We start from the raw sequence: 71,304 nt of genomic DNA, 5'->3' as shown, positions 1-71,304 counted from the left end.
TTGGTTTAGCTTTGGAGAAGGCCCAGGATGAGGCACGGCAGCAACAAGAAGCTTTGGCGATTCAGGTGGCAGACCTGCGGCTAGCGCTGCAACGTGCAGAACAACAGGCAGCAAGAAGAGAGGACTACTTACGGCAGGAAATCAGTGAACTACAACAGAGACTGCAAGAAGAGGAGAGTCGGAACCAAGAACCGAGCCAAAGTGTTATATCTGCTACACGGCCACTGCTTCGGCAGATAGAAAATTTGCAAGCCATGCTGGGAGCGCAAACCTCCTTGTGGGAAAAATTGGAAAAGAATCCTTCCAACAGACTTGGTGAATCTCAAGCCCTTTTGGCAGCAGCTGCCGAAAGAGAACGGGCTGCAACAGAAGAACTTCTTTCTACTAAAGTTCAGATGTCTTCTACTGAATCCCAGAATAGTCTTTTAAGGCAAGAAAATGCTCATCTCCAGGCTCAACTAGAAGGGGAGAGAAACAGACTGAAGAAAATGGAAAATGAGAACAGTAGATACGAGGTTGAACTGGAAGGTCTCAAAGTTGAGTATGCAAAAACCCTTGAGGAGGCAAGAGGGGAAAAGGAATGGTGTAACGGAAATGTTACCCACAATACGGGAACTATCCAGCCTAGGAAGCTTCCCACCGGGTGGTTTTTGATATGTGGGAACCGAGCTTGGGCTGGCATTCCGTCCCAGCCTATGGGTGGGCCTTACACATTTGGTTGCCTTAGTATGATTTGGCCACATGGCCCTCTGGGGAACAGCAAGACCCTGTTAAGGCAATCAAAAGGAGCAGCGAACTCTCTTAGCTCAGAATGTGAGGATAGTGTTGATCTCTGGAGCACTTTGGAGGTTGTAGCAGCGTCCTTCTTCGTCCCCGGGGTATCAGCCGCGCGGGCACACTGAAATATTGAGCTCCTTGCCTGCTAGGCCTTGAAACAAGCGAATGCAACCGGTACTGTGCTTAGTGAGCTGTCAGATGATTTAACCCAGGTGCAACACGCTGTACTGCAAAACTGTGCCACTATTGATTTCCTGCTTCTTGCTCATGGACATGGGTATCAGGACTTTGGCAGCATGTGCTGCATGGACTTGAAGGATCATTCGGCAGCCATACACCGCCAGATCCATGACTTGATCAAGCACACGGAGAAAGTAACAAAGGATGTGGGATTTTTTGGTCTAGATGGAATAACAGACTGGTTAGGAATTGGGGGATGGATAAAATCGTTGATGAAATCGCTGTTAATGTTACAATGGGGACTGTTGCTTGTAATTGGCTTAATGATTGGTTGTACCTGTTTGCATGCTTTAATGTCACGTTTGTTAACTGCTTTTTCATGCAATCCGAATCTGACACCTCAAGGCTGGCTTGCTTCCCGGGGTCATCTAATCTAAAGAAAAAGGGGGAATTGTAGAGGAATGGTTAGAGAGCCGCGAACATGGCTGCCCAGCAGGCCTGCTCAATTCCAGCCTTCAGGTTTCAGTGAAAGAACAAAGGGACTGCTAACTAGGAGATAAGGAAGTAGACCAAGGTCAGAGGGAATAAAAGAGCTGTTGAACTAAAAGGATGAGCTAAACAAGTAAGGGGGGCTGTAAGGGTCTTAGTTAGATCATTGTCTACCAATTAGGATCCTGTGTAATTACATCACTAACTGCTAGAATCATATAAATGTACTGCATGTAAGCTAATATACGAAGTCAGTTCCAGCTTCTATGAAGTTGATGTCTGGCATTCCTGACCCGCTCCAAGCTGCAACATACAGGTATCCAGAGGCTCTCCCAAGCTCACAGGATTGGACGCTGGCCATTGCTTAGCAGATTGCTAGACCGCATTTGCATGGCCCAGTCACAAGCTCCCTTCCTCAACTGGTACGGGCAAGTTTCCGTAAGTTGCTTGCTTAGAAACAGCAGCTTCCTTATTCCATCTTGGTCAAGGACAGGTCATTGCCACCTCCCTGTACATTACTTGACAAGCTGCGGGTTGTGCATCCCAAGATGACCCCGATCAGCCAGCCACTCTTCCACAATTCCCCCTTTTTTTTTCTTTTGCAGCAACCAAGCCTTGTTAGTGAGCGAAAACATCAGGCATTTGATGCAAGAAAACACGCAGCTAAGGATTCATAACACAAATAGCAATACAAGCAAGAATGTTAAACCCGTCTTTAGTAATGAGCATGGCCAGCCCTCAAGCCCAAGCCAGTCCGATAGCCCATTGAGACCAAAGAGGCCGATGTCCTTTTGGGTCTTCTGGGTGTGCTCCGTCAACTGTTGGATCTGCTGGTGGATTACCTTAGAATGGTCTTGTGGATCCATGCAGCATATCCCGTCAAAGTCTTCACATCCGTGCCCGTGGGCCAGTAGCAGGAAATCTATGGCTGCTCTATTCATCCAGTATCATTTTTGTAACACTGCCTAGCTACATGCGTAGTTACATTGTTATTGGTTACACACAGCTGTCCTCGTGCAATGTGACACACGGGATTGGTTGTTGCTAGCCGATCATGCATTTATTTGATTGGCCTGTACATAAGCCGCACCTCCATCCTGCTCCGCATGGCCAAACTTGCTTTCAGTTTCGTTCCTTCCTACTTCCCCTTTTCTGCAGCTCATGACCTACAGTACCCCTGTCCCCTTTTTGTTCTTCAGCCAGCCAACCCTCCCCTAAGGCCTTTCAATCATATTAGACATACATTTCAACAAGCAAGGTACAATTAACACAACATAAACACCACCATCCCTGCACTTCGGATTAACAATTGTAACCATCCCGAAATTCCCCATCCACTTAACAAGTTGTCACATTGGTCTGCTGTTCCGCAAAGCGAACAACTCTTAACTTGGGTATAACTAACAATCTGCTTTAAGAGCATGACAACTCCATTACATAAATACAGCCTCCCTTGCCTCAGGTATCATGGAGGCACACACCAAGGCTTCCTTTAAGTGATCAAGGAATGACATGTATGACTTCCCACTCACTTGTTTCTCCCACGTCAAGGCAAGTTTCCTTTACCATATCCGCTCCCCCTCCACCCTGAGTCCCCTTTTCAAGCTTCTCAAGATGATCCAGTAAGCCTTTGGCCCAGCAGGGCCGTTCTTCATTCTTGGGTGGAGGGTCTGGCAATGGAGGCGCAGATGGAGCAGGCGCAAGTTGCTTCTCAAACACCAGCGTCTTCCGACGTCACGGTGGCCCTGTTCCTGAAGTGCTCGATAGGGTAGACAAGACCGACTTCCACGTAGTCGCCAGGTCTCTCACATTTTTATCCTCGCTGGCGATGCGATCCCAAAGCAGCCACCCCATGTCTTCCCATGTCGAATACTAATCGTGGCTCAGCTTTGAACCCATTCACTCTGCACCAGATCGAAAGCTTGCAGCGGGTCTGTTCATTGTGCTTGATTCCTCTCATAGAATATGTTGGAGGAGCTTGGGGTTTTGCAAGTGTCCCTTGCCTCGTGCCCATTTGCACAGCTCATAGAGCTTCTTCATACTCACAGTCGCCTCTCGCTTGGCGAGAATTTGCAATAGCAGCTGCGTTGCCGCCTCCCTATCCATGGTTAAGGCAGTCTTCGCGGAGGGGCCCTGTGACTTCTACCCCTGGACCTGTGCCCTTGCACCCAGTCCCAGTGTGCCAATGCACTCACCGCCACGTGTCGATCCCCCGGTCTCCGCTCACCACTCAGCGTGATGTTCCAAGACCGACCGTTCCCGTACCGTTGTGCCAGCTCCAACGAATACCCGCACCATTGTGCCAGGTCCCTGTTCGGGCACCAGATGAAGGAGATCGACCCGGATTACAAGATACAGACTCAATGTGAGTTTTCCATCTTGCTCTGTTTATTAACCGAGGTATGCAAACATTTATACCCTACAGGTATCCAGAGGCTCTCCCAAGCTCACAGGATTGGCTGTTGGCCATTGCTTAGCAGATTGCTAGGCCGCATTTGCATGGCCCAATCACAAGCCCCCTTCCTTAACCGGTACGGGCAAGATTCCGCAAGTTGCTTGCTTAGAAACAGCAGCTTCCTTATTCCATCTTGGTCAAGGACAGGTCATTGCCACCCCCCCTGTACATTACTTGACAAGGCGCGGGTTGTGCATCCGAAGATGTCCCCGATCAGCCAGCCACTCTTCCACATTTTGCTGCCGAAAGGAATGCTGGAAGTGTGCTTTAGTGATAGCATGGAGTTAGGAGATGGAAGAAGCACAGAGCCCCATTTGGAGTGAGGCTGCAAAGAGCATGCCAAGGGAAGTGTGAAGCAGTGCCAAGACCCATACCTGGCACAATTTGTGGTTGGGATGAGAACCGGGGTTGTTGGTGTTTTCCTGCCGAAAGAAATGCTGGTAGTGTGCTTTAGTGATAGCATGGATTTAGGAGATGGAAGAAGCACAGAGCCCCATTCGGATTTAGGCTGTAAAGAAGATGCCAAGGGAAGTGTGAAGCAGTGCCAAGACTCTTGCTGGGAACAGTTTGTGGTTGGGGTGAAAACCAGGGTTTTTGGTGTTCTCCTGACGAAGTAAACGCTGGAAGGGTGCTTTAGTGATAGCATGGAGTTCGGAGATGGAAGAAGCACAGAGCCACATTTGGAGTGAGGCTGCAAAGAGCATGCCAAGGGAAGTGTGAAGCCGTGCCAAGACTCATGCTGGGAACAGTTTGTGGTTGGGGTGAAAAACAGGGTCGTTGGAGTTTTCCCGCTGAAAGAAATGCAGGAAGTGTACTTTAGTGATAGCATGGAGTTTGGAGATGGAAGAATCACAGAGCGCCTTTTGGAGTGAGGCTGTAAAGAGCATGCCAAGGGAACACTGAGCCGTGTCCAGCTTTCACCTGCTCTCTCCTGCTCTTTGCAAGACCGTCCCTACCAAATTGGCAGCACTCCACCCGCACGACTTCTTTTTGCATCATCGTGAGAAGTGACTCCAATTGGGACATGCGAAAATGAAAGCGCTGCTAGTGAAGGACCCAGCTGCTTTCTGGCACTTAGCGGGCCACAACGGCGCATTCCTCCCATTCCTAAAGTAGTCTTCCCTGATCCTTTCTGTAGGAAATCTCCTGGATGGATCCTACTGGCAGAATCGACCGGTGGCTCTAGGAGCTCTGCAAAGGCCAAACAAAGTGACTCGAGGCACTACAAGGACTAACACCCTGAACATTGCTATTTAAATGCTGCAGTTGTGCCAGCTTTGCAAGAGGAAGCATTGGTATATTTTCGACTTTCTCTTTCAAATAGTATCTGGACTATCTCCTAAAGGAAACACTGAAAGTACGCTGAACGATATCCAAACTTAAAAGGTCTTAGTGACCTTTTTCTTAATGAGAATTTCTGAGACATGGGATTTAGCAATTCAAGGACAAGGATAGGGAACTTTTTCCAGCAACTTTTCAGTCTTTCAAGTTTTAGTCAAGCACCACATCATTGCTTTAATGGTAGGCCAACTGAAATGAAAGCTGTAGCATGAACCATCTCATTGCTCTCTGAAGAATTTTGAAAATACGTATAATCCTTTTCCACGAACTTCCGAAATGAGATAGCTTCTTCAGCAAAGTGATGAATGCCTTTGGTTTCATTTTCTTCCCAGCCTAATTGCCAGCATTTACCCTTGCCTAATCCTTTTCTGGAGACTTCTTCTCCCGCTGTTCTTCTGAAATGAATTCAACCACACCTAAGGTTTGCTGTCCAGTGATGTGCAACCAAGTTGTTCCTTGCCTGTCTCACCCTCTTCTTTCTAATCCGCCACCGTTGTTTGAAATTTGCAGTTTTCCACTGGATTTAGATAAGGAACAACAGTATACAGGGGTCATTTGCAGCATGTGGAGAGTTGTAGTAGTTGGTGAAAGATTCTGGGGTTGATCCCTGGCTGTCCGAGAAGGGCACGTTGCCTCGTTTTCAAGATCGAGCATCTGCGATGCATAAAATACACCAAATCTATCAGGCAGAAACTTAGGGTTAATCGTCTTAATCTTCAACTTAAGAATTCTCATTTGTTATGGGTGATGCTGTAGATCCGGGCTCCTCAAACTACGGCCCGCGGGCTGGATACGGCCCCCCCGAGGTCCTCAATCCGGCCCACCGGTATTTACAGAACCCCCCTGTCCCCCCACCAGGGGTTGGGGGGAAACCAAACAGCCGCAGATGACTTCCTGCTGCTTAATCTGCGCGCCGGCCTCCGCAGCCCCCAAGCACCTGCCGGGCCTGGGCTGAAACCGGCGCCTCGTCCTCGACCTGCCACCCCCAGGGGCGCCTGTCAGCTACAAACCGCGTCGCCACCGCCCCGTCCTCCTCCTCCTCCTCCTCCGCGACGCGCGGCAGGTGAGAGGCGCGGGCATCTCCTCTGCCGGGCAAGCTCCCTCGGCAGCCTCTGGACTGTGAGGTCCAGCCAACTTGGGTGGATCGCCAGAGCCCCGGCGTGCCAAAGTTCCTTCGGTCCCTTCTGGCCACCCTGGGCTGAGGAGGGGGGCGGCAGCATCAGTGAGGGGGGCGGCTGCCCTGTCTCTCCCTCCCTCCCTCCAGCTCCCGGGCAGGACAAGCAGCCAGCACCGGTGGGAAGCACGTGCACCATCGTGTTAAAAAAAAGAAAAATGGACTCCGAGCGCAGGGTATTCCCAGAAAAGTGGACTTCTGATTATTAGTTTTTCACGGAGGACCGAGTAAGATCTGTTTGTCTGATAGGCCAGAATTCAGCATCTGCGTTCAAGGAATACAATTCGCGTCGACACTACGAAACTCAACATAAAGATAAATAGGATTCTTTGGTTGGACAAGTGAAGTCCAAGTTCAAACGAGAACAAGTTATTGTCCGGACAAGGTCGGACAAGAATGAACTACAACCGCACTAAACCCCAACCGAGAACATAGACCCTGAACCCTTAACCCTAACCCTAAAACCCCTACCCTTAACCCCTACCCCTAACCCCTAACCCTAACCCTAACCCCTAACACCTAACCCCTAACCCTAACCCCAAACCCTAACCCTAACCCCTAACCCTAACCCCAAACACCAACCCCTAACCCCAACCCCTAACTGTAACCCAAACCCTAAACCCAAACCCTAACCCAAACCCCAATCCAAACCCTAATCCTAACCCTAACCCTAAAACCCTAACCCTAACCCCTAACCCTCTAACCCTAACGTCTAACCGTAAACCCTAACCTCTAACCCTAAACCCTAACCCCTAACCCTAACCCCTAAGCCCTCTAAACCCTAAACTCTCTAAACCCTAAACCCTCTAAACCCTAACCCCTAACCCTAACCCCTAACCCTAACCCTAACCCCTATCCCTTCGGAGGAGGAGGAGGAGGATAAAGAGGAGGAGGATTTGGAGGATTTGGAGGAGGATTTGGAGGAGGATTCGGAGGATTCGGATTTGGAGAATTTGGATTTGGAGGATTCGGAGGAGGAGGAGGAGGAGGAGAAGGAGGAGGAGGAGGAGGAGGAGGAGGAGGAGGAGGACATACAACTGCACTAAATCCAAATTGAGCTCTTAACCGTAAGTACAACAAAATTAAACCCGAACATCTATCTCAAACCCAGATCCTACCCCTAACCTTAACTCTTAACTCTATCCCTTATCCCTATCCCCAACCCCTAACCTTAACTGTTAACTCTATCCCTTATCCCTAACCCTTATCCATTATCTGTAACCCCTAACCCAAACCCCTAACCCTAACCCCGAACCCCTAACCCCAACCCCTAACCCTACCCCCTAACACTACCCCCTAACCCTACCCCCTACCCACTACCCCCCACCCCCTACCTGCTAGCCCCTACCCCCTGCCCCCAAACCCTAACTCCTATCCCCAAACCCTAACTCCAAACCCCGAACCCCTAACCCCGAACCCTAACCCATAACCCTAACCCGTAACCCCAACCCCTAACCCCAAACCCTAACCCCGAACCCAAATAACCCCAACCCTAACCCCAAACCCAAATAACCCCAACCCCAAATAACCCCAACACCGAACCCTAAATAACCCCAACGCCAACCCCAAGCCTGATCCCTAAATAACCCCAATCCCGAACCCTAAATAATCCCAGCCCCAAACCCAAGCCCGAACTCTAAATACCCACAACCCCAAACCCTAAATAACCCCAACCCCAACCCCAAACCCTAAATAACCCCAACCCCAAACCCAACCCCAAACCCTAAATAATCCCAACCCCGAACCCTAAATAACCCCAACCCCAACCCTAACCCCAACCCCTAAACCTAACCCCTAACCCCAACCCTAACCCCAAACCCCCAAACCCAACCCCACCCCTAACCCCTAACCCTGAATGACCCTAACCACTAACCCTAACCCCCTAATACCACCTCCAACCTCCCTCAGCCCCTCCACCCCTACCCCCTCACCCCCACTGCTCACCCCTAACCCCTACTCCTAAATAACCCTAACCCTAACCCCTAAACCTAAATAGCCCTGTTCCTAACCCTCTAACCCTAACCCCGGACCCTAACCCCTACCCCTCTAACCCTAACCCCGAACCCTAACCCCAACCTTAACCCCTACCCCAACCCCTAACCCTAAACCTAAACCCTCACCCTAATCCTAACACCCTAACCCAACCCTAACCCATGTGCATGTGGGATGGTGCACATATTTGGCAAACCGTGCGAAGAGAGACGTGTGTTAACCCTGGCCTGTGCGCCCATTCCATCCTCACAATGAGGACAAAGCTGTCATTGTAGCATTGCTGGACTTTGCTAGCCAGCATCCCAGTCTGTACAACGTGGTCAATGCTTGCTCGGCAGCGATCCCCAGAGCCAATGAAGACGCTATAATATTTTTCTCTGTTGTCCCAAAGTCACCTCGGCACAGGTGCCGTTCAGGGGAAGAAGCCACACACCAGGGGAGGAATACAAGTCCCTTCATGTCCCCGTTCTCGAAGAGTCCACCCGCTTTCTGGTGCATGGTGTTTGTGTCATACATGCCGCGTGCTCTGGGGCTCCTGTGCAGCCGACTCGAGTGGTAGTGCCGTTCCGCAGCCTCTGCTGAGCACTATCTGAGTCTCGTGCTGATCTCACAATCTTCCCAGAGACAGGACGCTGAGGTAAACGGTGCAACAACAGTGTTGAGACAAACACAATCCACAACTGTCTCTTACAGCAGGTCAAGGCATTACTAACTGCAAGGGCTTCCACATGGATGACGAGATTGAAAATTAAGAAGCGGGGGAGGGTTTAACTCAGCTTCTAGCCTGGCTGGCCCCGAGGGAAAAGCATCAAAGGTACCAGATCTCCAGACTCGGGCTAGGGAAAATCTGAGAAGAGCACTTTGGCCAGATGGGGACAATGCATTCATTAATGGTTCTTCAAAAGTAATAGAAGGGAAATGGGCCACAGGATATGCCATCATTAAGGGAACGGATCTGCTAGAGGAAGGAAAGCTGCCATCTCCCTGCTCAGCCCAAACCACAGAATTGTATTCTCTAATAAGAGCCTGTGAATTATACCAAGGCAACGTAACAAATATCTTTACAGATTCTAAATATGCATGTGGGATGGTGCATAACTTTGGAAAACTGTGCCAAGAGAGAGGTGTGTTAACTTGCCGGAGAAAGGCATTGGTACAAAGGCTGTGATTACCTGCCTCCTGGAGGTAGCAAACCTGTTAACCTACCCAGGAGAGTCTCGATAATTCACATCAGGGCACATCAGACAGGACACTCGGAGGAGGCGGTAGGCACCATCCTTCCTCTCCTGCCGGTAGTTCAGCCATTACCAGAAAAGATATCTTTTCCTCCAGAAGCATTAGAGATAATTAAAAATAGTGGGGCAGAAGAAAGAAGGAAGCCATTGGGGCTCCCGAGGACTGGCAGGGGCCTTCCTCAAAACCTGCGCTGCCCTTGGTCTTTTTTTTGTTCTGGGAAAATGGGCTATTGAGGGCTGTAAGGCAAACAGCTGAGCCACAAGGGAAGCTGCAAGGGGAGGACGACCCTGGGCTGTGCGCCCATTCCAATGATCCAAGTAGACTCTAGTGAGAGGCCCCGTATAGGGAGCCTTAGGCATCTTCTGGTAACGGTAACAGGATGGCCCAAGGCATTTCTGACTGCCAACTACCTCGGCAACAACTGGCTCTGTAATTAAGGTGTTTTTAGAACAAAGAACTCCAATATATGGGTTGGTAGAGGCGATAGACACAGACAGATGCAACCATTTTACTGGAAAAGTCCTTCAAGGTGTCGTGATTGCCCTGGGGATTCAAGGGGACTTGCATACCCCTTGGCATCTCCAGAGCTCTGGTGCAGTGCGAAGGATGAATGGGAACATTAAAAGGCATCTTCTAAAATTGGTGTTAGAAGCTAAGATGCCATGGAGACAACTTCTACCATTCAAGAATGAGAACAAAACCTAGAGAGACATTCAACTGTTCTCCTTTGAAAGAATATTCGAGATTCCCCACCCTACTAACACCCAAGCTGGCGGGAAGGTAGAGATGAGTGATCAATATGTGGGCAGAATACTTTCCTGTGTAAAGTCTCTCCAGCAGGAAGTCCAGCTCGCACAGATCCTGCCATTGGATTTTGCATGACCAGGACATGGGTTCTTGGCCAAAAAGCGGAAAAAAGCACAACTGGGAGCAAAGTGGAGTGGACCTTAGAACCACAGAAACATCAGTCAAGACAGCTGAGCAAGGATGGCCATGATGCCTGAAATCTGGACTTCTCAGTTGAAGGAAAAGGATGGAAAGCCCCGGATAACTCTCCTTAGAGCTGTAACGCTGTCTGGGGTTGGGTCAGGAGAATAAATGCTGGGTCTGTGGGAGTCCAGGAGGATATGAAGACTAGCCATGGTTGCCAGCCCTATGGAACCCAGGTGCTTAGTTAATAACTTATGCAGAGTTCGCTATGCTTCTAAAGATGGGTGTAGAGGTTTGTAAAAACAAATATTGAAAAAAAAAAGGAGAGGGAGGGATTGAGTGGAATACACAAGTTTGTGTATTCACAAATAAGGGGACTCCCCCACAGTCTTTGGCTGATGAGTGGGACAAAGGAATATATGCAGGAGAGGAGACTGAGCGGAGCCATGAGTGAGTGGGACAGGAGAGCATAGGCCAAAAGGAGGGCGAGCTCAGGTGAGAGCAGATGGAAGGAGGCAGGAGTTTGGTGTAGGCAGGCCGGGAAGGATGTAACTTCTGAGTACCTTGGCCAACGGGGAAAAGGAGAGGGCGTCCCTCACTCGAGAAATTAGGATAAAAGGGGGCTGCATCCTCCAGCAGTTGGAGAGACCCCACAGGGATATGCCTGGTGGACTCTTCCTTTATTCAAATAAAGTTTTAAGATTCCTCTGTCTCCTTTTTGGACATGCAGCTCTTGACAGTGAGATTTTCCGCACACAAGTTACTTACACTGTTGTTTTGCAGAATTAAATTAGCCTGTTAGCAACCACTGTTAATAAAGGGAACATTAAATCCACTCACATTCTCAATATTGAACAAAGCTGACCATAATGGAAAGGGAATGTAAAAGATCTTTGTGCAAGTATTCTGAGAGACCAAATTATCAAGTGGATATAGAACTGTATGTAACAACCATACTTAGAAAAGCATTTACAGACTCTAGTATAAAATGAGCTTCAAGCTGAACAAACTCTGCAAGGCATTGCAATATCAAAGAAAAAGACAGCTTTCAAGCCATGAATTTGAAGGAAAACTAACATTTCACAGAGGCCTTTTGTGATACTTCTATTCCTCTTTTTCATCATAGGTCTTCTTGATAACATTCAGATCTATTTTTAAAATAAACTGTTTTTTTTCTTTTTTTTTCTTGATAATGTGCCAATATTTTGTGAGAGAATTAATTATTCCTGAAGTGATTTAAAAGACTCACTTTGTCATCTTTTTCCCCCCAAAATCCTTCCCATTCTGGAATGATGCATGTCACATGCCTAAAAGTGTGAAGAACTACAGCATAAATCCAAAATTAATCTTCATTTCCTGATATACAGAAATAACATCAAGCTAGAAGAACGCTTCTGCATTAACAGGATAACTGGAAAAACACTGTAATGATATCCATTTAAAAGGAATTCTAGAACAGCAGTTACTGAATTCCATTCATTACAAATAACACTATAAAGCCACGAATTGGAATCAATTTACACACTGACACCTGAAGAAATGTATTGTTTGTATTTTTCCATCCTGTGCCAAGTGCATAGAGGTATTTTCTTTCATTCATTTCTCAAAAATACAAACATCTCTTCCTTGAAATTCTGTAAATTTGATGGCTTCACAAGTATACGCAAAATAATTTTCACAAGCTTGTTATGCACTGTTACCAATGTTCTTCATGTGTAGATTTTATTGAGTATTTCATTGTTAAATTCCTACAAGCAGTAAAAAAGAGACCTGATTTACAGTGTTTCCATATCTGTTGCAGAAGAACAAATACTGGCATTGTGTCATTAATACAGAACTTCAATACAGAACTGCTACTTGTTTAAAAAAAAACTAACATTGCCCTATATAAATAACAAAATACATAAAAAAATACATGAAGAACAAAATACTTTACCCAGACAATAGGTTCATTTCTATGTCCACATTTCTGCTTCCATAGGGGAATCTGAAAGTCGTAAGTAATTTTAAATAAAGATTAACACAAGTGGTTCTTTGCCAGGCGACACATCGCACCCGCTTATACCTGTGCTGCAGAAAAACAAAACAAAACAAAACAAAAAAAAACAAAACCACAGCATCAGTTTTGACATTTCCAGAGCACTCAGCAGCCAACAGCACCGCCTAAATACACCATTCTGCTACACTGGCAGGTTACAGGAAAGATGTGTTGTCTTACGAGCAGCTCCGAAAGCATGAGATAAGTAGGGATCATCAATATGGATCAGTACAGGGTGATCCATAGGCCTCCTATCTGGGCCAGCTGCCAGGCCCCAGAAGCCCAGGCACCCCAAGGCCTTTGAGGCAGCCCCAAGTGCTTCTAGGGCTGCCTTTAACCACAACCCACCGGCCTCCTCTCACTGGAGGTGAAAACTGCACAGAATTCCTCCAGGGGGTACTGATCCCAGCTTCGGGTGTAGCCACACAGCTTCCAAACACCTTCCTCACCCCGCCGCCCCATTTCATGACCTCGCTGCCATTTCATGTCCCCGCCGCTCTGCGCAGGGGCAGATGTTCCTGAAGTTGTCTTCATGTGAAAATCTTTTATTCTGAGGAGAAAACAGGAGCTAAAAATGTTTTCATACCTGAAAGCCTGTTGTCATCTCGAGACTCACTGATTTAGAAAGAAAGTACATGGGTGCATCACAGGGTAAATGAATAGAAGAAATTACTTGCTGGGAGGCTGCTTGAACACTGGCTCGTGTTGCCAGGAAAGACTGTGGTGGGGTCTCAGTCCCTGGATATCTGAGAATGGCTGAGGTCGGAAGGGACCTCTAGGGATCGTCTAGTCCAACCCCGCTGCTCAAGCAGGGTCAAAGCTGACAGGACCTGGCCCCGGTGACCTGGGCAGGGGGCTCCAGCCCTGTTTAATACTTGCCTTGTGTCCTTTTTTTTTTTTTTTTTTTTAATAGAGGAAAGCAAAATGGTGTTTTCCCCACTAAGGGCAACTTTTCCATTGGCAGTGTGGAATAGCACTGTTTCTGGGTATGGGGCAGGTCGCATAGTGCTGGCCCATCCCATTTACAACCCGTCTCCGCGGGTGCACAAGGCCGGAGCTCTCCATACCGGGAAGCTGCAGCCATCCCACGGCTATTCCAGGAACTGCGAACGACCCGGGACACCGAGCGCAGGGGCGGCGCCTTTAAGGGGTGGTTCTGGGAGAGCCCCGCCTCCCAGCAAAAAAGGGCAGGGTCGGGGCCCCCCTCAGCCAATCAGGCGCCGGCAGAACAGGCGGCCCCAATGTGGAGGCGCGCTGCGCTGTGAGAGTGGCGCTGCGCTGTGTCCCTCCGCCGCGAGCCGGGACTAGCGGCCGCAGAGAAAAGAGTCCGCGGGGGGAGGCGGCCGGCGGCGCTCGGCGGGGGCAGGCGGGAGCCGCGCGGGCTGGCGGCGCGGCGGGGCGGGGAGCGGCGGGAGCGGCGGGCAGGAGGCGGCGCGGCAGCGAGCGGAGCGGAGCGGAGCGGGGCACGGCGCGGCGGAGGGATCCGTGGGGAGGGCCACGGCTGCGGCGGGGGGGAGGGCACCGCACCAGAACTCGCGGTGTCGCCGCGTGTTGCCCTGCGCCATGGCGGTGCCGCCGTCCCGCCGGGCAGGGACGGCAGTGACCAGTTTACCCCGCTGCGCGGTGGCCCTCGCGCCCGGGCCCGCCGCCGCTGCGGATGGCGCCAGGGATGCGGCTGCAGCGGAGGAACCAGAGCCGAGAGCGCAGGAGCAGGGGGTGAGCGCGGCGGGAGGGCGCAGGCGGCTGCAGGAGGGCGGCCCGGAGCGCGGGAAGGGGCCGGCAGCAGCCCCAGGGCAACCCCTCGCCCCCCGCCTCCAGCTGTGGGACCCCTGGGACAGGGCCGCCCGCAAGGGAAACCTGTGACACAGTCCAGGGAAATGTGTAGAGTTACCCCCTGGGGTGCTTTTAAAACAAAGCAGTGTTTAGAAATCATCTCTACTTTGTACTTAATTATGTCAGTCATTTGCATAGCGCAAAATGGTTAAAGTTTTTTTTTTTTTTTTTTTTAAGGGAATTGACACGGATCCAGCGAACATGAGCGCAACTGTGGCTGGCATCAGCGCAATGCAGATAGATAGTGCGGTAAGTGATTTAAGTTGTTGTGTTAGAGGGATTTTTCCAGGGTTTCTGATGGAACCTTTTGCAGCTTTCTTTAATGTGTGAAATTATTCTGTTGAATTGATCTTTAGGTCCAGTTTGATGGTGTGGATGGTCTTTCTGACCAGCTTGCAGCGTTTAAAGAGATGGTGCTTTTTCCAATGCTTTACCCAAAAGTTTTTGAGAAACTCCAAATTCAGCCGCCAAGGTAACACAGCTTTACAAAATGCTAATTCCGCTGTTTTGGGGAGGATATTACACTGAGGCATCAATGTATTTGTTTGTGCTTCAAACATTTGGGCATTTTTTTTTAGTAGTGAAAATATTTTATTTAAAATGTATAAAATCTTGAGCATGTGCAGGTTCAAAATGTAAGCAAAGGCCTTGGCATGATCAAAGACCTAGTGTGTGGTGCTTGAAAAAGGGAGTATATTAGACAACTCGAATTGAAGAACTAGCTAGTATTATAAAACTTGGAGCCCCAGAAGTTGGCTCTTGTTTGGCTCCCTTCTGCCGTGGTCCTTGTGGCGCCTGGGGGCCGTTTTGGACGTGTCCTGCTGGACACTGCCCTCTCTCCAGAGCAGAGCGGGGGTCTGAGTTTGTTAATGCCCTTGGTTAACTTTGCTTATTGGCATGTGACATCCCTTAGAAACACAAAACTTCCTCCTGCTCTGACTGTTCTCACAATTTGGCTGTTACTGCAGTTCTGGATATAAAGTGTGTTGGTTCGGAGGAGGGGGTTGATCATCTTAGGGATGGGGCTTCAAATGGGCGTTTTTGATAATTTTGTCCCATGTGAATCTCTCTTTATTACACAGGCTGCTTATTCTACGGCCCTCCAGGGACTGGAAAGACCCTGGTTGCCTGGGCCCTTACCAACGAGTGCAGCCAAGGTGGCAGGAAAATATCCTTTTTCATGAGAAAAAGTGCTGACTGCCTCAGTAAGTGGGCAGGGGAGTCGGAGCGCCAACTTCGTTTGCTCTTTGAGCAGGTAAGGTTGCAGTGTGCTCTGGCAGAGCTGGGACTGTAATCTTTTGTGATGAAGATTTTGGAGGAAGACTTGTCTTTTTTTTCACTTTTATTTTATTTATTTATTTATACTGTCCATTTCTAAGACTGAAATGGGAACACTGGTGTTCTCTTTCCCAGTGCCTCTGTACTTTGGATTGGAGAGTTGAAATCTTGGAGATGTGTTGGGGAAGATTTAAAAAAACAAACAAAACCCCCAAAATCCTCAAACCACAATTTTTTTCCCCACCAAAACCACAGAGGAGGTTGCACAAGATAATGGCTCAGGTTCAGAGGGAAACAGATGCAGGAGGAGAACACGTCACTCCATCAGCTCAGTTGTTAGAGATCTCCGTTGCTCTAAAAATCTGCTCCAGGGATGTTGCAACCACAGCGCATTTCACGCGTTTCCTCGTAGGGTAGCACCATTTTACTTACGTCATATTCCTGCATCCCGGTTCTATTCCAGGCCCATAAATTTCGTCCTTCCATCATTTTCTACACATAATGTGCTTTATCTTTGTGGAAAGAAGACCAAAATCTGTTTATATATGAAATATTATCCTGCAAACTTGTAGCTCAATTATACTAAATTTCATGTGATTTTAAGCAATAGTTTAAAAGCATTCACTCAGCTTGATATCAGCATAACGTTTAAGTGACCTTCTCTATTTTTGAGAGCCTTAAAATGGGCCCTCTCACTCATCAGCATCTTAATGAGCAAAAGCTTGTCCTTTCTCAGGGATCACTAGAGAAAATAATGCATAACTTAACAAAATTTACTAACCCAGTGAAGCAAAATAATGTGCTTTTTTTTTTTTTTTTTTTTCCTGCTAGCTCAGTTGTATCAACACTGCTGGCCCTTATGGATGGGTTGGATACCAGAGGAGAAGTCGTCGTCATTGGAGCCACCAACAGGCTGGGTTGGATAGATCCTGCGCGACGCAGAGCCGGGCGCTTGGAGCGAGAATTCCTTTTTAAACTGCCAGATAAAGAGGTAGGAACTTGTATTCAATCCTGGTGCTCATCCAGCAAATCCTTCTTGCTGACAAAGCCGTGTCAAAACACGGTGTCGTGGAGCAGGTAAGCGGGAATGCAGCCCCGTGCAGCTCACACACAGGAGCAATATCCTGAGAGACCGTCCTGGTGCGGAGGGTGGACACGGTACGAAAGAAGAGGGACAAGCCCTAGGGAACTCCATTGTCCCAAATAAAAATGAGTAGGTTTAAAAGTAGCTTTTCACTAAAATCACTGTTTCTAAGCAATGAAAGAATGGGTATATAACAACCCAAAGTATTAAAAAAAGGAAAATTCCATGTGAAGCTGATTTTTTTTCTGGCTTTTGCTAGTTAGCCAGAATATCTCGACTATTGTTAGGTTTTTGTTTGTATGTTTTAATTAGCACTTCTTGGGAAAAGGATAAAGTGGAGTATGACTGGAAGCAAGTAAAAATGCACCAAGCAGTGTATTTAATGAAACAGTGTATTTTCCATAAGCATTTGCCTCCTGTTTCCATCCAGTTTCTGGATCGGTGATACTAGCTTGAATCACAGTTGCTCTTTGTAGCAATTGCAGCAATTGGAACCAGTGCTAGGATTATTTGCTTGAATGAACTGACAGAAGAGCAAACTAGTGAGTCTGTCATCATGATATCTTGCTACATTTGAGATAAGTTTTCTTTGAGGAAAACCTTTTCTTTGCAGTTTTCTAATGTTTCTTTCCCCAAATCAATAGGTCTCTTACTTGTCAAAACTTAACTTTTATAGAAGCTTTACTTGCCTTTTGGCCTTAGGTCTGCAGAAAGAGTTTAATGGAACAAACAGAAATATTAAGCTTTGAAAAGAAGGGAGTGAATTCACTACACTTTAACAGATTAAGGCAAGTGATTATTTTAAACTTGTAGGAATTTTAATGTGAGGGGTTCTGCCTCTGCCTTTTGACTCAAGATAAACTATAATGCACACACTTTGTTTCTAGGCTAGAAAAGAGATTTTCAAGATTCACACATGAAACTGGACCCCTACACCACGTGACACGTTCCTTGACGAGCTGGCTGAAAAAGCTGCTGGTAAGTTCAAAAATGAAGCGAGTTCCTGCATGTGACTGGGTCTGCAGGAGTTCCAGCTCGTGGCGCACGGCAGGGAGGAACCAGGCTCTTGCAGCTCGCTGCACAACTAGCCAGGGAGCCAGCTGCGTGTCCTCCAAGCCATCAGAGTGAGACACTTCCATCCACTTATTGCTTTACTTTCTGTCTCTCCAAACAGCGAGTGGCTTTTGGGGCAACTTCCTCAGGAGAAAAGTTTTGCTTAGAAGGTTCAGGAGAAAAGTCTGGCTGGTTTGTAAGTGTGCAGGGTGGCTAACAAAACCTCTGTAGTGCAGCAACACTTTTCGCATTTCCTATTAGACTGTTTTAACCTGCATGCAAAGTCTTTGCATGTTGCACTTTGGCACCTTGACCTTTCTGTCTTGCCACAGCCCGACATAATGCTCCATTTGATGTTCTGTTTTACTAGGATACTGTGGTGCTGATATCAAGTCCGCATGTGCTGAAGCCACCCTCTGTGCTTTGCGACGCCGCTACCCTCAGATATACAGAAGCTCTGAGAAACTGCAGCTAGATGTTTCTTCAATTAAAATAACAGCAAAAGATTTTTTCATGGCTATGGAAAGAATTGTACCAGCTTCACAGAGGTCTGCGGCTTTGCCCGGACCAGCATTATCACCCATTTTTAAACCACTGCTTAATAAGACTTTTCAGAGAATTTTACGAGTCCTGCAGAGAGTATTTCCCCACGCAGAACTTGTCCTAAAGAAGGACCAGCAGCAAGGTAGGACAATAACATGTACAAATGGTTAAAACTACTTGTTGTTTTAGCTATCATCATTTCACCTCATAGGAATTGAAGTATTTGTGGATCACACTGTGCGATGTGTGAGATCACATGCGTCACATTTCCTGGCAACATCCTGCTAGCTTTTCTACCTGGAGACTTGCTAGGTTCATTTTTATTGGTAGAACAGGCAGAAAGCCATAAGTGCAAGCAGAGATGCTAGGTGATCCATAATTGCTTCCCCTCTCTGTTCTCCGCTTCTGCTTTCTCCTCCCTGAGTGATCTTGGAGGATCTTTATACAGAAGATGTGTTGATCTACACACCCTGGCTTAGGAGTCTTAAGACAAAGGCCAGTTGGTGGCCATCACATTCACTTAATTCCCATACTTTTACTGTGGGACACAGATTCCAGACACACATGGCCTTGGGGGTTGTGTGGGTGTCTAGCAAGTACAGGAGTTGTTGCTAATAATCACATTTCTTTGTTCTTGGGGCAAAAAAAGGGACTTTTTGCCAATAAAGAAATATAACTTTTGCAAAACATAAGACTTAGGCGAACTTTGTAGAGCCTTGTGCAATCTCTTTAGACCTGTGGTAGGATCAAGTCTTCAAAAATAGCATTTAGTGTGAGCCCATCCAAGGGAGAAAGAGAGATAAGTGGGTTTTGGGGCTGCTTTGGAAGCTGTATTAGAGTGAGACATGCAGACTATCCAGGCAAGTTAAAAAAAAAACCCTTCTTGTCTTGCAGATGATATGAACGCTACTTTACAAAGCGATTTCATCTGGAGTGATGAGGAGTCACTTTCAGCCTTTGAAGATGAGGAGACTTTTCCTGAAAAGACTTGTCGAAAGAAGAAAAACTTCCTTGACTTCAAGAGGTAAATGCCTGTCCCCTTTTAGGTTCAGAATCTTCAGCTTGCTGTGTCTTTGGAAAGAGATTATGCTGCTTGTGTCTTCTCTCAAGAGAAACTTGAAACAGAACAAATTAACATTGATGTCTTTATTCATCACTATGTGTTTTAAACTTGCTGTTTTCTAATTTTGTTCCCAGAAATGCTTCTCACCAGCCAAGGTGTCACAGGCCAAGGCTCTTGCTCTCTGGAGAGCCAGACTGTGGGCAAAACCCCCACTTGCCGCCCGCAGTCATACACGCCCTGGAAAAGTTTCCAGTTTATACCTTGGACCTGCCAGTTCTGTTTGCTAGTGCCTCATGACCAGAGGAAATATGTGCACAGGTATCTTTTTTTTTTTTTTTTTTTCTTTTTTTGATCTCATGAGATTGACTGACTGTCTGTAAACTGCTCGAGTGAGGTAAGTGAAATTGTTAATGGAGGTGGTCTGCTTTTACTGTACATTGCTACTATATTATAACATTTTGACCTTTGATGAGAGATGGACACATAAGCACAGATGTTCTATTGAGTCTTGTGGCTCTTTAGAAGTTAACTTACATGTAAGCAGTCTTGCAATCAGGCAGCAATGTGGATCTCTGTGTAACTCTCTCAATTTTTGAGTCAAATCAGAAATTTTACTCTACTATTAATAAGTTTTGCATCGTGAGGTGTGTGGGGCTTTTTGGTTTTTTGGGTTTTTTTTTTTTTTTTTTTTTTTGGTACTTTGCCTTTATGCACTTCTCTTTTATTAGGCGTAGTTATTTATGAGCAGCCTGTGCTCCTGGTTCATTGCTCTTACCAAAGCTTTCATTTTACTAGTTTATCTGAGAAGCTCAGAGGACAGCACCGAGTATAATTTATATTCCACGGATCGATGTATGGTAGGAAACAGCTGGCGTTGCCTTGAAAACTACCTTTACAATGTTCCTAGAGAACATTCCAGCATTTGCTCCAGTTTTGTTGCTTGCAACAGCAAACGTATCGTACATGGATCTCCAAGATAAGGTATTTCTATCAACACTTTTCCTAATTCTTTTATTCAGTTTCATTTTACGAATCCTTTAAGTATACGAATACTGTCCTCCCTCAAGAAAATGGATCCTTTTATTACGAGGGCACCCTTCTGAATCATGTAGATTTGCTTAGACACAAAGCAGCGCTGAGAACGTTTGTCTTGGTTGTTTTGTGAGTCAAGGGACTCGCTTCCATTTCAGCAGGAAACCTCAAAGGTGGGGGATGTCATCACTCTGTTAGTGCATCCTGTGCTCGTCCATTCCCTGAGCTTAAATTCTAGAGCTTTTCCTCAAAGAAGATATTTGCCATCCTGACCTAAAGAAATCTAGCCTTTGATCACCAGGAAGATAACATTTTTGTTATTATTTTTCAGATCATTATTAAGCTTAATTTAAAAAATCCTCTTTTTGGTGTAGTGATCTTGTACCTGAAATGTCTTTCCTTCTCATGCCATAGATACAGGAGTTGTTTATTGAAGATTATGGAGAAGTTTTCGATATCCCGTTGCCTGGCTAAGGAAGAGAGAAGCAACTTTTTTGAGGACTTAAAATTAAGTCAAGCTGCTAAACCTCCTGCATCTAGAAAGAAAGCAGGTGAGCCTATTCTATAGATAAAAATTTGCTAACTGTATGTTAACAGCCTTACAGTATTTGTTTTGGTAGTGGGTTTCCTATCAGTAACTCTGTGTGTGCTCCTATTTGAGTGCTGCGGATGGAATAAACTTTTCTGGTTCCCTGAAGCTCGGCAGGCCCTGGAAGTGCTGCCGGTGGCGCCGCCGCCTGAACCTCGGGAACCACCATGGGGAGAAACGCAAGGGGCAGAGGAGCAGGAGGAGGAGTCCCTTGGTGCACTTAGCGTTTTCTTAAGGGATGTTACTCTCAGACTTGCTACTGACGGACGTTTCAAGGCCTTCACAAACCCTGTTGATGCAGATGAGGTAAACTGCTCTGGGTCTGTAATACTGTACTGTCTGGGTGTAGTTTTAACTGCCCGGTGTTGGTGTGCTCTAGCGAAAGGCTTATCTTTAGCACTGCACTAAAAGGATTTCTTTTTGAGGAGCAAAAAGTGTTTTGTATTTTATTTTGCTGACCCCCTGAGGCTCTTCAATGTCCTTTTTTTGAGTAGTCACTGAAAGCCCTGGTTTCCTCCTAGAAAGTCAGAGCAGCTACCACCACAGTTTGCCTGGGGAAAGACTTTGATATGTAGGTATACTATAACTCTGAAATAAACAGTCAGATTTCTTTGGGGCTGTTGGAATAAAGCCTAAAGCTCTCGCTACGTGTTTGTTGGCTGTCAGTGGTTCCTCTGGGAACAGGAGAAGAGCAGATGTTTGCAAAAAAAATTCAAGATTCCGCCTGCCATTTTGTCTCTGGCTCCCCAGTACAGGATCAGCCATAAATTACATGTGGTTTCATCTTCCCCTAAAACTTCCAAGTCCCTCTTTTTCTCATTTAATTTACTGACTGTGCTCCCATCTTAACAGACTTATACTTCAGAGTTAGTTGCAATTTTAATAGAGCTGTGTATCAGTGAGACCAACTTCTTTGCTGTCCGTTCTTCATTGCAAGGCTGCAGCTCTACACAGGATGTGCCATCTCACTACGAGGTGATGCCACAGCAGCCCTCTGTTTCTGGATGTAATAAACAAGATAACAAGTATAACGAAAGAATAGAGATGCCAGTGATGCCTGGAGCCTGCCCTACACCACTGCCTAATGGCAAGTTGCTTTTTCTTTTTAGATTTTTTTTTTTTTCTTTTTTTCTCCCCCACCAACAGGCTTTCTGGGTGTTATTGCTAATGCCATTGATATCCTTCTTGTGACAAGTTTTCTGCCGGTGGAAACTTTGCCAAGGATTTCACCCATCTGTTTTGTGCAATATTCTGTAAATAGAAAGAAGGGTGGGGTTTTTTGTTTTCCTTTGTGGAAGGCATAAGGACAAAAACAGTTTTAAACAGGTTATCTGAATCATAAAACTTTACTGAGAATTTTCTTTATCCTTCAGTTACTTTCTTGAAATGGTCTCTTTTTAACTCTTCCCAACATTCACTCTGTTTTTGATCTTTACTGGTTTTATAAGAGATTTGAAGAAGAGCTTTTCTCCAAAGGCTTTTTTGCTATTCATCTCTATTAGTTCATGTAATAAGACAGTAAGCAACTTTACCCAATAGGCAGACAATAGGACTGCAAAGCAAGGCTACAGTAGGAATTTTCTGGGCTTAAAAGCTTCAAATCTAGTTTAAAGTCTTGAATGAATTTAAAAATCTAACAGCAAATGGACCACATGAACTTGCAAACTTTTCTTTAGACCTACATGTGTAGTGAGATTTGTCAGTACTTTCAGTTCTTTGATTGTTTTGCTTGACATACGAGGAAGATAAGAAGAGCAAATTTTAAAGGAGGAGCTGCTTTGCTTATATTTTGGGTTGTTTTTTTCTAATATCTTATTGCAGTTCCATCCAAAAGAAAACGCAAAAGGAACAATTGCACTTCCAGTGGTGAAACAAAGAGGAGAAAGATTTTGCAGTGGAGTAAAGTGAATAGAAGTGGAGAAGACCAAGAGGAAGTAGAGAGTGAGGGAGAAGAGTTCCTGGAAAACGGTGCTTCTAGCATGCACCAGACTGAAGGTGAGTTCATAGGAGGTTCTCGTGTGGAAGAAAGCCACAATAGTCTTCCACGGCGACAGACAAATGTCTATGAAAATAAACATGAAACAGAAAACAAGAGATTTTTCCTCTGTGACTAAATCTGGCTCTGAAAAGAAAAGAGCCCAGTTTTCTCCCAATTCAGGGCTAAGAAATTGAAATGAAACTTTGGATTCCCAAAATACAGCAAGTTTCCAAGAGGGTGATTCAGAAGGTGAGCGAAAGGTCCATCAGACCAGTTAGCTCCATTTTGTTGCTGAGGGGTTTACATTAGCCTCCTTTAATTTCATTCTATTATTTCTTTACAAATCACTGCACTGTGTTGCTTCCATTAAGATTCTGTCCCTCTGATTATGCCACCAAAGTCATTTTTCTTCAGCTGCTGCTCTTCTGATTCTGAAATCAGTTTTGTAATTCTATCTCCTGGCAAACCAACAATCATTTGCTTTCTTTTATGGCACTTGCATCTTTCTGATACGGAGCAGCTTGGGATAAGGAGCTGTAACTCGGCCTGTGTAGACTTAGTCACGATGTGGCAGAGATGACTCACATCCTAATGCTTGCTTCAAATGGGAGATGGGTTTTCTTAACATTCAACTTCCTTAAGTAGGCACTGCTGTAATGGCAACATTTTGACTATTGCTTTTTTCTCCTCTCAACCCTGGGCTTTTCACTCCCACTGCTTTTTGATCTTGGAGATCTTTTTATGGAGGAGAAAGTAGAAGGCAAGTATTTCTCAGTGAACAAATAACAGGGAACCGTAGAGAAAGATTGGATGCCACTTGTGGGATAGCTGATGGATAGCCATGTTCCGGAAAAAGAGAAATCATGACTTAAGAAAGTGTTTTCATCCCAGAGACTTACATGCGTCATGAGAGTCTGGCCGGACGTCATGAGAGTCCGTTGGGAATTCCTGAGGAGCCGGATCCCCCCGTTGTGGTGGATTACAGCAAGCTTGTGGTATGTCTGTTTTCAGTTTTCTTTAGAACAAGGTAGGGAACTTTCTCCCCTCACTGCTGTGAGGGAAGCGGAGCTTGATGGGCAGTTGTGGGCAGTATTTCCACTTGCCTGGTTGCTGTGTGTGGGTCCACTCCAACAGCCTCACTCCACGCACGGCTCCTGAACAGTGTTGGCAGTCAGTTGTGCTGGGATGGGACTGTTTAGCTCCTGAAGCCTTCAAGAGCTTTTGCAGAAGGTCTCGTGCCATTTTCAACTCGTGTTGTCTCCATTTTGTTTTCAGCATCTGCTGGATTCTGTCACTAAGAGGACAAGGACCTTCAACATCTTTTACCTAGAAAAAAATATACTCTCTCCTCAGCCAGTGCATTTACAAGCACCAGAACGATTATGACAGAACTAAACTCAATATGGTAAATTTTATATATGTTTTCTAATGGTTATATATAGTATTCTGTCATGGTTACACACTCTGCATGCCCTCTGAATATCATGCTTATTTCATATTCATTGCTTTAGTGCTTAGCTGTCATGTTATAAGACTTACTCATTTCCATTTGGAAGACATTTATCCATATTGCAAAACCCTTGTTATATTTGGCATAACTCTTTTCAGTTTCAGCAGGAAAAAGAGATTGGACTTGAAGACAACGGTTCCACCCACCCAGCTCCTTCAAAGCAATTAACCTTGGAGACTGTGGATGGCTGGTCTTGCTATCCACAAGTGTATCCAAGGTGTAGGGGGACCATGAAAGGAGGGTGCTCTTCTCAGTCTGTTACTTCCTCTTTCTCCCCCTCCTACAAGCAGGCAAACATTTGCAGATGTCTTCAGGAGGCATCCACCGCCCAAGCTGGGCAATCCCAGTGTTGATTTGGTTTAGATATGCTGCAAATGGAGTGTTCAGGTCCAAAGAAGCCATGAGCCCACTCGTCCCTGAGGCGCTTGTGTGTGAGAATAGATAAAATTCTTGGTCCCTCTGCAGTTTACATTGAAAAGAAGGAGCCTCTTTGCTTAGGCACTGGTATCTCCATCTCTTCCCTCACATCTGATTGAGAGGTAGAACAGACCCTCTGTTCTCACTGTGCAAAAATGGGGATATTTTGGATTCAGGGAGGTCACGCCTGACAGACGTTCCCTTCTCACCTAGTATAATGCCACATACTAGTTTGAGAAGGGAAAATATTGATGTTATCCCAGCACTTGTGGGCTTCTGGAACTTAATGTTGGAATGCTCAAACTAAATGTGCCTGGATTTCTTTGTTTCCTCCGTTTTTCTTTAAAAAAAAAAACATTGTGATGCTTTTAGCACATGATATAGCTAAATATCACCATCAGGGGAATGTATTTACAGATGCTTTAACTTTGTGTGAAGAAAGAAACTATCAGGTTCTTAAACTATTATTTGTGCTTATTGTTAATTTGTCTTTTCTTTATTATCAGGAAATGAAGAAAATCATTAGGAACTTCTACTGTGCTTCATAATGTGATCTTCAGAACACTTCACTTATACTTTATTTAAAATAAAATTTTAATTGCATTCTCTTGTTAGCTGTGTATGGTTCAGTAAAGAGTACTTGTAAATATATTTATTACATACATACAGATATGGATGTGTAAGACATATACCTATATAAAATATATATAAAACAAATAAGATATATTTAATAGTTGTACTATAATTATATATATTACATATTTTATATGTATTTTATATTTTTGTAGCTATTAAAATGTTTTAAGATATGTCTTTTACACCTCCATATTTATAAAGCAAATATACATTTCAAACAATAAAAAAAAGTTTTAAAATAGGTTTTTATTAAGTAAAACAGCATTCGAGTTTGTCTGTTTTAATTGTAGAATAATTTCAGCATTAGTCTTACAACACTAAAGTGCTTACTGCTTTTCCCAGTTAGTACTGGGCAAACAGCCCTTTTGGCTCCGGAGCTGCTGCTCGGATCTGTGTAAGCCCCATTCTCTGCTAGAGCAAACTCACTTTTGCAGCCACTGCCCTACGGCCGAGCACACTCCTCAGCACTAGCGCTGCCGACAGGTCGGCCCTTAGATGCTCGTGCGCTCCATGGGTGCCCGCGCAGCAGGGTTATCCTGGAAAGGCTGCATCCTGCATGTACGGAGGGAGCCGAGAGGCAGCTCGGAAGAAAAGAGCGACAGTCACCCACGTGGCCCCGAACGCCAAACCCCAGCTCGCTCCGGAGGCTGAGGCCACCACTCCTCGATCTGCCTCCAAGCTAAAGGGCGTCCCAGGACCAGGCTGGATACCGCGCTGCGTTTCCTCAGGCAGCCCTTTCTGGCGCCGCTCCCCACAGAGCTCTAGGCTTTCTCGGGCTCTTAACACTAAGCCTGCCCGTCAGGCTGCGTCAGACCTCAGCTCGCTCCGGAGGCCGAGCACACGCCAGAGTCGCTCCCCTGCATGGCACAGGGCTGCGCTCCCCCAAGCCCACCCCAGGCACCGCAGGCGCTAACCCAGCCACGTCACGCACGTTCCTGTTCCTCGGCCTCTCGGCCCCGGGAACCAGGAGTCGTGGCCAGGCCGTGGCCCGGCCCTCCCAGCCCTGCTCGCTCACCGGGGGCCGCCCTGCCCGCAGCCCCCACAGCGCAGCCAGGAGCTGCGGCCCGCGCGGCGCTACGCCTCACCATCGGGGCGCAGCAGCCCCCACGTCCCCGCCGTATGGGCATGCGGGCGCGCGGAACACAGGGCAATGGCAACAGGAGAAACGCCTCCATCTGCTTCACACATGACATCCGCCTCAGACGCGCTTCCACCCCCTTCATTTGGCATGGGAATGTGAAATGAAAATGTCGATGAAAGTCACTTTTCCAGGGAATATATTCCTGCGGCCACGTCCTCCACCAGCACTGCCCCTGCTCTCACTGCTCCCCGGCCTCCCTCCGCCTCCTCCCGTCCCGGGGCCCGAGCGCAGCCCTCCAGGGACACCTGCACACCTGCCGGCCGCTGCGCATGCGCCCTGCGCCACACAGGGCCGCCCGAGGCGCTGCACACACGCACACCCCCGCTCCTGCAGCCCCTCCGCCCCGGCACGCGAGGGCAGCAGCGAGCCCGGCGGCGCGCGGGGCGCATGCGCGCACCCCCCATGGCCGTCTCGCTCCTTGAGCGCGGGGGGCAGCAGGGAGCCTGCGCAGCGCAGGGCACATGTGCGCCGCCTCCTCCCGGCCGCTCTGCGGTACCGACCCGCGCGGGGCCCCATGCGCTCTCCAGCCCCGCGGGTGCTGCTGCCTGCGGTTGTGCTTTGGTCTCTGCTTCTGTTTCTTGAAAACAGTGGCTGCAGCCTAACAGCCAGTAGTGTCTCAATAATGAGATCCTGTGCTTTCATGTTGCTATGGCTGTATCCCCCAGTCCTACCTGGGCTGATGCAGGCAACATCTTCAAGGGCGGCTCCAAGAACAAGGATGCCTCCCGCTCAACCTGCTGTTTGCAGGAGCTTCCCATGCCGTGCGCCACCCTCGAGGAGCTGTCAGAGCGGCCGCACTCCTACCCCCCCGGTCACAGTTCTGCTTTCTAGATGCGCCAGAGCAGCAGCGCTGATTTGTGGGCACGCGAGGGCAGCGCTGAGGGCTGAGTTATCATAGAATCATAGAATGCTTAGGGTTGGAAGGGACCTCTAGAGATCATCTAGTCCAACCCCCCTGCATACGCAGGGTCACCTAGAGCACGTGGCACAGGACTGCATCCAAGCGGGTTTTGAAGATCTCCAGAGAAGGAGACTCCACAACCTCTCTGGGCAGCCTGTTCCAGGGCTCTGGCACCCTCACTGGGAAGAAATTTTTCCTTAAGTTCCTATGGAATTTTTGGTGTTTCAGTTTCCTGCCATTTCCTCTAGTCCTATCAGTGGCCACCACTGAAAAGAGACCAGCACCGTCCTCTGCACTCCCTCCCTTGAGGTATTTATATACACTGATTAGATCCCCTCTCATCCTTCTCTTCTCCAGGCTGAACAGACCCAGCTCCCTCAGCCTCTCCTCATAGGGCAGATGTTCCAGGCCCCTCATCATCCTTGTGGCCCTGCGCTGGACTCTCTCCAGAAGCTCCACATCCCTCTTATACTGTGGAGCCCAGAACTGGACACAATACTCCAGATGCGGCCTCACCAGGGCTGAGTAGAGGGGCAGGATCACCTCCCTCAATCTGCTGGAGACACTCTGCTTAACACACCCCAGGATCCCATTGGCCTTCTTGGCCACGAGGGCACACTGCTGCCTCATGGTCAACTTATCATCCACCATGACACCCAGGTCTTTCTCTGCAGAGCTGCTCTCCACAAGGTCGGTCCCCAGCCTGTACTGGTGTCTGGGGTTATTCCTCCCCAGGTGCAGGACCTTGCACTTGGCCTTGTTGAATTGCATGAGGTTTTTCACCGCCCAGTTGTCCAGTCTGTCCAGGTCCCTCTGGATGTCAGCGCAGCCCTCTGGGGTATCGGCTACTCCTCCCAGTTTCGTGTCATCAGCAAACTTGCTGAGGGAGCACTCTGTGCCTTCATCCAGGTCATTGATGAATAAATTGAACAGGACTGGACCAACGACTGACCCCTGGGGGACCCCACTAGCCACAGGCCTCCAACTAGACTCTGCACCGCTGATCACCACTCTCTGGGCCCTGCCATCCAGCCAGTTCCTAATCCACCTCACTGTCCACTCATCTATCCCACACTTCCGGAGCTTGCCCAGGAGGATGTTGTGAGGGACGGTGTCAAAAGCCTTGGTGAAGTCGAGATAGACGACATCCACCGCTCTCCCCTCGTCTATCCAGCCGGTCATTTCATCATAGAAGGCTATCAGGTTAGTCAGGCAAGATTTCCCCTTGGTGAATCCATGTTGACTACTCTTGAGCACCTTCTTGTCCTCCATGTGCTTGGAGACAACAGCCAGTATGAGCCGTTCCATCACTTTTCCGGGGACGGAGGTGAGGCTGACTGGCCTGTAGTTGCCTGGGTCCTCCTTCTTGCCTTTTTTGAAGACTGGCGTGACATTGGCCTTCTTCCAGTCTTCCGGCACCTCCCCCGTTCTCCAGGATCTTTCAAAGATGATGGAGAGCGGCTTAGCTATGGCATCTGCCAGCTCCCAGCGCACTCTGGGGTGCATCCCATCAGGGCCCATGGATTTGTGGGTATCGAGGTTCCTTAGGTGCTCTCTGACCCAATCTTCCTCTACCCAGGGCAAGTCTTCCTCTCCACCAGCTTCTTCTCTTGTCCCTAGGGCCTGGGGCTCTAATGGGCTGCCCTTGGTAAACACCGAAGCAAAGAAGGCATTGAGCAACTCTGCTTTTTCTGTGTTATTTGTAACCAGGGTGCCCATCCCATCCGCCAGCGGACCCACGTTTTCCCTGATTTTCCTTTTGCTGTTAATGTATTTGAAGAAATTTTTTTTGTTATTTTTAACGTCCCTTGCCAGATTGCCTTCCAGCCGTGCCTTAGCTTTCCTTGTCACATCTCTGCATTCCCTGACTACGTTCCTGTATTTCTCCCATTGGACCTGTCCTTTTTTCCACATTCTGTATACCGCTGCCTTCTGCTTGAGCATTGCCACAAGCTCCCGGCTCATCCACGCAGGTCGTCTGCCCCCTCTGCCTGCCAATTTGTTATGCCAATTTGTCTATGTACTTTCATCTAGTGCTCCTCCTTTTTGCAAGAGCCTCTCATTTGACAATCAAGTTCCCTGCCAGTAGGGTCTCCCTGGTTGTATATTCCTATTCTCAGCAGCGTGTCCCTCTCTCTTAGTGGGTGAGATAGAGAATCCTGCAGGTTCTCCTTTTCTTTTCCTGGAATAAACCCTGCCTACTCTACCAGCAGAACTCCCTCTACCATCTTGCAGTTGCTTTCTTCCTCCTGTTCTTGTTCTTCTTGCTTGAACCTGCTGTGGGTGAAATGGAAAGTATCAGAGGATGTGCGTACTAAAAACTCGTGGTTCTTTTTCATATGAACTACTGAAGACCCCTATCTACAGGGCAGCTAATAACATCAAGCATTTCATTTTTTTAAAAAAAACCCTATATGAAAGAAAAACAAATACCGCTAGAAGAACTGTTCATAGAGTAGCTAGAATGTAAGAAATACCTCTTTCTTAATGCAGCAACTCTGTTCACAATTAGAAGTTTCACCTGAAAAAGGAAGCTTTGTGCAGTACAACGCTGACCCCAGCATAAAAAGCAGGGTTGGGTAGATTTGCTATAATGCAGGACTCTTCCCATTTACACACAGGCAGTCTTGACCTAAGATCAGCTTAAGAAGCAGCTAGATAAAGAGATATTAGAGATAAAAATAATAGAAAGAGATAAAGATAATAGATAGAGATAAAGAGATGCTAGAGATAAAGATGGCATGACGACTAAAACTTACATGCAAAGATTGCACAGTTGGACATTGAGCATTGCTAGGTGTTATGTCCCATGCCATGTGCAATAGCAGCATGATACATGTTCTTTATTGTGCTTTTATATAATTCCGTTTTCAAAAAATGGCTGTCCCGTCACGAGTCTGAGATTGCAGCAGTTCCCCCGCGTCTATCAGCAGGGAGGGGAGTTTGGGAGGGCCCAGGCCCACCACCCACGGCCTTTAACGAACTGGCCCAGAATTAAAGATTTAGGGTGGGAAAAGACATACAGATCCAAAAAACATTTCTGTATATACCTGTTGAGAGCTGAGAGGACCTCTTCCGTCAATACGCACTCACAGGGTGAGTTTTAGGATTTAGTTTAGGGTTTAGTTTTAGCTCTTGCCCCGCGCTCTTCCTGCAGTGATGTGCTTCTCCTTGCTGTTTTTAACAGGGTTATGCGGTTTTGAGGTCAGACACCCAACTCTGGGAACAGCAGCACAGGTAGGAAGAAACAAAAAGTGACTTTTAGGAAGGATCACCCCCATAGCATCACATGAGGGAAGACCACCGCTATTTGCCCATTTATACACAGACACTTCTAAAACACCATAGCAACAGTTTCCTGCTGAGAGCAGCAGTACAAAAAAAGTTGAACCAAAAGTTTGAAGTGCAAAAGCTTTATCAGAAGATTGTTTCTGGGTCTGCCTTTCCCGCCCTGTCCCTTCTTTTTCAGTGTAAGAAGTTTCCCTGTTACCACAGAACGAACCAACAGCGACTCCCTGGTGAAAGATGCATTTAAGATGTCAGGATTTCAACACCATCTTCAAGGGCTAAGAAACAGATTTTTGCTTCTATAATTTTTTCCCTCTCCTCTCCCTGGAGATGCAAGGAAACCTTCCTGGTGCCCAGTGGTGCAAGCATGTGCAGGCCCGTGGCTTTCACACAAAGCACTAATAGACAAGAATTGCCTTCACTTAACTTACAGGCATCCACTTTAGAAATCTGGACATTTTATTTTCCACGCTTAAGTGAAGCCTGGACAAAGCCTGCATCTGTAACCCATCCAAGAAAACAACTGAGATATAAAACACAGAGCTTACCTGGCACACACTTTGCCCTGATTTATCCAGAATATATGAGACAAGTAGCTCTAGTAATGGTTAAGAAGTGAATTTGTACACTCTGCAGGTGAGGCCTCGTGTCTCAGGGGTGGGAGAAGCTCCTTAGCTCGGCCTGGGAAGCAGAGCCAAAGCTTGCTTGCTCTTGTGAGCCATTTAGCATCCCAGCAATGTTGGGGCCTTAGCGCTTTTGCAAGAATACAAGGAGCTGAGGCGATAAGAACCGAGGAGCTGAGGCGATGAGAACCGAGGAACTGAAGCAATGGGAACCAAGGCCACCCAGAGAAGATAACGCCTGTTAGCAACTTTTTAATGAATTAGGCCAGCCATAACCAGATAAGCATCCGGGAGGCCCAGCAACAGAGCATTGGGAAAGAATGCCGGTCAGCTGAAAGCTAACTATGCATGGACACTAGAGCCTAACCAATGGGAATGCTGTTGCTTAGGGAGTGTGTGCGCTTACGGGTAATAGAATTATATAAAGCTACATAGTAGACAATAGTAAAGCGAATTGAACCTGCTTCACATTGAAGTGTCATTCATTCGGTCTCGCGGGGTCGGCCTCGGCAACTGGTGACCCCGACGTGATATGATCGTGGGTAGAGTGGAGCCGAGGACGTGAGGGATCCTGCAGCCAGCGGAGAAGTAGCTGGGCGCCCGAAGAAAGGCGGATCGTGGCCACGGCTGACCTGGTGAGTCAGGACTGACCTGGTGAGTCAGGGAGCAGGATGGGAATTGCTGCATCAGCAACTAGAATGGAAATTGCTGCATCAGCAACGGAGCGTGCTACTATAGAAAGTTTGTTAAAGCTCGCTCAAAAGACTGAGACTGAGATCTCAAAAGACGATTTAATTGACTTACTGCTTTTTTGTAAGCAGAAAAAACTTATGGAGGAAACTTCTCAGGTATATAAGCTCGAGTCCTGGGAGCGAGTGGGAAAAGAACTGTGGGATGGTGTGCAAGTAGGTTCAAAGGAAGCTCGGTGACTTGCGAAAATATATCGTCCCATGCGGCTAATGCTTGAACAATTGCACGAGGAGGCTCAAGTCGCTGCTGCTTTGCGGGAAGCACTCTGTGGAGGAAAAGGGGAGGAGAGTGGTTCAGGAGACTTCGAGTGGACTGAAATTACTGAGCCGAGTCCATGCGAGGAAATGGACAATAAGGAAAAAGGGGCTTCATCTCGGCAGGTGTGCCCAGTAACTCTGCTCCCGCCACGTAAGAGGACCGGACACCTGCCCAGGAGCAGGAAGTTGGTTCGTTTCCTCCTGCTCCACGGGCTCTTCACGGGGAGTTAATCCATGCACCAAATGCCCATGGAGAAGCTCCTGGGATGCAGCGGGGTTCAGTTCCCTCCTCTGTGCTCCACAAGTTCACAGGAGGTTTCCCCTTGACTAAATTTTATGTCTCTCTGCACAGGAGCTTCCTGTCTAAGCTGCCATCGTAATCCATAGGGATGGAGAGAGGGTGGCAGCTGGACACACACAGACACCTTTGGACTTTGGAAGGGACAGAGTGGTGGTGGGGTTGTGTTTCCATGTGTTTCCTAAGTAAAGCAGGACAAGGCAACGGGCAGCCTTACGCCAGACTTAGCCTCCAGAAAAACATTAATTTTGTGTCTTTCTTCTGAAGCTGGGGTCAACAGTACACCAATGCACCCAAGGGATTGCAGCATGAAAGGGCCCCTGCTCTGCCTGTGCGCTCTGTGGGCTCCAGGGGAGGAGGTCAGAGGCCCAGCGTGGTCTTTCAGGGACCAAGGGCTGCATTCGGGGTTCATGTCCCTGGGAGCACTGCCACTGGAGGTGCAGAATGGTCTCTGAATTGAATGCCTGGGGCTGTCGCACAGGTGACAGTGCTGATGACAGATGCCCATCCTTGTGGAAGGGAACCTGAGGCTCCAGGAGAGCTCAGGGGAACCCCGGGGATGCCTAGGGGTGGCAGTGAGTGCAGTCTCACCAAACATGGGGCAGCCCATGGTAGAGTCCCCCAAAGACCACGCAGCAAATGCAGGCATGCCTGGGGAAAGGAGGGCTCGGCAGTCCCTGGAGAAGCAGGGGGGACCCAGGAGGCGCAGGGAAGGAGAACTGGAGAGTGATTCATGCACTCGCAGTGAAACACCACAGGCCGGTACTAATGCACACCTGAAAACATTCCCAGGTCTTGCCAAAGCCCTGGGATCACTGTGAGACCCATAGACACGTGCCAGCCGTGTCAGTCCTGACTAGCCCTGTTTGGCCCAGCCACCAAGGCCAGTGCGGAGTCAGGAGTCACCCATGGCCTCAGGGTCCCACAGCCCCACTAGTCTTTCCATGGAGATTTTCTGAAAACAACTGATATGGAGAGAAAAAACTTCCAAGAGTATTATTTGGAGCCGGCGATGGCTGTTTCCACCTAGCGCTCGTGTGGTTGCTCTGGAACACGACGCAGCAGCCTCTCTGTAGCCCCCAGGACTCAGTGTCTGTTGCTCTGCGCCAGCCCCGCTCTGGGGATCCTGCTGGGCTCTTTCAGCTGCGCCGCTCCTCTCGCTGCCCCGCGATGCAGCGGCAGCAGAACGCTCTGCGCAGAGCCCGAAGCGCCGTCCTGAGCCGCGAGCGCCATCGCCGGGGAGCCGCGACGTCCGGGAGGGCAGCGGTGCCTGCGGTGGGAAGTAGAGCTGTGGGCAATGGGCTGCAGGGCGCAGGGCTGCACCTGCCTGTCCCTGCCACCAAGGGCTTCCCGAGGGGTTCTGTCCTCGGCAAAGCAACTCCCGAGCGCTTCCTGCTGCCGGCCTCAGTGCCGCCCCCTGTGCCAGGACAGACCCACTGTCCCCAGCAGGGCTCTGCACTCGGGTACGTACCTGCCTCAACGTCGGGTGTGGGGCTGCAGGAGGAGGGCTTCTCCTCCTCCTCTTGGGGCTCTAAGGCCACCTGCATGGGCAGAGCAAGAACACGCACCCGTCAGCCATCAGCTGGCCCTGCTGAGGGTCCCAGTGCCCCAGGCTGCACAATGGCAAAGGGTTTGGATCAGAGGAGGCTGCCCATGGCTGCACGTCCCAAGGGAAGGGACCTGCGGCTGGCACGGCAATGGGACAAGGCTCGTTGTGGGGCCGTAGCAGCAGGGCTGGACAGGGGGAACGAAGGCAGCCGGGGGCGTGTGTGGCACAAGGGGGCTCGTGCCCTGGTGTGGAGGGGGCTGCTGCTGGGGCTGCCCCTTCCCTCCTCACTCGGCATCCAGGCCCCAGGGCTGAATGTGACTTGGGCTGGAGCAGACTTCATCCTTGTGCCTTTGGCACTGGGAAACGGAGAGGAGCCGGCGTCTCCCCATGGAGACATGGCAGAGGGCAAACGCCTGGGGTGACAGTGGGATTCCATGGGCAGAGGGGTCCCAAGGGATTGGGCAGCTCTGGGCACCCCCTCTGCTCCCCCCAGACCCAGCTCACAGGGCAGCTCCCTGGGATGGCGGGTGCAGGTGAAGCGCTGCTTGCTCACCTGGGGAGCAGGGCCTGCAGCCGGGGGAGGAGCCGCTGGTGCCGTGTCCTCAGGCAGTGGTTGCTCTGGAGTGGGGCTGTCAGTCACAGGGGGCACCTTCTGGTCAGACATCTCCCTGTTCACGAGCTGGCTCCGGAGGCTGGGTCTGACCCATGGCAAGGAGATGCTTCCCTCCACCTCCTGGCCTTGCAAAACCTCTTCACCAGCTTCCTCTTCCTCATCAGTCTGGCCCTCATCCTGCTCTGCTCCCAGGTCCTTCTTCCCACTTCTCATCTGCCACTCCTTCTTGGGAGCATGGACATAGAGCCGCTCCAGCACCTCCCACTTGCACCTTGCGTCTTTGAGGAGCTCCACTTGTGTGACCTTCGGGTTCCACAAGTCATAGAAGGAGTTTCTGGCGAGGAGCTAGAGGAGAGAGGGAGGTTTGTGAACAGAGCTTCATTTCCCACCTAAATGGCCTCCTGAGCACAGGGACAACTGGGCTGTCACAATGCAGCGCAGCAGCTTGTCCCAGCACCGGTGGGGTTATGGCTGCCCCAGCCCTCCCTTGTGCTCACTTGTTTGGGTCGCACATTGAGCGATCCTGAGGCTGTCAGGGAGAAACATGTCCCCTCGCCCTCCTCTTCCTCGTCCTCGCTCTCCTCCAGGCTCTGCTGCTTCCTCAGGAAGGTGCCTTCTCGCAGCTGGGCCAAGCTCTGCCCGGTGCGCGCCAGGCAGCTGCTCTCGAGCTCCTCCAGCGGCTCCGTGCGGATGCTGAGCACGGACAGGCAGCGCGCAGTGTTGTCCGGGTGCACACGCAGCGGCTCTGCTCCCAGGTGGCAGACGATGCCCACAGGCTGCTGCTTTGGGCCCTGTCCTGTCCCTGCTCGGCGTGGTGGGGCAGCCTTCCGGCTCTCTGCCCTCAGCTCCACTGCAATCTCTGCAAAGATGCTGTCCACGAAGCCAGCAGGCTCGAGCAGGGACGAGCACGTGGCCTCCAGTGAGGCCGTTTCACCGGGTGAGCCCGTGGCAGCCGTGTCTTCTGCAGAGCCGGGTGGTGCCTCTGCGAAGGGCAGGCTGGGGAGTTCAGCCTCCCGGGAACCCTCCTTGGCTGCCAGTGCGCACTGCTGGGCATCCTGCGGGGCAGAAGAGGCTCTTTCCTCCTGGCACTCCTTGACGGGTGGCACTTCCACTTGGGGAAGCTGCAGCTCTCCCCCTTGGCACTCTGAGGATGTGCTTAGCACCAAGTCCTGATTCGGCACCGCTGCCTCCAGGTGCTGGTCCTTGAGCTGCTGGCCCACCTGCGGGGAGAAGGAGGCCCGTGATGGAGGTGCATGGATACAAGTGGCCCCTGAAGCACAAGAAATCTCAGCCCTGTGTCCAAGGGAGGCTCGTGGCTGCACACAGCCTGGCTGAGCTCAGTCCAGAGCTGCTTGCTGATCCTCAGCACAGAGCTCACAGGGTTTGGGTGGCCCTGGGAGGACCCTGGTTGGCGTCTTTTGTCCGAGAAAAAATACCCAAGGCCGAGAATAAATGAGCTGTCCTCGGAAGCGCTCGTGTCTGGCTATCTCACCCCAGCTCCCCTTCCAAACCACCCTTGTGCTCTCCGTGTCAGTCCCATCCCTGCTGCTCGCCTCTCCCTTCAGCCCCACTGCCCACCTGGCTCCCGCTCTCCTGCAAGCCTGAGAGCCCGTCTGTGGGCTGGGAGCAGGCGTTCACCTGCTGCTCCTTGTCCATGTCCAGGATCCTCTTGTGGGGACCTGACACTGGCACCAAGGAGAGCTGCTCTCTCCTGCTCGAGCTGCTCTCCTCAGAGTGGGCACCTGGGGTATTTTCCCTCAATAAAGGCATGGTCACCATGGGAACCGCCCCCTCACAATGGCCTGGTGAGCACGATGCCACTGCCATCACAAAGCCCTGGTGAGTACCATGAGGACCCCATCACGATGTCCTGGTGGAGACCAAGGGGACCCCATCACGATGCCTTGGTGGAGACCACGGGGACCCCATCATGATGCCTTGGTGGAGACCAAGGGGACCCCATCATGAAGCCTTGGTGGTGACCATGGGGACTTCATCATGATGCCCTGACCATCTCCATGTGGATGCCCATCACCATGTTGCTACCTCCAAGTCCTGATTCCAACTTCTGAGCCTGCCTGGGAACTGCTATCCGGGGAGCAGAATGAATGTTCCTCCCTCCAGCTCTGCACTCCCCAGGCCTTGCAGAGGCTGCACTTCTTCAGGCGCTCCATAGCAGAGATCCACACAAGGCCATCGCTGTTGGTCTGCCCATTAATCCTCACCCTACAATCCTGACTGACTCTCTGTCTGTCCCTAGGCAGAGTTCTCTGCATCTTGCTGCACTCTCCAGGGTTTCCTTTGTCCACCTTACCTACACCTTTCCCTGCCATCCCAGCCCATCACTTCCTCACTCTTGCTGGAGTCTTCTTCTTCTCTGAGTCATTCTCAATTTAAGGCTCTCCTCACCAGCTCGGCCAACTGGTTGATGACCATCAGATGGGCAGATGGGAACAGTCTCCTTCCAGATGACATGTGACAACATGCAGTCTTGCTGCCTTGCTCTAGGCTCAGCTCCAGGTTCTCCTCCAGCTCCTGCTGAAAAAAAAAGACAAAAAGAAAAGGAAAAAAAAAGGAAAAGAGACTCTTTGTTCTTCATCCTCTCCATCCTCTCTCTTCTTGCTTGTCTTAAGCTGGTATGAGGGTACATTAAAGCAATATGAATTATGGTACCTGAAATGCAGAATTAAAACCTGAATCCTTCGGACATGTTTCTCTTTCTTGTATCAGTGCATGCCCAGGCCACTTCTGTGCAGTGCTGTGCCACAACAAAGACCACTCCAAGGGCACTCACTGAAGACTCCAAGGCCAACAGGGAAATCAGCAGGTTGTGAGGAAGCTCCAAAAGTGCCTTCGCCCACTCTGCCCATTGACAGCACCAGCAACACCTTTGCTGGCCCCAGCAGGCCACCAAGCACGGGAAAGGGGTGCCAGGCACCCAAAGGCCATGCCAGTGCCATAGGGATATCATGGGTGTGCATGTGCAGGGGGAGTGTTGTAGGTGGACACATGGAGCACTTGTGACTGTCACACTGGACTAGCCTGAGGCAGGGCAGGATGGCTCCCAGAAGCACACTGCTGTGTTCCCCTGTGCTTCCCTGGCACAGTTAACCACAGGTGACATTCCTCCTCTCCTGGGAATGTTCTAGGCCAGCCCAGCTGGGTCAGGCAGCCCCAACAGGAGATGGGGTTGCTGCCCCAGGGGACTCTAAAGTACCTCTGGGCATGTGACAGAGGTAAAGAGGATGTCCAGAAAGGGCAAGTTGCTGCTGAGGAAATTCCTATTCCTTCTGGATGAGGACAGTCTTTCATGTGGCCACATTCAGGACATCAGTAGCATGCTCACTGTTAGGATCACCATGGATAGGAAGGTTCAGGAAGAGGAGACCCATCACCCTTTAAGAACATAGGTTCATGAAAAAGAGACCATGAAAAGAGACCCCAGTGTCATGTGTCTCCCCTTACTGATTCCTCCTTTCATGTGTTGGTGCTCAGTTGCTGGTCCATAGGCCCTGGACCACCTTGAGAGGCCTCAGAGTTCCTGCCCTCTGCACCCATTCCAGGAGGTTGTGTCTTTCCTGGAGGTGCTGTGCTGTATTTGCCAGCCATGGCTGGCTGTAATGGGCACACCAGGCACCTGGCACAGCTTAGAGACCTTGGACTGAACTTAGGTGCCTGCCGTGCAGGGATGTGTGTGTGTCACTTTGCTTTGCTCTGATTTGAGCTCACATGCCCTAAATGCACATGTCTGCTTCCATTTCAGGTGGTCAAGGATACCCTCCTTGCCCCTATGTCCACCAGCTGGTGCTTGGGAAGGATGTCCGTCTGTCAGGATGGTTCCAAGAGAACTTGCAGACCCTTGCATTTGCCTCGGACCACCCCAGCCCCTCAGGCACTACAAGGTGTTATTACTGACTCCTACCCTCTCTCTCTAGCGATTAGGGATGCCAGGGCCATTTCCTACCTGGGACGTGCTACACAGGTCTCTGTCTTCTTGAGTTCAAGAGAATGTTTTCTTCACACAGTCATGGCTTATGACCACTTTGAGGCCATCTGCAGACCCCTGTACTATGGGATCCTCCTGAGCAGCAGAACTTGTGTTGAAACGGCAGCAGCTGCCTGGGCCTCTGGGTTTCTCAATGCCCTGGTCCATACTGCTAACACTTTCATGCTTTCTTTCTGTAGAGACAGCTCTACGGACAGTAGTTTTGTGAAATCCCCCAAATCCTCAAGCCCTCCTGCCAGGCTACAGGCATTTCCATATATTTGGGATGCAAAACATCAGGATGTGGCACAGAAGACAGATTGGTCATGGTAGACCCTATTACCAAGAGCCAAGGACACTGTGTGTCCAATGGCCCCACTTGAGAGCAGAGAAATGCTGGCATGGAGAGAAGATGTCAATGCAATGGTGAAAGAAGGTTCCCACTAAGCAAGCAAAGCCTGCAGTGCCCAAGGCCAGGGAGAAACATAGTGTGACCGTGAGGAAATGGCAGGAGAGGGCTTTGTTGCCTGAGCTGATTTGTAGCACCTTGGGGCATGTGACAGAGTTGGGCCAATCTCCAGGCAGGAGAAGGCATCACTGAATGTGTTCTTGGGCTGGAGCCGTCTATGATCCAGCCATCCTGAGGCTATCATTAGCCCAGTCATATCATCCAGGGTGAAAGGAGGTTCTGTTTGATAAAAGCAAGAAGCTGTTAAGAGAGCAGAGACCAGAGCAGACACCTTGGTGTGATGTGCCTCCCCCATTTAGGGAGCACGCTTGGCTGTAGGAGGGATGGACTTGGCCTAAAGGCAGTGGTGGGATCCAGTTGTTTGGGCACTGGTAGCGAACCCGAGAGGTCCTGGGGTGCTTGCCCAGTTTCAACTCCAAAGGGACATGGCTTCTCATAGATCCCATGCTAGAGGAGGCATTTGGTTATGCTGGACAATGCAGGCATCTGTCTTGGCCCAGCCAGCCTACTCCGATGTCACTGAATGATATGTCTGCCCTGAATTATATTAACTTTTTGCACTGTGATGATCTGCCTGGGTCTCTGCTTTATACTGCATGGTGCTCACACAGTAGTGAAAGGCACCTGGGGTCATTTGAGATGGCCAAGGACATTCCCCACCTGGTCTTGTCCTGGAGCTCCATGAGGATGTGGGTCTGAGATTTGCTTCTTAAGAGCAAACAGACATGGGCAGGTTTTTGGTACCTCCTCTGCCTCTTCAACTGTCCCCAGGTGTCTGTGTGTTGCCAGCTGACTCCCACCCTCCATCAGCAATGATTACAAGGGGAGCTTAGAGAAGGAGCTCCCATGCAGATGTCAGTGCTGTGCACACTTCAGCATGGGGAAGCAGAATCCCACCTTCTGCGTATTCAGGAGAGGAATGTGAAACCCATCCGAGATCAGTGACTTCTGAACCAGCATGTGATGCCCACATTGACTCATCTGAATCAATGAGCCTCCTTCTTGCCCCTGTCTCAGTGTCCTGCCTATTAGAGTCTTACTAACTAGGGACTTCCAGACTGGGACCTTTTTAACTTGCATGGATAGTCATCCTCTGATGAAATAGATGGCAAGTTGGGAATCATTCTTTCTCCACTCAGTTGGAAAGGACAACAAGTGATTATTTTAGTTTACTTAACAAACATTTCCCAGGAGGGGGCACAAGGGACAGAGAAATTGGTGAGTTCAGCTGTTCCTCTGCTCCTGAGCGGGGCCAGGCTCCTGGGACGGAGGCAGCTCGTGGCAGCCTGGCAGCACTGCCCAGAGACAGCCGAGTGCAGGAGCAGCTCCTGTGCCAAGAGCAGCAGGGCTGCGGGCACTGCCTGCTGCTGCGGACAGGAGAGGAGAGAAGGCAGCGAGAGGGGAACGGCTGTGTGAAGGAGAGAGGAGAGCTTGTTGTGGGAGAAACCTTTCCGGCCCTTGACACGGTGAGCGGGGCAAAGCTGCTGATGTTCCTGGAGGTCTCTTCTGAACTCAATGCATGTAATTATGGATCTAGATTTTAATGGTCTCTCTCCTGGAGTATCCAGGACATGGCAGGAGGAGGAGATGCTTCAGAGCAGGGATTCCCTGCCACATGCTCACAGTGACAAGGCATCCTGCTCCCTTCTCACAGGGAAGACGCAGGGGTGTGAAGCTGCGCTCTGCACCCAGCTCTGCATGGGCTGTGATTGAGAGCAGCATCCCCCAGGCCCAGGGTGCTGTGTGCCCGGGACAGTGACTCTGCAGCCTGCGAGGGGCAGCACTGCCCAGGGTGCTCCCCACAGCGCTGCGAGGAAGCGCTGCGTGGGGAGACAGACACCCGTGAGGGCAGGTTCATTCTGCTGCTAAGAGGCTGCTGCAGAGTGAAGTCTGCTCACAGCTCCAGCTCATACACAGGGCACGTGCGAGGGGTCCTTTAAAAGAGCAAGATCAGAAGGGCCACTTGAAAGGGAAGGAGCTTTCCTTCCTCTCTCTGCTCTTTCAGCCTCCTGAATATTGCAGGGGGAATGAAGGAACAAGTTTCCTGTTTTGGCAGGGAACTGGGAGTCCTAGATCTTCATGCCTAGAGATTAATAGGTCTGTGAGAAGCCTCAGCAAGCTGCTTTATGCCCACCTTAGCCTACAGGCAGCATCCATATCGTCTTTGTGGACTCATAGGACCCCATGTGACCGACTCCTTAGGATCTGCAACTGCAGAGCTGCCCCTGGACATGGCCCAGAGGTTTCTGTAGGGCAGAGCTGAGCACACAGAGGGTGATATGATATGGGATCTGTGAGCAATGGCAGGGACGGGGCACTGGGATAGAGGAAGAGCTGGTGGCAGGGACAGCTGCAGGCAGCAGAGATGGGCAGGGAAGGGGCAGGAGGTGCAGGGCAGGAGCCTCCTCCTCTGCAGCCAGACCTGCAGCAGAGGAGAGGGGCAGCTCTCCTGCCACAGGTCATTGCCTGCCGCCCCACCAAAGGGCTAAGAGGGACTGCCCTGCGACGTCCCCCTCAGAGAGGTGACATACCCAGACAGTAAAGTGAAAGTTTTCCGAAGGCCTCTCTGTCCCTCTCCTTGCCTCCCTTGGCAGCACATCGATGGTGTTGCTCCTTGTTTCCCCTCCCGTCCATGCTTTTCCTGGTCTTGCTCTCAGCTTTTTGCAGCTGGATGTTTTCAGCTGCAGTTCAGACACTGATGCTACAGGTTGTGGAACAGAGGGGTCTGCATGGGAGTGAGGTTTCCCAAGCCACCTTTTGTCCTGTGGAGCTCCTGGAAATGCAGCCTGTGAGCCTAGGCATTGCGCTGACTCTCCCTTAAGGAGAGCCCGTCCTCAGTGCTAATGCTCCTTTTGCTGTTTCCCTGTGGTGTTCCGCCAGGCTACTACCTGCCCTCCAGAAAGGCTCTGCTGTCTCATGGCCTATCTGTGATATCTGAGCAATGTGTGAGGAAGCTGCCGAGATGCTGAGGGTATAGAGGTGGTGGTGAGAGGCTGTCCATGAGCAGCTCAAATGAGCCCTGTGAGGCTAGAAGGGGAGTGTGGAGACCTCCCTTAGGTGTGGGGAGAAAGGGTGAGAAATTTGGAGATGGACATTTTGAAACTGCACTGCTCTGCTCTCAGCAGAGCCTGGTCTCCTTTGAAGGCAGCATAATGATTCTCTAGCTCAAGGAGACATGAGTACAGGATAGATGGGAACAAGACTAATAAATAAACAAGATAAACTGCACTAAGATACTCTTACTAAAGCGAGGTAATGGAGGATGGTATCGGACAACTGAATGACTTCAGGGCTTTCATCTTCAAAAGTTTATCTTAACTTCTCCATATCTTCTATTCTTTAGACAGTCCCACATGACTGGAGGAAGCATATGTCCAACAGCAGCTCCCTCGACGAGTTCCTCCTCCTGCCATTCTCAGACACACGGGAGCTGCAGCTCTTGCACTTCTCGCTCTTCCTGGCCATCTACCTGGCTGCCCTCCTGGCCAACGGCCTCATCATCATAGCCGTAGCCTGCGACCACCGCCTCCACACCCCCATGTACTTCTTCCTCCTCAACCTCTCCCTCCTCGACCTGGGCTCCATCTCCACAACTGCTCCCAAATCCATGGCCAATTCCCTGTGGAACACCAAGGCCATTTCCTATCCGGAATGTGCTGCCCAGATATTTTTCATGGTCTTCTTGTTTTCAGCAGTTCATGGCCTATGACCGCTACGTTGCCATCTGCAGACCTCTGCACTATGGGAACCTCCTGGGCATCAGGGCTTGTGTCAAAATGGCAGCAGCTGCCTGGGCCAGTGGCTTTCTCTATGCTCTCCTGCACACTGCGAACACATTTTCCCTGCCACTCTGCCAAGGCAACGTGGTGGAGCAGTTCTTCTGTGAGATCCCCCAGATCCTCAAGCTCTCCTGCTCACACTCCTACCTCAGGGAAGTTGGACTTCTTGTTGTTAGTGCCTGTTTAGTCTTTGGGTGTTTCGTTTTCATTGTGGTGTCCTACGTGCAGATCTTCAGAGCTGTGCTGAGGATCCCCTCTGAGCAGGGCCGGCACAAAGCCCTTTCCATGTGCCTCCCACACCTGGCTGTGGTGTCCTTGTTTGTCATTACCGTATTGTTTGCCCACTTGAAGCCCCTCTCCATCTCCTCCCCACTTCTAGATATGGTTGTGTCCATTCTGTACTTGGTGGTGCCTCCAGCCCTGAACCCCCTCATCTACAGCATGAGGAACAAGGAGCTCAAGGAGGCACTGAAGAAACTCATCCCGTGGGTACAAGGGCAGTGGTAACAACTGTTTTATTCACTCACCAGGATATCTGGCATCAAGGCTGTATTTTATGCATTTCCTTTTTTAAGTCACTCTTTTACATCCATCTTAAACCAATAAATACTAAAATAAAGATACCTAATTTTTGTCACGTCTGCACAGGAATCTCTCATTTAACACTTAAACATAGACCATGATAAAGCAGGAAGCCAGGCTTCCCCCCCAGAGAGGGGGATTCTCTGAGCCGCTTCTTTGAGCTCCCTTGGATGTGCCCAGTGCAGGGAGGAGAGTTTCCCTCTGCAGCATCTTTTCCAGCACTGACACCAAGGGACCTCTGGGGTACAGAGTCACGGTGGGACAAGGGCAGGTGGGGTAAGACCAGGGGTCCTGTGTTGTTTAGGAGATCTCAGCTCTCGTGCCTATGCTTAGAGTGTGATCTCAAATCTCTCTCATATGACAAAAATGGCAACCAAGTGTCACCACAGGTTTCCATGGCTCCATGCAAAGCTCCAACACACAAAACTAAAGTGAATTGAAGTCTAGAGGCAGCCTTCCTGTGGCAGTGCATCTTTTCTGAAGACACATTCAGGAGGGCAGCAGGACTTTCTCTATTTAGAGTTGTCCTCCTCATTTCCGTGCTGTCCTTCCATGCTTTATTCTGCAGATATGGCCCCGGAACTCTCATAACCTGGTGGAGAGAGGCTTGTTTTTCCTCGTACCCTGGAAGAACAGGCAGGACCAGTCCTTGGGCTCCCTTAAGTCACAGCTGGATTCCAGATTAACATTTCCATAATAAAAGGGGATCTGCCCTATGATGATCCTGAGTCTGGCCTCTCTTTAGAAACTGGAATCAAAAAATATGCCCAAGGGTGTGCAACCACAAATGGGCCTGCTCTTCTGCTTGTGAACTCCACGAGATCCAGGGGATGACCTCAGCATTCCAGGGTGATCTGTTAGCCTCAATCTAGGGTTCATCTCTCAGTGACCACTGCAGACAGGCAATGGTCTCTGCATTGCCTGTGCCAGGCTGTCCCACACGTGACTGTGCTGATGAGAGAACCCCCAGGGGATCTCCAGGCACAGGGTTTGCCTGGGAGTGGGCACTGAGTGCAGCTTTAACGAAACAGGGAGGACTCACAGTGCAGGGACCAGAAGGTAGAGCACTAAACCCAGGTGCACATGGGGAAAGGAGGGCTCTGCAACCCCCAGGGAGGCAGTGGGGACCCAGGAGGCCCAGGGAAGGGGCAGTGGAGGGCGATTCCTGCACCCGCAGTGAAACACCACAGCTTGGAGCTAGAGGCCACCCAAAGACATCTCCTGCCATTGCAATATTGTGGGGGCACTCTGGGTACCGTCAGACCTCAGCCACCAGTTATCAGTGGCCACAGGGGCACACTGATGGCTCATGGTGAATTTGTTGCCAACCACGATTCCCAGGTCCCTTTTTGTGGAGCTGCTCTCCTACAGGTCAACCCCCGGCCTGTCCTGGTGCATGGGGTTATTCCTTCCTAGCTGCAAGACCCTGCACTTGCACATGTTGAACGTCATGAGGTTCCTCTACCCACCAATCTCCAGGCTGTCCAGGTCCCTCCTAAAGCCTGCACAGACCTCTGGGCTATCAGCCATTCCTCCCACTTTTCTATCCTCCTCAAACACGCTGAGGGTGCACTCTGTCCCTTCAGGTCACTGATTAATAAACTGAACAGGTTTTGACTGACTCCTCATACCAATAGTTGCAGGTCTCCAACTGGGCTGTGTGCCACTGATCACAACCCTAAAGTCTAAACCCCAAACCCTGCTGCTCACATGGAGGTGACCTCACAGGGGCAAACCCACCACATCCCTGCTGCTGCCTGTGGCCTTCAGAGACAGCAGCTTCCTCAAAGCCCTTCCCCACACAGGAACCACTGCTGCCCTCTCAGCTCCTCTCACCACAGAGACCCCCCACCCACCGCCCACGCCTGCCTGCCTGCTGCCGGCCAATCAGGCACTCACAAAGACATGACGTCACAGCGCCGTCCCGCCCAGCTCTCTGGCCCTGCCCTCCAGGGCAGCAATGGCCTCCCCAGCCCTTCCCCGCCAGGAGCCCAGCCCGGGCTCAGCAGCTGCTCCGCGGAGATGATCTCAGCAGCGCAGAGCCCCGCAGGGCCCGGCTGCTGCCCAATGAGGCGCTGCGGGAGCGGTGACCTCACAGTCACCAGGCAGAGCCAGCCCTGCTGCTGCCCAATCAGCTCTGCCCGCAGCGGGGACCTCCCAAGCAGCAGCCACGCCCTCTCCCTGCAGCTGGCCTATCAGGGGCTGCGGCAGCAGTGACCTCCTCGTGCCCAGCGCAGCCATTGGCTGTGAGGCCCCGCGGGGCTCCTGGCTGTGCTGGGGGCTGTGCGGGGCCGGGGCCGGGAGGGAGGGGAGCCCAGCTCGGGGCTGCGGGTGCTGGGGGTGCTGGTGTGGGGGCCTGGGGGGCTGTGTGAGCTGCTGTGTTGGGCTCAGCCAGCACTGCCCACCCCGGCGTGGGGGAGAAGAGGGGCAGCCAGTGCCAGGGAAACCTGCCCTGGATTCTCTCCTTCTGCCCCCAGCACCCACACAAGGGTTGGAGCTGCCCCACGGGAGCCTTGGGGCTGGGAGAAGCCCCAGCCCCAGGAGTCCTGGCTGCCACATTGTCCCCTGAGCAAGGTGGGACCCTCAGGAGGACTCTTGTGGCAGCCTCCAGCCCTGAGCAGCTACTGCCACAGCCTGGGATCCACAGGGGTCTTTGCAGTGACAGTTTCTGTGTGACACCTCGGGAAGGAGCTCCCAAAGCTGGGAGCCTTGTTGGAGAGCAGCAGGATCACTGGGAACAAGAACTGAGGTCCAGGCTGCGGGTGTTGATCCAGCAGTTCCCACCTCGCTCATCAGTCCCCATCCCATTTGACTCCATCAGCAGTTTGTGAGATGACCAGCTCCCTGCTCTGCAGCTGATGAAGTTGGCGAATATCCCTGCAACCTCCCTTCCTGCTCTTCCTCATCTCTGCATAGTCCTGGGCACCATCTTAAAGAAGAAAACCCCCATCTCCCTGGAACCCTGCCAGAGATGTGGCTTTCCAAGTCACTGCCAAAGGAAGGACTTCTTTGCGTTGCTTATTAAGTCTGTGGCAGCTCATCAGTGATGCTGTGAGCCCGGCTCTTCATGCCAGGGGTCTTGCCCCCTTCTCTCCCCTGTCTCCTGTGCATCTACCTAAGTCTCCCATTCCCACATGTCCTGTTTAAAGTGACAATTTCTAACATCCCCTTTAGGGCACTATCTGGACACATTGTGACTCCTCCTGATACTCTGTTCACTCAGAGACCCAGTGGCTGGTTTGCCCTTTAGGGAGGTTAAAGCTTGCTCTGTCTTTCTGCTGTCTGCCCCATTAGCCAAGTCCTTACTATATGTACAGATTGTATGGACTTAGCATACATTCAAAGAGTGTCATTATTTTCCATGAAACTATACTCTGCTTTATTTTTTTGTTTCTTTGTAGCTTGAAGAAGATCCCCCTGTGCCTGTTTGCAGACAGTGGTCTAAGTAAAACAGATGAAAATTGTGGCAGGTGAGCTGTAACATTCAATGCAGACCTTGGTGGACTAAGGCTAGCTGTCAACACGAGCGATTTAAATTCCCGAGAGGCTGATGAGGGAAATGGCAGGGCTGGAGAGATGGGGAGGAATCTTGTGTATACATTGCCTGATCTCTGGGACACGGCTTTTCCTGCATTTCCTGACTTTATTAGGAGTCACTCTGGATGGCTGCGAATTGGCACTGTTCTATCACCTATTCTTTGGAATAATAATGCAAAACCTTAAAAAGATGAAATATATGTATATAATTGTTGTCTTCATCTTTATGCTACACTCCTGAAACCTCTCCAATTAGCCATGGAGACTTGAAGGAAATTGCAAAGAGAGTCCTAGTTTATCAGGGCTTTTTGCTTTTTAATGAGCTTCATGCAGTACTTGGAGCTGAGTCCATGAATTGCAGCTATTGAAAGAAGATTGAAGAAATCCGTGAAGAAGTCAAAGTCAGAAGGAAACCCTAAAGTTTTGTAGAGCATTAATGGATCCCACTGAGGCCATTAACTACAACAACTCACCAGGGGCTGATTAAAGCTAAACAATATAATCATTGGTAATAGTTAGGTAGAGGAAAAATTCACGTGGCTCTGATGCCGAATACACCCTTGATGTGTTTTTTCAAGGAAAATGGCAGAGCACAGGCAGAGAAACCCTGGAAAGGGAGATCCCTTCCTCCATGTGTTGCCCAAGTCTCTTCCTGGCATCAGTATTTGGGTGAGGGTGTGCAGTGCTCAGTGCAGGACAAACACACGACACCTCCCAGGGTCCCCAGAAGGATAAAGGGGGCAAAGAAGGCCTGATGATTCCTGGTAGGCCTCGGTGACAGATACAACAGCCACAGTTAAGAGAATAAAGGCCTTCATTCTGCTGGAGCCTTGGCAGCACCCTTGGCCATCTCTACCACAGGTCCTCCTGTACCTGTCCCTGTGTCCTTGCAGACTGTAGACACCCAATCTGTCTGCTTCCCCATCAAGTTCTCACAACAGCTTCTCCTTCACTGATAGCTTTTCCATCCTCAGTGACTGTTTCTTGAAACACAAAGCCATGGGTGGTGACAGACTTGCTCTGGGTGTCCTGTAGCACCACTGCACTACTCTCTTCAAGTGATATTTCTTCCTCCTATTGCCCAATCTGAATTTTCCAAGCTGTATTTTGGGCCTGTTTCCTTTTTCCATGTTGCTTCCCACTTCCAAGGAAAGCTCCTGGCAGCCCCACAATGTGGGAAGGTATATAACCTTGTCTATCATGACTTTACGTGAAGGCAGTGGTGGGAATCAATTTTTGGGGAGCAGTTGTGAAAACCAAGGTGTCCTATGGTGTTTGCCCACCAACCACTTCTGAAGGGCCTGATTTTCCTGTTGGTTCCATCTTGAATGTTCTAGAAACATTGTTGTTGTGCTGGAAACCCCATGCGTCTGACATGGCCTGTTGTCCTTGCATGAAACTGACTGTCTGCAGTGAATTATGCAAGGTCTTTGAAATCTGGATTTGCAGAGGTCTGAGCTTCTAAGCGAGTGGAGCTCTAATGGGTAATAGGCACTGAGATGTCAGGTGGCCAAGAAGATTCTGCACCGGGCTGATGGACACTGGATAGAAATGTGTCTCCTAATTGCTCTCTTAGAGCAAGTAGACACTTGCATATGTCTCTATCCCTTCTAAAATCCAAAGGGGTAAGTGTGCATGTGCAGCTGACTCCCCCATGTCCACTGACTACAGTGGGAGCTTGGACAAGGAGCTCCCATGCAGAAAGCTTTTTGTGCACCCCAAAAGTTGGGAAAAGGGAATCCCCTTTTCAGTCTGTGAACCGAATCCCACTGCATCCCAGGAGCTTCTCAATAGACATTAGATGAACTGCTGAACTCATGTAATTCAATTCCTGAAACATGAGGAAATGAACTTGCTTCTTGCCCCTGTGCAGGGGTTCTGTTCTCTTAAGAGATGGGAGCAGGGGCTTCCAGAGCAGGACATGTCCACCTCTCTCAGATAACGATCCTCTGCTGAGACCAGCTACAATGCTGGACTCAGTCTTGTCTTTACGGCTTACAGAGGAATGACTTGTGATCATCTTAGACTGCTTCAGTGGATATTTATTTGTCAGGGTTTGCTTTCAGTAACTGTCAGCTTTGCAGCCCCAGAAATGCCTGGAGGGTGCACAGGGGACAGAAAATGTCCCTTCTCCAGCTGGGTCTCTGCTCCTGAGCTGGGCCTGGCTCCTGGGGCTGCAGGAGCTCCTGGCAACCTGGCAGGTGCTGCAGAGAGACAGCTCTGCCCAGCAGCAGCTCCTCATAAAGGAGCAGCAAGACTCACGGCACTGCCTGTGGGCACCAGGCTGGGACGAGGCGCTCATAAGTGAAAGGCAGTTGGGAATGAAAGAATGGGTGAGAGCTCACATCAGGGAGAACTCTTCTGAGCCCTTGACACGGTAAGTCTCTGGGTACGGGGAACACTGTTGTGGTTCCTGAAGGAATCTTGTGAACGTGACAGCTGATAGGATGTGTCAGGGTGTCTCTCCCAGCTTCTCCTGTTTGGAGCAGGCGGTGCTTTAGAGCAGGCATTCCCAGCCACATGTTCAGAGGAACAGGGCATCACAACTACCTTCTCCCAGGCATGGTGCTGAGCTGTAATTCAGAGCCGTGTCCCTGCGCCCCCGGGTGCTGTGTGCCCAGGGCAGTGACTCTGCCCCCTGCAAGGGTCAGCACTCAGCCTGCCTGGGGAAATCCGCACGGAGCTGCAGAGAGAAGCTCTGAGTGAAAGGAGCAACCAAACCCATGGCAGGTTCATGCTTCTGTTGAGAGGGGGCTGTGTGGAACAGGGTTACACTCAGCTTTAACTCACCTCAAGAAGACTTTTCAAGAAAACAGTCAAGGCACGGGTTACCTTAAGTTTGTGGGGACATGAATCCTTTAAAAGCGTCTTCTCTTTCAGAGAAGATCTCCCGTGTGTGCTGTGTTTGTCTCTCAAAATGGTAATTAGTGAATATTCCTATTGGGTCAGTAGACCAGATGACTTTCATCCAGCCCACAACGCCCATCTCCTGTGGTTCCAACTGTGCAGGAATGCACAGGGCTGTCTGACACCTCTGTTTACATCTTAGCAGAGCAGAACTAACTCCTCTGGAGTCCGTGTGCAGAGGTGCCCACTCTACACTGCACACTCAGCCAGCACAATGCAGAGATCAGAAAAAGGAGGTGAACAAAGGTAAAGGAGAGATGAAATGTTGCAGGTATGTGGAATGGTATTAGCTCAGAGATTCCTGTTCTAACTTGTCACTATCTTCTTCTCCTTGGACAGTCCCCTATGCCCAGAGGTAGCACATGTCTAACGACAGCTCGCTCATCGAGTTCCTGCTCCTACCATTTGCAGACACATGGGAGCTGCAGCTCTTGCACTTCTCGCTCTTCCTGGCCATCTACCTGGCTGCCCTCCTGGCCAACGGCCTCATCATCACAGCCGTAGCCTGCGACCACCGCCTCCACACCCCCATGTACTTCTTCCTCCTCAACCTCTCCCTCCTCGACCTGGGCTCCATCTCTACCACTGTCCCCAAATCCATGCACAATTCCCTATGGGGCACCAGGACCATTTCATACTTGGGATGTGCTGCACAGTTATTTTTTCTTGTCTTTTTCACTTCAGCTGAGATTTTTCTCCTCACAGTCATGGCCTACGACCGCTATGTTGCCATCTGCAGACCTCTGCACTATGGCATGCTCATGGACAGCAGAGATTGTGTCAAAAAGGCAGCAACTGCCTGGGCCGGTGTCTTCTTCTATTCTCTCTTTCACACTGGGAACACATTTTCCCTACCCCTCTGCCAAGGCAATCTGGTGGAGCAGTTCTTCTGTGCGATCCCCCAGATCCTCAAGCTCTCCTGCTCAGACTCCAACCTCAGTGAAGTTGGGCTTCTTGGGGTGAGTGCCTATTTAGCCTTTAATTGTTTCATTTTCATTGTGGTGTCCTATGTGCAGATTCTGGCTGTTGTGCTGAGGATCCCCTCTGAGCAGGGCCGGCACAAAGCCTTTTCCATGTGCTTCCCACACCTGGTCGTGGTCTCCCTGTTTGTCAGCACCGCCATGGTTGCCTACCTGAAGCCCTCCTCCATCTCCTCCCCATCTCTGGATCTGGTGCTGGCTGTTCTGTACTCATTGGTGCCTCCAGCAGTGAACCCCCTCATCTACTGCATGAGGAATAAGGATCTCAAGGATGCCCTGAGTAAACTCATCCAATGGGTCTAATGTCAGCAATATCTCTACCGAGGAGTGCGGCATCAAGAATATGTGTTGTGCATGTATTTTTTGCTTGCTTTTGTTCTGTTACAATCCTCTAAAGGAAAGTTAGTGTTCTGGTTCATGCCATTTGTCCTCAAGAATCTCTCACTTGAATCTGACACTTAGGTGTGCTGAACTGGGCTCACAACATCATTGATGAAGTGTCACAGATTTAATAAGCAACCCAAAGAAGTCTTTCCTTTGGCAGTGAGTTTGAAAGCCACATCTCTGACAGGATTCTGGGGAGATGGGGTTTCCCTTCTCTATGATGGTCCCCAGGACTCTGCAGAGATGAGGAAGAGCACAAAAGGTGGGTTGCAGGGATATTCTCAAACTTCATCAGCTTCAGAGCAGGGAACTGGTCACCTCACAAACTGCTGATTGTGTCAAAATGCAGATCTTGAGGCACTGCACCACATTACAGGCTCTGCACTGAGCCCAGACAGCAGCACTGCAGTCTATGGGCATGTCCTGAGATGTCCAGGGTCAAAAATGTGGAAGATCCAGGGCGCCAGGGCTGTGAAGCCCCCCAGAAGAGCCAAGGAGCCAAAAGGGATCCAAGGTGCCAAGGAAAACTACACTGAAAAGTATCTCCTGCTTCCAGGAGATAGAGGGAGATTGGTCAGACTCCTACCTCAGTGAAATTGGACTTATTGTGCTTAGTGCCTATTTAGTCTTTGGGTGTTTCATTTTCTTTGTGGTGTCCTACATTCACATCCTCAGAGCTGTGCTGAGGATCCCCTCTGAGCAGGGCCGCCACAAAGCCTTTTCCACGTGCCTCCTGCATCTGGCTGTGGTCTGTATGGTTTGTCAGCACTGCCGTGGTTGCCTACCTGAAGCCCTCCTCCATCTCCTCCCAGGCTCTGGATCTGGCGCTGACTGTTCTATATGCAATGTTGCCTCCAACATTGAACCCTCTCATCTACAACATGAAGAGCAAGGAGCTCAGGACACTGTTTCCGCTGATACTATTCAATAAGCTGCCCATCCATCTTCACAAGCGATTTATTATTTAATAATATATTTTAGCTCAGACAACTGCTATGGTTCTGGTACCCACTCTGTGATAACCTGTTTGTACAGAAGTGTTTGATTTTATTGCACTTCTCCAGCAAGATAAACCCAGGCTGTCTGGTGCAGAGGCCTTCTTTACGTATGTCTATCACTGTGTCAGATCAAAGCTGGCCTCACTCTAATAAAAGAGAATTTATTAATTGAAGAGCTTGAGGTTTTGACTCTTCTTCCAAAGCTGAAGCCACAAATTTGCTCAAGGACTTTTGCTCTGAAAGAGCCCATTGCTTTTCTGGGGCTCTCCATGGGCTCAAGGTAATGGACTCACAGGGTGATGTGCTGGGGAATGAGAGCTGGATTCAGCTCACACATCTGTGTATCCTGTCCTCTCACAGATGGTGAATGGTCAAGCAGTATCTGCCTGTCTCCCATAAGACAGGGCAGGTGGCAGATGTCTACATTGCAGGCACAAGGAAGAGGGCATCGAGAGCAGTTCATAGCACATTATACGTCCGCTCATGGTCTGGATCTAGGGACACAGCTGATGACAGCCTGAGCCTTTTGAAATGCCCTCAGTGGCCATAGAGCCCTTGTTAGGGGATTGTCATTGTCAGGATGCCCATCCAGCTGGGTCTGCTTCCTGCCTGGAATGCATGGCAAGTTCAGAGTAACCCCATGGCTATGGGACACCACAGCCCACCTGTTCTATAGAACAGGTACAAAAGCACCACCAGCTTGGGGCTTTTCAGAGAGCTTAGGGCTGTTTCCGCAAATTGCCAGGCAGGCCAGCATGGATGCACCCACCTGGGGAAAGAGTCTCCAGGGCGCAGGGACATCCCTGAGGAAGAGGAAAGGATTCTATGCTACATGGAGGAATAAATGAGAAAGAGAAATCTGCTTCTGTGCATGCTGAAGCAGCAGGAGCTGCCAGAGGATCCCCAGGGCAGGGGCTCTTGCACTGTGCTGGAGAGAGGGGCTGGCCTGGGGGGCTGCAGGTAGTCTGGGGGTTGGGAATCTGTGGGACACAGGAACAAGGGACTCAAAGTGCCACTGTCATCTGTGTCCTTGTGCCACTAGGGACAGTTCCAGCTTGGAGGCTAACAGTGCAGTTGACACACACAGCCCTGCACCCTGGAGCTGCTGTGCCCACAGCGGGCTTGGGCTGTGGGGTGAGTGCCCCCCGCTCTGCAGTGGGCACTGCTGCAGGGCCACCCCCAGCCTGGGCTGTTCTGCTGGGTGGGCTGGGGACAGGGCAGGGCAGTGGGGAGAGCTGGGGAGCAGCATGGCCAGCTCCGTCCTGCTGCGCTCAGTGCTGTAGCGGGGGGAATGGCCAGCCTTGCCTGGCCTCTCTCCTGGCCGAGGGAGCTGACCCGGGATGGCTCTGTGCTAACCACTGTGTGGGACACAGCCCGGGCTGGACAGCAGCAAGTGCTGGAGGAGGCTGCCAAGGCAGGAGGGCTGCGGGGGAATGGACACGAAGGGCAGCGGGGAGATAACACCCAGAATTTAGGACTTGGCTGAAGGGACAACATACGAAACACAGAGCAAGCGTTAACCTCCCTGAAGCACAAACCAGCAGCTGGGTCTCTGAGTGAACAGAGTATCAGGAGGAGTCACGATGCTGCAATGTCCAGGTCATGCCCTAAAGGGGATGTTAGAAATAGTCAATTTAAGCAGGAAATATGGCAATGGGAGAGCAATTCAGATCTTGGGGATAGTGGACTGTGCCACAGGCTGTGCTGACCTGGCCCGAGTCCTTCCTCGTGTCTCAAATTATCAGAACATAAAATAGGAGGTGGCTCTTATCCTGAATGTGTAGAAGAGTTTCTGGATTTGTTCAGCACTGGGAAAAGGAACTGAGTTGCAGGAAGCATCTCACTCTGACTGGGACAGGAGACCAGGAGACCCTAGTGTCCTGCTAATTGTAAATCCCACATAGGCAAAAGCTAGGGTTTTTTTTTTTTTTTTTTTTTTTTTTTGTGGGCAGCAACTGGTACCTCCTGTTTTTTTTTGTTGTTGTTGTTGTTTGTTTGTTTTGTTTTGTTTTGTTTTCTCTCCTCACTGTGAGCAGTGTGAAGCCACGAGGTAAATCAGGGAGGCCATTGAGGAGCTGGCTAAGACTTAGAGGAGGGGAGGGCAGGGGAGCTGCAGGTGGCAACAGCCCCATGGTCAGGGTGTGGGCAGGGCAGGCACTGCTGTCTATGAGAGCTGGGCCACAGAACCACAGAAGCACAGAAGCAAGTCTGGGTGAGGGGTGAGAGTCTCTGGGTGAGAAAGCTCCCAGGAGAGGAGGAATGTCACCCGCAGTTAACTGTGCCAGGGGAGCACAGCGGAACACAGCAGTGTGCTTCTGGGAGCCATCCTGCCCTGTCCCTCAGGCTAGTCCAGGGTGAGAGTCACAAGTGTGCTCACCTAGAGCACCTGCACACCCATGGTCCCTATGGCACTGGCATGGCCTTTGGGTACGTGGCATCCCCTGGTTATCCCCTTTCCTGTGCTTGGTGGCCTGCTGAGGCCAGCAAAGGTGATGCTAGTGCTGTCGATGGGCAGAGTGGGTGAAGGCACTTTTGGGGCTTCCTCACAACCTGCTGATTTCCCTGTTGGCCTTGGAGTCTTCAGTGAGTGCCCTTGGAGTGGCCTTTGTTTTGCACAGCGATGCACAGAACTGGCCTCCAGCAGCAGCAGCCCTGCACATCTGGGCACGCACTGATACAAGAAGGAGAAACATGTCCGAAGGATTCAGATTTTAATTCTGCATTTCAGATACCCTAATTCATATTGCTTTAATGTACCCTCATACCAGCTTAAGACAAGCAAGAAGAGAGAGGATGGAGAGGATGAAGAACAAAGAGTCTCTTTTCCTTTTTTTTTTCCTTTTCTTTTTGTCTTTTTTTTTCAGCAGGAGCTGGAGGAGAACCTGGAGCTGAGCCTAGAGCAAGGCAGCAAGACTGCATGTTGTCACATGTCATCTGGAAGGAGACTGTTCCCATCTGCCCATCTGATGGTCATCAACCAGTTGGCCGAGCTGGTGAGGAGAGCCTTAAATTGAGAATGACTCAGAGAAGAAGAAGACTCCAGCAAGAGTGAGGAAGTGATGGGCTGGGATGGCAGGGAAAGGTGTAGGTAAGGTGGACAAAGGAAACCCTGGAGAGTGCAGCAAGATGCAGAGAACTCTGCCTAGGGACAGACAGAGAGTCAGTCAGGATTGTAGGGTGAGGATTAATGGGCAGACCAACAGCGATGGCCTTGTGTGGATCTCTGCTATGGAGCGCCTGAAGAAGTGCAGCCTCTGCAAGGCCTGGGGAGTGCAGAGCTGGAGGGAGGAACATTCATTCTGCTCCCCGGATAGCAGTTCCCAGGCAGGCTCAGAAGTTGGAATCAGGACTTGGAGGTAGCAACATGGTGATGGGCATCCACATGGAGATGGTCAGGGCATCATGATGAAGTCCCCATGGTCACCACCAAGGCTTCATGATGGGGTCCCCTTGGTCTCCACCAAGGCATCATGATGGGGTCCCCGTGGTCTCCACCAAGGCATCGTGATGGGGTCCCCTTGGTCTCCACCAGGACATCGTGATGGGGTCCTCATGGTACTCACCAGGGCTTTGTGATGGCAGTGGCATCGTGCTCACCAGGCCATTGTGAGGGGGCGGTTCCCATGGTGACCATGCCTTTATTGAGGGAAAATACCCCAGGTGCCCACTCTGAGGAGAGCAGCTCGAGCAGGAGAGAGCAGCTCTCCTTGGTGCCAGTGTCAGGTCCCCACAAGAGGATCCTGGACATGGACAAGGAGCAGCAGGTGAACGCCTGCTCCCAGCCCACAGACGGGCTCTCAGGCTTGCAGGAGAGCGGGAGCCAGGTGGGCAGTGGGGCTGAAGGGAGAGGCGAGCAGCAGGGATGGGACTGACACGGAGAGCACAAGGGTGGTTTGGAAGGGGAGCTGGGGTGAGATAGCCAGACACGAGCGCTTCCGAGGACAGCTCATTTATTCTCGGCCTTGGGTATTTTTTCTCGGACAAAAGACGCCAACCAGGGTCCTCCCAGGGCCACCCAAACCCTGTGAGCTCTGTGCTGAGGATCAGCAAGCAGCTCTGGACTGAGCTCAGCCAGGCTGTGTGCAGCCACGAGCCTCCCTTGGACACAGGGCTGAGATTTCTTGTGCTTCAGGGGCCACTTGTATCCATGCACCTCCATCACGGGCCTCCTTCTCCCCGCAGGTGGGCCAGCAGCTCAAGGACCAGCACCTGGAGGCAGCGGTGCCGAATCAGGACTTGGTGCTAAGCACATCCTCAGAGTGCCAAGGGGGAGAGCTGCAGCTTCCCCAAGTGGAAGTGCCACCCGTCAAGGAGTGCCAGGAGGAAAGAGCCTCTTCTGCCCCGCAGGATGCCCAGCAGTGCGCACTGGCAGCCAAGGAGGGTTCCCGGGAGGCTGAACTCCCCAGCCTGCCCTTCGCAGAGGCACCACCCGGCTCTGCAGAAGACACGGCTGCTGCCGGCTCACCCGGTGAAACGGCCTCACTGGAGGCCACGTGCTCGTCCCTGCTCGAGCCTGCTGGCTTCGTGGACAGCATCTTTGCAGAGATTGCGGTGGAGCTGAGGGCAGAGAGCCGGAAGGCTGCCCCACCACGCCGAGCAGGGACAGGACAGGGCCCAAAGCAGCAGCCTGTGGGCATCGTCTGCCACCTGGGAGCAGAGCCGCTGCGTGTGCACCCGGACAACACTGCGCGCTGCCTGTCCGTGCTCAGCATCCGCACGGAGCCGCTGGAGGAGCTCGAGAGCAGCTGCCTGGCGCGCACCGGGCAGAGCTTGGCCCAGCTGCGAGAAGGCACCTTCCTGAGGAAGCAGCAGAGCCTGGAGGAGAGCGAGGACGAGGAAGAGGAGGGCGAGGGGACATGTTTCTCCCTGACAGCCTCAGGATCGCTCAATGTGCGACCCAAACAAGTGAGCACAAGGGAGGGCTGGGGCAGCCATAACCCCACCGGTGCTGGGACAAGCTGCTGCGCTGCATTGTGACATCCCAGTTGTCCCTGTGCTCAGGAGGCCATTTAGGTGGGAAATGAAGCTCTGTTCACAAACCTCCCTCTCTCCTCTAGCTCCTCGCCAGAAACTCCTTCTATGACTTGTGGAACCCGAAGGTCACACAAGTGGAGCTCCTCAAAGACGCAAGGTGCAAGTGGGAGGTGCTGGAGCGGCTCTATGTCCATGCTCCCAAGAAGGAGTGGCAGATGAGAAGTGGGAAGAAGGACCTGGGAGCAGAGCAGGATGAGGGCCAGACTGATGAGGAAGAGGAAGCTGGTGAAGAGGTTTTGCAAGGCCAGGAGGTGGAGGGAAGCATCTCCTTGCCATGGGTCAGACCCAGCCTCCGGAGCCAGCTCGTGAACAGGGAGATGTCTGACCAGAAGGTGCCCCCTGTGACTGACAGCCCCACTCCAGAGCAACCACTGCCTGAGGACACGGCACCAGCGGCTCCTCCCCCGGCTGCAGGCCCTGCTCCCCAGGTGAGCAAGCAGCGCTTCACCTGCACCCGCCATCCCAGGGAGCTGCCCTGTGAGCTGGGTCTGGGGGGAGCAGAGGGGGTGCCCAGAGCTGCCCAATCCCTTGGGACCCCTCTGCCCATGGAATCCCACTGTCACCCCAGGCGTTTGCCCTCTGCCATGTCTCCATGGGGAGACGCCGGCTCCTCTCCGTTTCCCAGTGCCAAAGGCACAAGGATGAAGTCTGCTCCAGCCCAAGTCACATTCAGCCCTGGGGCCTGGATGCCGAGCAAGGAGGGAAGGGGCAGCCCCAGCAGCAGCCCCCTCCACACCAGGGCACGAGCCCCCTTGTGCCACACACGCCCCCGGCTGCCTTCGTTCCCCCTGTCCAGCCCTGCTGCTACGGCCCCACAACGAGCCTTGTCCCATTGCCGTGCCAGCCGCAGGTCCCTTCCCTTGGGACGTGCAGCCATGGGCAGCCTCCTCTGATCCAAACCCTTTGCCATTGTGCAGCCTGGGGCACTGGGACCCTCAGCAGGGCCAGCTGATGGGTGCGTGTTCTTGCTCTGCCCATGCAGGTGGCCTTGGAGCCCCAAGAGGAGGAGGAGAAGCCCTCCTCCTGCAGCCCCACACCCGACGTTGAGGCAGGTACGTACCCGAGTGCAGAGCCCTGCTGGGGACAGTGGCCTGTCCTGGCACAGGGGGTGGCACCGAGGCCGGCAGCAGGAAGCGCTCGGGAGTTGCTTTGCCGAGGACAGAACCCCTCGGGAAGCCCTTGGTGGCAGGGACAGGCAGGTGCAGCCCTGCGCCCTGCAGCCCATTGCCCACAGCTCTGCTTCCCACCGCAGGCACCGCTGCCCTCCCGGACGTCGCGGCTCCCCGGCGATGGCGCTCGCGGCTGAGGACGGCGCTTCGGGCTCTGCGCAGAGCGTTCTGCTGCCGCTGCATCGCGGGGCAGCGAGAGGAGCAGCGAGCGGACGCACGTGCCAGACAGGGACCCTGAGATGGGGGCTGGCGCAGAGCCGAGACAGAACGACAGGCGCTGTGTCCTGGGAGCTGCAGAGATGCTCCCACATCATGTCCCACAGCATCCGGGTGCCCACACAAGCTGTAGTCGCCAATAGCCATAGCCTGCTTCAAATAAACCCCTTGGAAGCTTTTTGTCCCCATGTCAGTTGGTGTCAGAAAATCTCCAGGGAGACAAGTGGGGCAGTGGGGCCATAAGGCCATGGGGCGACTCCTGACTCCACACTGGTCTTGGTGGCTGGGGTGGGCAGTAGAGCCAGGCAAACAGGGCTCTCCACCACTGATACTGCTGGCATGTGTCTGTGCTCTTTAATGGTTCTCGGAGTGACCCCAGGGCTCCTGCAATAGCAGAAGTTTTCAGGTTTGCAGTAGCTCTGGCCTGTGGTGGTTCACTGTGAGTGCACGAAACACTCTCCAGTCCTCCTCCCTGAGCCTCCTAGGTCCCCACTGCCTCTCCAGGGATTGCAGAGACTTTCTTTGGGCTTGGCTGGATTTAGTGCTTTGTCCTTGGGTGACCCTACCATGAACTGCCCCTTGTTTGGTGAGGGGTCTGCAGATGGCAACATAGCGATCACAGACCGTGACTGTGAGGAAAGAAAACTCTCCTCCAAACAAGACAACCAGAAAGACCTGGACAGCACATCCCAAATAGCTCATGTCCCTGATGTCCTAGAATTGGCCATGGATTTGAGGAGAATGGTAGAGATGGATGCAAGGTCAAGAAGGGAGAGATTGAGGAGGAAGTGTGGGAAAATTGAGAAAGGGGAAATTAGAGAAACACTAGGGCCTAAGAGAAGTTAAGGCATTACAGACATAACCACCTACATTTACCACCTACAGGATGGTTGGTATGTGTGGAGTTTACTTCTCCATGATTCCCTTGACGACACAATCTGCCCTCCTAGCACACCCTGATAAGAGTAAATGAAGAGTGGAACAGAATGGAGACACCATGGCCAAACATTACTGGCTTCTCTACAGAGGTGGTAATCTGATGGTGCTGTGCAGACGACGAATGAGGGAGAATGGAGGGTGGAGCAAAGCAAAGGCACCGCAGCCAGACTCTGTTGAACTCCCTGCAGAGGTGGCAACCTGATGGTGCCATGTAGCTGGTAAGTCACATCATTGTATAATAAAATGTCTGAGGCTAGGCCAGCAATAGTGGCAGATCACTCCCTTCCCATGGACTTCACTCAAACTTTTCCTCATTCTACTTTCATTATAATACCAACACACACCCCATTCCAAAAGTTACCTGCCTCCAAGGAATGACCACTCCTCACTGAGCATGTTCTCTGGATTTTTGATTAACCCAAGACTTAAACCAATCAATAACGAAAGTAAGTATGACTAGAGTCACTCAAGTTCCACCTGAATGTAAAAGAAAATATAGAAAAGGTGAACTGAGAGAAATAGGAGGAAGAAAAAGAAAGAGGAAGGACGAGGGAAGAAGGAAGAGGGGAGAGGGAAGACTCCATCGTAACTTCTGGATCAGGACGCTGCCTGAGGAGACTCCTCAAGGTTGACAGACTTCTCCCATCTTCTGGAGTGAGTGATGATTGCGCATTTGTATATTAGAGCGAGCTAAAAACTCCACACAGTAGTAGAGAATTTTCTCTACTGACATCCAAAACCTGCTTTGTAAATGTTGCATTTGAATAAATCATGCTATTTGTGAACTCAACTACTTGTTTTGAAGGCAATTGGACCTACAGTTGGCAGACTGTGAAGCTGGTACAAGGGACCTCCCCGCGTGTCTGCACCAGACCCCGCTGCCGGCCGCGCTGCTGCTGGGACAGGAGCGGCCTCAGAGCCCGTCCCCAGCCATGGGCCAGCGCTGGCCTCGCAGCTGCTCTGCCAGCAGGGACCTCCCAAGGAACTGCCCAGCCAGGCGCCTCTTGCTGGCCTGCCCGGGACTCAGCAAAGAGCAGAGCTCACGGTTACCCTCACAGATATATATGGACCTGCTAATGCCTGGTGCTGCCCAGTCAGGAGCACAGACAATGTGAACCCCCTCCCAAGCAGGAGCAGTGCCATGTGCCTGCTGCTGGCCTCCCAGGTGCTTACAAACATTGACTTGACCATCATCTGACTAGATGATCTCCAAACATCCCTTGCAACCAGAGAAAGGTGCCTTCTCTCACTCAAGCCCCCTTGAAGCTTGCCTATGAACCAGCAATGTCCCCTTGCCACCAAGAAGGCCAGAGGTCTTCTGGGCTGTAGTAGCCTACAGACTAGTAGCCAACAAGACTGTTGTCAGGAGGACAAGGGAGGTCATCCTGCCTTCTAAGTCCTGGGGAGGCCACCCCTTGAGTCCTGTGTCCAGTGCTGGGCTCCTCAGTACAAGAGGGACATGAAGCTACTGGAGAAAGCCCAGTATATGTCTATCTATGTCTAAAGTTGATCAGGGGGCTGCAGCATCTCTCCTATGAGAAGAAGGTGAGAGAACTGAGCCTATTTTAGCCTGGAGAAGAGAAGGCTGAGAGGGGATCTTATCAGGGTGTGCAAATACCTGAAGGGAGGATGCCAAGAGCAGAAGAGGATGGTCCAGACTCTTTTTAGTGGTGACTAGTGATGGCACAAGAAGCAACAGAAACAAATTGAAGCACAGGAAGTTCTGCCTGAATTTAAGGAAGAGCATCTTGACTGTGAAGGTGACAGAGCACTGGCATGGGTTGCCCAGAAGGGATGTGGAGTCACCTTCTCTACAGATATTCTAGACTTGCCTGGACAGGATCCTGTGCAACATGCTGTAGGTGACACTGCTTGACCAAAGGGTTTGAACTAGATCATCTGCAAAGCTCCTTCCAACCTCAACCATTCTGTGATTCTATAAATGGTCTCCACTGGAATAGATCAGCTTTTTGAGCTGTAGGGATCTGCCTGTCCCTCAGCTTTGTTGTGAGTAGTGCTCTAGTAGGATAGAAGGCATCCAGGGTCATTAGAGATGTCCAAGGAAATTCCTGACCTGGCCTCCCACTGAAGCTCTATCTCCAGTGATTCCATTAGGACCTTTAGGCCAGGAGCTTGCAAGCAGACCATGTCCATGCTTAGCCTGGTAAGGGGGAATCCCACCTGCCATGTATTTGTGGAGTTCATGAGTTAGCTGAATCCTTCTCCAAACCTGGCGTTTCTGAACAGACATGTGGAGCCCCAATAAGCCATCTGAATAAGTCATCTGAATCATATATGCACCATGTATCAACAAGCTCCCTTCTTATCCCTGTCCGGGTGTCCTGCCTAGTTAAGAGATGTGAATCAGGACTTCCCGTGGGACATTTCTAACTTTGGTAGATAATCATTATCTGATGAAATAAACTGCAACGTTGGAATCTGTATCCCTGTACTCTTTAGAGAAGGAAAACAGGTTACTCGATGGAACACATCCCAGAGGGAGGAATCCCAAGGGACAGAGTAATTCATGGATTCAGCTGGGCTGCAGCTCGTGGCAGCCTGTCAGCACTGCCCAGAGACAGCCGAGTGCAGGAGCAGCTCCTGTGCCAAGAGCAGCAGGGCTGCGGGCACTGCCTGCTGCTGCGGACAGCAGAGGAGAGAAGGCAGCGAGAGGGGAACGGCAGTGTGGAGCGGGAGGACAGAGCAGAGCTCACTGAAGGAAGAAATCTTCACAAGCCCTTGTGTGGTAAGTCTCTGGCTGCAGGGCAATGCTGCTGAGGTTCCTGGAGGGATCTTCTGAACCCATCCCACCCCATGACTGATAGGACTTGTCTCTCCTGGAGTATCCAGCGCATGGCAGGAGAAGGAGCTGATTCAGCTCAGGGATTCCCTGATGCACCTTCACAGGGCAGGGCACGCTGCTCCTTTCTTCCAGGTATCGCTGCAGGCGTGTCAAGTGCTGGGTGTGCACACAGGTCTCTCCAGGTTTCTGAATCAGAGCAGCATCCCTGCACCCGAGGGAACACCCTGGGCAGTGACTCTGCTGCCTGCAAGGGTCAGTGCTGCACAGAGAAGCTCTGACAGGGCTGGTCCCAGTCAGCCAGGATCATCTTCCTGTTGACACTGTGCTGCCTCGGTCAAGTCTGCTCACCTTGTTCATGCACAGGACATGTCCCAAGAGTCTTTTCAAGAGGAAGATCAAGATAAGGGCTACTTCCAAGGGTAGGAACTTTCCTCTTCCTGTCTGCACTTTCCGTTATCTCCCTAACTGCTGCAGGGAGAAAAGAGGAGTGTATTCTGTTTTGCCAAGGTAGTGGACTCAAGCCTTCCCTCTCAGAGATCAATGGGTCTGTGAGAAACTTTATAGAGCCTCTTCAACCCACCTTAGTCTGCAGACAGCATCAGCATCACCTTGTGCAATTTATTTTACTTGCTCCGTAAAGTGCCTGCACAGCGATGCCCCTGGACTGTGCCCTGTCCCCAGAGGCTTGTGTAGGGCAGAACTGAGCACACAAACGTGATGTCTCTGTGAGCACAGACTGACAAAAATTGTTGGGACAGAGTAAGGTGCCATCAGGTGCTGCTGTGGGCAGCAGAGATGGTCAGGGAAGGAGAGGGAAGTGCCCACCACGATGGGAGGATGGATTTGGGGAAGTCATGCTCAGTCCTTCCAATGCAGACACCTTCCTCTGAGCAAGCCCTGCCACGTCTCCTCTGCCCCCCAGCAGCCTCTCTGCCCTCACAGCCTTGGGGTCCAGGGTATCAGCCCACTCCACTACAGCCAGATCTCTAGCAGAGGACAGGGACATCCCTCCTGCTATGGGCACATTTCCTGCTGCCCAATATAGGGGCTTCAGATACATGGCCTGCAGTGTCACCATCTGTGAGGTAGCATGCCCACACAGGTGAGGTAAGGGTGTTCCTGAGCGCCCCTCTGCCTGTCACTCCTTTCTCCCCTTGGCAGAAGGATCGCAGGATTGCTCCTTGTTTCCCCTCCTGTTCTTCTCTTGGGCTCCCTGGGGTTGCAGAGTTTTCAGATGCAGGTCAGACACCTGCCCTGCAAGCTATGGAAGAGAGGAATACGCATGGGAGTGAGGCGTCTCCAGTCCCCTCTAACCTGTGCAACTGCAGGAAATGCAGCCCATGGGTTTAGGAACTGAGCTAACTCTCCCTTAAGCACAGTCCATCTTCAATGCAACTTCATTTGACCCTTTTGCCTGTAATGTCTTAATAGACTTGGAGGTGCCCTCAGGAGGGACATTGCTGCCTCCTGCCATCTCTGTGATGTCCAGGAGACCTCTGAAGAATCTGTTACTGAGACTGAGAGTATGAAAAAACAGTTTGGAAACTGCATATGGGCAGCTGAAAAGAGCCCTGCATATTCTTGGCTAGAAGCGAAGCTTGGAGACCTCCCTCAGGTGCCCTGAGAAAGGGAGAGAAGTTGGAGATCGGAGGTTTTGAAACTGGACTTGTCTGCTCTTAGAAGGGGCTGGGTTCTTTCTAGGCCAACTGATTAGGGTGATCATCATGCACCTCAATGAGGTTTGGGCACACAACAGCTGCAATCAAGGCTAATAGGCAGAGGAGCTCTCCTCACTCTGCATAACGTGACTATAAATCCATTTTCTCACGATTACCAGTAGAAATGCTGAAAAATTCTGCCTCTGAGGAACACTCTGCAGAGGTGAGAGGGGCATCCCAAAGAAAATACACGTCAAAATAAATGTTAAAAATACCCAAATTGTGCTCTCAATACACATTCATTAGAAGTGGTGCTGTAGATACTGAAAAGCCCTTTTACAAACCAGGGGGATTTCACCTGAAAAACTGTGAATCTCAGAGCTCATCACCCCTCTTGTCTCCTTTCCACTACTGTAGAGCTGAACAGACTTCCCTGGAGCCCATGCGGAGATGCCCCTGCTCCTCACAGCACATTCAGCCACCCCACATGGAGGCTCAAGGAAGCTGCACAAACATCTCCATGAAGAGACAATATGGGCAGGGTGTTAGAACTGGAACAAGTTGGGAGATATTTAACTTTAAAAATCTAGGATAACTGCTCAATATCTGTTCCTTTCTGAACAATCCACAAAGCCTGGAGAGAGTGAAATGTCCAACAGCAGCTCCCTCAATGAGTTCCTGCTCCTGCCATTTGCAGACACACGGGAGCTGCAGCTCTTGCACTTCTCGCTCTTCCTGGCCATCTACCTGGCTGCCCTCCTGGCCAACGGCCTCATTATCACAGCCGTAGCCTGCGACCACCGCCTCCACACCCCCATGTACTTCTTCCTCCTCAACCTCTCCCTCCTCGACCTGGGCTGCATCTCCACAACTTTTCCCAAAGCCATGGCCAATTCCCTGTGGAACACCAGGGACATTGCCTATTCAGAATGTGCTGCCCAGATATTTTTCTTGTTCTTCTTGTTTTCAGCAGAGCTTTTTCTCCTCACAGTCATGGCCTACGACCGCTACATTGCCATCTGCAGACCCCTGCACTATGGGACCCTCCTGGACAGCAGAGCTTGTGTCAAAATGGCAGCAGCTGCCTGGGCCAGTGGTTTCCTCAATGCTCTCCTGCACACTGGGAACACATTTTCCCTACCCCTCTGCCAAGGCAACGTGGTGGAGCAGTTCTTCTGTGAGATCCCCCAGATCTTCAAGCTCTCCTGCTCACACTCCTACCTCAGGGAAGTTGGACTTCTTGTTGTTAGTGCCTGTTTAGTCTTTGGGTGTTTCGTTTTCATTGTGGTGTCCTATGTGCAGATCTTCAGAGCTGTGCTGAGGATCCCCTCTGAGCAGGGCCGGCACAAAGCCCTTTCCATGTGCCTCCCACACCTGGCTGTGGTGTCCTTGTTTGTCATTACCGTATTGTTTGCCCACTTGAAGCCCCCCTCCATCTCCTCCCCACTTCTAGATATGGTTGTGTCCATTCTGTACTCAGTGGTGCCTCCAGCCCTGAACCCCCTCATTTACAGCATGAGGAACAAGGAGCTCAAGGAGGCACTGAAGAAACTCATCCCGTGGGTACAAGGGCAGTAGTAACAACTGTTTCATTCACTCACCAGGATATCTGGCATTAAGGCTGTATTTTATCCATTTCTTTCTTTTTTACTTCTCTTTTACATCCATTTTAAACCAATAAATACTAAAATACCTAATACCTAAGATACCTAATTTTTGTCACGTCTGCACAGGAATCTCTCATGTAGCACTTAAACATAGATCGTCATTAAGAGGGAAGCCAGGTTTCCCTCTTCACTAGCAGAGATGGGGGATTCTCTGAGCCGCTTCTTTGAGCTCCCTTGGATGTGCCCAGTGCAGGGAGGAGAGTTTCCCTCTGCAGCGTCTTTTCCAGCACTGACACCAAGGGACCTCTGGGGTACAGAGTCATGGTGGGACAAGGGCAGGTGGGCTGAGACCAGGGGTCCTGTGTTGTTTAGGAGATCTCAGCTCTCATGCCTATGCTTAGAGTGTGATCTCAAATCTCTCTAATATGACAGAAATGGCAACCAAGTGTCACCACAGGTTTCCATGGCTCCATGCAAAGCTCCAACACACAAAACTAAAGTGAATTGAAGTCTAGAGGCAGCCTTCCTGTGGCAGTGCATCTTTTCTGAAGACACATTCAGGAGGGCAGCAGGACTTTCTCTATTTAGAGTTGTCCTCCTCATTTCCGTGCTGTCCTTCCATGCTTTATTCTGCAGATATGGCCCCGGAACTCTCATAACCTGGTAGAGATAGGCTTTTTTTTCCTCGTACCCTGGAAGAACAGGCAGGACCAGTCCTCGGGCTCCCTTAAGCCACAGCTGGATTCCAGAATAACATTTCCATAATAAAAGGGGATCTGCCCTATGATGGTCCTGAATCTGGCCTCTCTTTAGAAACTGGAATCAAAAAATATGCCCAAGGGTGTGCAACCACAAATGGGCCTGCTCTTCTGCTTGTGAACTCCACGAGATCCAGGGGATGACCTCAGCATTCCAGGGTGATCTGTTAGCCTCAATCTAGGGTTCATCTCTCAGTGACCACTGCAGACAGGCAATGGTCTCTGCATTGCCTGTGCCAGGCTGTCCCACACGTGACTGTGCTGATGAGAGAACCCCCAGGGGATCTCCAGGCACAGGGTTTGCCTGGGAGTGGGCACTGAGTGCAGCTTTAACGAAACAGGGAGGACTCACAGTGCAGGGACCAGAAGGTAGAGCACTAAACCCAGGTGCACATGGGGAAAGGAGGGCTCTGCAATCCCCAGAGAGGCAGTGGGGACCCAGGAGGCCCAGGGAAGGGGCAGTGGAGGGCGATTCCTGCACCCGCAGTGAAACACCACAGCCTGGAGCTAGAGGCCACCCAAAGACATCTCCTGCCATTGCAATATTGTGGGGGCACTCTGGGTACCGTCAGACCTCAGCCACCAGTTATCAGTGGCCACAGGGGCACACTGATGGCTCATGGTGAATTTGTTGCCAACCACGATTCCCAGGTCCCTTTTTGTGGAGCTGCTCTCCTACAGGTCAACCCCCGGCCTGTCCTGGTGCATGGGGTTATTCCTTCCTAGCTGCAAGACCCTGCACTTGCACATGTTGAACGTCATGAGGTTCCTCTACTCACCAATCTCCAGGCTGTCCAGGTCCCTCCTAAAGCCTGCACAGACCTCTGGGCTATCAGCCATTCCTCCCACTTTTCTATCCTCAGCAAACTCGCTGAGGGTGCACTCTGTCCCTTCAGGTCACTGATTAATAAACTGAACAGGTTTTGACTGACTCCTCATACCAATAGTTGCAGGTCTCCAACTGGGCTCTGTGCCACTGATCACAACCCTAAAGCCTAAACCCCAAACCCAGCTGCTCACATGGAGGTGACCTCACAGGTGCAAACCCACCACATCCCTGCTGCTGCCTGTGGCCTTCAGAGACAGCAGCTTCCTCAAAGCCCTTCCCCACACAGGAACCACTGCTGCCCTCTCAGCTCCTCTCACCACAGAGACCCCCCACCCACCGCCCACGCCTGCCTGCCTGCTGCCGGCCAATCAGGCACTCACAAAGACATGACGTCACAGCGCCGTCATCGTGGAGCTGGGGGCAGTCGGGCCCCGTGTGCGGGGCAGGTCGGGGCCCCGGCTATGCTGGGGGCTGTGCAGGGCCAGGGCAGGGAGGGGAGCCCAGCTCGGGGCTGCGGGTGCTGGGGGTGCTGGTGTGGGGGCCTGGGGGGCTGTGTGAGCTGCTGTGTTGGGCTCAGCCAGCACTGCCCACCCCGGCGTGGGGGAGAAGAGGGGCAGCCAGTGCCAGGGAAACCTGCCCTGGATTCTCTCCTTCTGCCCCCAGCACCCACACAAGGGTTGGAGCTGCCCCACGGGAGCCTTGGGGCTCGGGGAAGCCCCAGCCCCAGGAGTCCTGGCTGCCACATTGTCCCCTGAGCAAGGTGGGACCCTCAGGCAGGACTCCTGCGGCAGCCTCCAGCCCTGAGCAGCTACTGCCACAGCCTGGGATCCACAGGGGTCTTTGCAGTGACAGTTTCTGTGTGACACCTCGGGAAGGAGCTCCCAAAGCTGGGAGCCTTGTTGGAGAGCAGCAGGATCCCTGGGAACAAGAACTGAGGTCCAGGCTGCGGGTGTTGATCCAGCAGTTCCCACCTCGCTCATCAGTCCCCATCCCATTTGACTCCATCAGCAGTTTGTGAGATGAGCAGCTCCCTGCTCTGCAGCTGATGAAGTTGGGGAACATCCCTGCAGTCTCCCTTTGTGCTCTTCTTCATCTCTGCAGCAGAGCCCTGGTTACCATCTGACAGAAGAGAAGCCCCATCTCCCTGCAACCCTGCCAGAGATGCAGTTTTCCAAGTCACAGAGTTTCTTTGGGTTAAGTCTGTGGCAGCTCATCAGTGATGCTGTGAGCCCAGCTCTGCATGCTGGGGTTCTTTCCCACATGTCCTGTTTAAAGTGACAATTTCTAACATCCCCTTCAGGGCACTCTCTGGACACATTGTGACTCCTCCCGATACTCTGTTCACTCAGAGACCCAGTGGCTGGTTTGCCCTTTAGGGAGGTTAAAGTTTGCTCTGTCTTTCTGCAGTCTGCCCCATTAGCCTTACTAGATGTACGGATTGTATGGACTTAGCATATATTCAAAGAGTGTCATTATTTTCCATGAAACTATACTCTACCTGTTTTTTTTTCTTTTTTCTTTCTTTTTTTTTTGTTTCTTTCTTTGTAACTAAAGGAAGATCCCCCTGTGCCTGTTGGCAGCCAGTTGTCTAAGTAAAGCAGGTGAGAATTGGGGCAGGTGAGCTATAACCTTGAGTGCAGACTTAGGTGGACTAAGGCTAGCTCTCAGCAAGAGTGACTTAAATTCCCAAGAGGCTGATGAGGGAAATGGGAGGGCTGGGGAGGTGGGGAGGAAGATTGTGCATACAGTGCCTGATCTCTGGGACACTGCTTTCCCTACATGTGCTGCCTTCATTAGGAGTCACTCTGGGTGGCTATGAATTGGACGGTGCGCTCTCACCTATTCTTTAGAATAATAATAGAAAACTTTAAAAAGATGAAATACTTGTATATAATTGTTGTCTTCAGCTTTCAGCTGCGCTCCTGAAACCTCTCCAATTAGCCATGGACACTTGAAGGAAATTGCAGGGAGAGTCCTGGTTTATCAGGGCTTTTTGCTTTTTAATGAGCTCCATGCACTACTTGGTGCTGTGGCCATGAATTGCAGCTAATAAAAGGAGATTGAAGAAATCAGTGAAGCAGTCAAAGTCAGAAGGAAACCCTAAAGTTCTGTAGAGCATTAATGGATCCCACTGAGGCCATTAACTACAACAACTCACCAGGGGCTGATTAAAGGTAAAAAAATATAATCATTGGTAATAGTTAGGTAGAGAAAATACTCGTGTGGCTCTGATGCTGAATACACCCTTGATGTGTTTTGTCAACACACATTGGCCAAGCACAGGCAGAGAAACCCCGGGAAGGGAGATCCTTCCCTCCATGTGTTGCCCATGTCTCTTCCTGGCATCAGAGTTTGGGTGAGGGTGTGCAATGCTGAGTGCAGGACAAACACACGACACCTCCCAGGGCCCCCAGAAGGATAAAGGGGGTAAAGAAGTCCTGATGATTCCTGATAGGCCTCGGTGACAGACACAACAGCCATAGTCAAGAGGATAAAGACCTCCATTCTGTTGGGGCCTTGGCAGTGCCCTTGGTCATCTCTACCACAGGTCATCCTAGGCCTGCTCCTGTGTCCCTGCAGACTATGGACACCCAATCTGCTTCCCCAGCAAGTTTTCACAACAGGTTCTCCTTCCCTTCATTGAGGGCTTTTCCATCCTCAGTGGCTGTTTCTGGAAACACAAAGCCATGGGTGGTGACAGACTCGCTCTGGGTGCCCTGTAGCACCACTGCTCTACCCTTCAAGTGATATTTCTTCATCCTATTGCCCCATCTGAGCTTCCCAAGCTGTATTTTGGTCCTGTTTCCTCTTTTCATGCTACTTCCCACTACCAAGGAAATCTCTTGGCAGACCCATAATGTGGGGACGAATATAACCTTGTGTGTCACGACAGAGTGGAACGTGAGGAACTGAAGTGCCAGGGCCTGAAGGACAGGCCCGAGTCGGGGTTGACTTAGAGATGAATACGGCACTGCCTTTGCAGTGCACAACACTCACCTGTAGAATTGCTCATGCCAGCTTGCACAGAGGCTTATTAAACTGTAGCTTTTTTAAGCTCTCGTGTGGCTGTTTTTGACCTTGAAGGGAGCCCTCCCACCCGAGGCCTGGGCTCTGAGCAGATCCCCATCCCACATGATAGGGAAGATACGCCACATCAGATGTCACCGCTCACAAACAAAATGCAAGTTATCATGATTTGCTGATTTGGCTCTATAAAAGATGGACACTCTTGCCGTGATTTTGGAGACCTCACGGGTGGATGCACCACGTAAGACCTCCCAGTTGTCAGGAAGGTTCTCCAAATCCTGGCCACAACAGGGACCCCCCAGTGACTGCGGATTGGGATGATGATGACATATGATGACATATTTAGGCAATTGGTGATGCGTTTTTAATCACTATTCTCTTTCTCATATAGTAATGGTTAGGTGCATTACCTTGCTTATTTTGTCTGTTGCTAAAACCAGTGTGTAATAAGCTTATTTTTTTAAATGTATCATTCTGTACTGCCTTAATATTAATAGTGAAATAAGACCATTCTTTCCAGTGGTGTCTGGTTCTTTTTGTCGCCCCGTCTGCTGTCTGCCATCTGCCCCAGAGCTGTGCCGTTGCTCTTCTTTCT

At 50.8% G+C, this 71,304-nt stretch overlaps 2 pseudogenes; both read left to right on the top strand.

Moving 5' to 3' along the window:
• The first annotated feature begins 14,175 nt into the window (after positions 1–14,175).
• LOC148590949 (ATPase family AAA domain-containing protein 2-like) lies at positions 14,176–18,574 on the top strand (annotated as a pseudogene).
• A 393-nt stretch (positions 18,575–18,967) lies between these two features.
• On the top strand, positions 18,968–53,735 carry LOC148590948 (ATPase family AAA domain-containing protein 2-like; annotated as a pseudogene).
• The last annotated feature ends 17,569 nt before the right edge of the window (positions 53,736–71,304 follow it).

The sequence above is a fragment of the Tinamus guttatus genome, unplaced genomic scaffold, assembly GCF_059628265.1.
Source record: "Tinamus guttatus ecotype Peru unplaced genomic scaffold, ASM5962826v1 Tinamus_guttatus_pri_ptg000980l, whole genome shotgun sequence".
NCBI classification, from domain to species: Eukaryota; Metazoa; Chordata; class Aves; order Tinamiformes; family Tinamidae; genus Tinamus; species Tinamus guttatus.
This window is presented reverse-complemented; position numbering and strand designations above follow the sequence as displayed.